Source organism: Phoenix dactylifera, chromosome 9 (assembly GCF_009389715.1).
Source record: "Phoenix dactylifera cultivar Barhee BC4 chromosome 9, palm_55x_up_171113_PBpolish2nd_filt_p, whole genome shotgun sequence".
NCBI lineage: Eukaryota > Viridiplantae > Streptophyta > Magnoliopsida > Arecales > Arecaceae > Phoenix > Phoenix dactylifera.
The window spans coordinates 1,522,946-1,593,771 of record NC_052400.1 but is presented as its reverse complement, the minus strand read 5'-3'; the positions used below and the strand labels follow the sequence as shown (position 1 = coordinate 1,593,771).

The window sequence follows — 70,826 nt, the reverse complement described above, 5'->3', positions numbered from 1 at the left end:
TTTAAGAAATATATCAGTGCGAAATTATATTTAAATAGGGAGAGTTTATTTGAAAAGAACTGATTTTGATCCTTGACATATTCTTGTTCTTAATATTTTAATGCATGACTTAACACATGATATATTTTGCATATGGTATGATGTCTTGATTTATGGGTTCTCAATGTTTTGTAATGCTTCATACCTGGACAATTTGATTGAATGTTTCAATTGCTACATAACATCTTTTGTTTAAGTTTTATTGAAAAGAAATTTCAGATTTGTCATTCACAATCATTGTTAAAATCTGAAAGCTAAATAAAATTGTAAAAAAAAAAAAAAGGAGAAGAGAAGGATATCTCTATTTAGGCAAAATGAATTGATTTTGTTTTATCCTTCAACTTGCCTAACTTTGGTATATAATGTTCAAATTCATACCAAAACCCAACATAAATACAAATATTCTGAATATGCTCTTATATGTTTGAAATATGTGTTTTCAATCGTAATGATTTAAGATGAGCTACAATGAGAAGATACATATCTCAAATTACAACTTTGAAAGCCTCCTTGAGAATCTTTATGAAATTCAGAATTTGATTTTGTATAAAAGCTTAAACTCAATATGAATTTCTAGATAAAACTACAACTTAAGAAAAATAGAATAATTCTGATGCCTTGATTGCTTGCCTCGATACGCATCTGAAACATATCATTTCTTATCTTCAAAGTGTACTAATATTGGTCTGAATGATGTGTCTTTCAATAATCTTGATTGCGAACTAATGGTTCTAAACATATGATTTTATTTTGATACAAAAAAAAAGATTTATTGTGCTTCATGTATACATCGCTGAGAAACTATGAATAAGAAATTGAAATTTATAAATATACGCCTTGAATGTTTTATATTTGATTCTGATCATCCTTGTTTTTAACTGTTTTACTTACAAAGCATGAATTGATATCAAGAGCCTTGCATACAAGAAAGAGACATGACTTAAAGCTAAATCATTAAAGATTACTCTATGTAAATTTGGCAAAGGACTTTTAGCATACTTTGAAAGTCAAATTGGTTTCAAACTGATATCAATTTAAGCATATTTTGGTATTAGACTTTGTGCTTCATAGAATATCTTTTGAAAGTTGGATTTTCATGTGTACTCAATTGGTAAATCACTTGTTTTGAAAACTAAGTGAAAAGGATTCCATTTGTCTTAGTATTGGAAATTTACTTGGGAATCTACTAATGAGCTCTTATTGGCTTGCACTTTAGTGTTTCACTCATGAGCCAATTCATTTTAATTGATTTTGATGCTATGATCTTTAAAGGAGTAAAAGAAAGTCTTTGAGAGAGCTTTAAAAGGACTTTCAAAGTCCTAAATTCTATGTATCCTACATTGCATAAATTCATGTTTTGGTATCTATGCCCCAATACTTTTATGTCATGAAAGAACCTTGAAGTCATTAAGACTTAACGATTCAACATAATCTTATGTTTTTCGAGTATATAAGTTTTGATCTTTATCTGCTCTTATATTATACTCTGAAAATTAATTAGATTGCTCTCATTTTGCTATATACTTAACATATTTAAAAAAAAAAAAAAGGTATTGGATTTTCATTCGTGCTTTCTTTGAATATTATTCTTGATACTCCTTGAAATAACTTGAAAAAGATTCCATCTACACTTGACTTCAAAACTATCTTTGGAATCTACATTTAGAGATCACTTCTGGCTTACATTCTAAATATCTCATTCCTAAAGCCAACCACATAGAAATAAGATATCATTTTATTAGGGATCATGTGCAAAATGGAAACATATGAACATATATGCACTGAAAAACAATTAGCCGACATATTCACAAAACCCTTGAGTGAAGATAGATTCTGCACGCTAAGGAGGAAATTAGGCATATGTGATCCGTCTTATTGAAGAGATATAAAAGGAAGCAAGCAATCTCATGATACATTCCTCTCATTTCTAAAAACCTATGAAACATGAGTCAAACTTGTAATCTATAGATTCCTTACTCATGTATCATTGTTCCATAAAGAGTTTATAAGGATTGGAAGCAAGGAAAACATTTTAGAAGCAAAACGGAAGAGAAAAGAAAAATTCTGCACTTGGGTCAACCCAACCCAGAATAGGGTCGACCCAACGTTGAGTCGACCCAAGAAATTTCTTGAGTCGACCCAACGTCGGGACCCCACTGTTAAAAGGGGGACCCGTGAGCTATCTAGGGCACTGTTTACCCTTTGTCCTCTTCCGAAAACCCTATTTCCCACTCTCAATCTTCTCCAATCATCTCCAAACAGTAGATTACTTCAATATCTTGGAGAAATGGGACCCGAGAGAGCCGTAGCCAAGCAATCCGAGAGAGTCTCACGATCTATGTTTAGAGCCTAGGCTAGATATCTAGTTCTCATATGTATCTTGTTTTTTCCCTTATATCTTTAAATCTTGATTGAGGAACATTGTACTTATCTTTATTTTGGGCATTAATGTATGAAAATGTTCCTATTTTGATCAATGAAGTCTGAAGTTTGTTCCTTATTGCATCCTTTCCCATATATATGTTTTTGATGATAACAAAAAGGGGGAGAAGAGAAGGAAAGAGTATATAAAGGGGGAGAAGAAAAGAGTATATAAAGGGGGAGAAGAAAAGATAGAGTATTCAATTTAAGAAAAGAAAGAGCACTTCATTTGAGAAGTAAAGAAAGAGTATTAATTTTGGGAGAAGTAAAGATATGTATAACAAAAAGGGGAGAAGTAAAAATAGTGTTTAGAGTATGTTAAGAAAAGAGGAATAAATGGGCAAACAAATTGGAAATCATATAAGAAAGCTTATACATTTAAGGGGGAGCAATTTGTAACAATGAAAATCATCAAATCAAAAATTTCTATCACAATTCAGAATTTGGCAAATAAAAATTCAGAATTTGGCACGCACCTCTAGCACCCCGATACATAAGCTGAAACTCATATTTTATCCCAAATTTTTGAAGTTTCATTGCTAATGAATTATAAATGAAAGGAGGAGCAATTCAAAAAGTCAAATTGGCAACATTTGAATGATATAGGGGGAGATTTCACAAGGATATATGAAAAGCTGAAATTCAGCAACTTAATCCCTTTTATAAACTGATTTTAAAGACAAGTATCAATAGGCTTATACTCTTTATTTTGTAATCATCAAAAAGGGGGAGATTGAGGATGATAGTGTTATTTTGATGATTAACAAGCAATTATCTAGAGCATGTTATAAGTTAAATTGATACTTCATTTATAAGTTCATTACTCTCAGTATATTTGTTTAAATTGAAAATATATATATGTTCTTGTTCATTTGAATGGATCTAACCTTGAGAATGCAGCAAAGTGTGGATTGAGTCGACCCAAAGATTGTTTGAGTCGACCCCGGCACATCAAGAAATCATTTGGCACACTCCTGCAAAAATGGCACAGATGAACAGTTGGTTGGGTCGACCCAAGGTAAGCATGAGTCGACCCAAACTTCAAGAACCTCAAAACATGAAGGAAAAATGGTTCTCTGGATTTACTGAGAGGGTCGACCCAAGATGAAGTTGAGTCGACCCAAGCTTGAGTCGACCCAAAGAAAGGTTGAGTCGACCCAAGTGAAGAAAGGCTGAAATTCAAGGCTCTGAATTTTCTGAAGCTGACCTTGGGTCGACCCAAGAAAAATGTTGAGCTGACCCAAGGTTTGAGTCGACCCAAAGAAAGGTTGGGTCGACCCAAGGCAACAGAAGGCTGAATTTCAAGTTTCTGTGTTTTCTGAGAGGGTCGACCCAAGGAATGTTTGAGTCGACCCAAGTGAAGGTTGGGTCGACCCAAGGACAGGTTGAGCCGACCCAAACACGGGCTGAACATAACGGCTAGTTGTGCAGAAATGCTTTTTGGACTCCCAACGGCTATAAACAGCTAGTTTCTTCAATCCAACGGTCAGAAAGGACTATTTGGAGGTTGGAGAAGTATTTAAGAGGGAGTATTCATCAGAGGAAGCAAGCTTGGGGGAAAATACATCAAGTGCATTCAAGAGAGAACCCTAGCAAGGCAAGCTTCATCCAAGTGCTTCATTCAAGAATCAAAAGAAAGGGGTTGAGCAGTTTCAAAGAGGCATCAAGAGCTCCATCCTCCCTTGAAGAAGTGAAGCATCCTTGACAAAGAAGAGCAAAGCCACTTCAAAGCGATAAATACTTTCTAACTCTTCTTTGTAGTTTATATTGTTTCATATGCTCATTTAGGAGTTTGAATCCTTCTTTATGTTTGTCAAACTACTTATTGTAAGGTTTGTTGGTAAGCCCGTAAAACCAACATTGTAGGTTGTTGGTAAGCCCGTAAAACCAACGTAGGTTGTTGGTAAGCCCGTAAAACCAACGTAGGTTGTTGGTAACCCCGTAAAACCAACATAGGTTGTTGGTAAGCCCGTAAAACCAACGTAGGTTGTTGGTAACCCCGTAAAACCAACATAGGTTCTTGGTAAGCCCGTAAAACCAATTGTGAAGGTTCGTTGGTAAGCCCGTAAAACCAACATAGGTTTTTGGTGATCCCGGAAAACCAAATTGTAAAGGTTTTGGATTGTGAGCCCGGAAAACAATCCTACTGTAATCCGAGGGGTTATAGTAAAATTCCCAAGGGGACGCTTGGGGAGTGGACGTAGGTGCCTTGGGGTGCACCGAACCACTATATATCATTGTGTTTGTGTTGTGCTTGTTCTTGTGCTTATTCTTGCTTTATCTTTCATCTTTACTCTAGTTTAATTTATTCAAGTATTTTATGAAAGCATTCACCGCTCTTAACTAAGAAAGCATTTAAAGCACCAAAAATTTAGAAAAACCCAATTCACCCCCCCTCTTGGATTGTCACCTTGGGCAACAATGGTTTATGTGCCATGCTTCAAGACCATTGGATGCTTTTATAGGACATATATTTAATGATGCATTTAATAGAAGGTTCTAGATGCATCTGCAAATTCACCAATGTCCACCTATCAGAAAGTGAGTTGTTAAGACATTAAAGTGGGGGTGATTGATTAGGCATAATTGACATCTGGTTCTTAGTTTGACAAGCTATTTGTTGCTTAATCTTATTTGACTGAATTTAATTACTACCCTTGATTTTAATCAAAATATTGTTTCGTCATACTCTTTCATATTCATTTGGACCCATCCCGAACTTAATTTTTTTGGCTTGGGATCGGGTTCTACATGGACTCAACCCGACCTGAATGACCTGTTGGGTCAAAAATTTTAGCAATAGATCCAACCCGGCCCGATCCGATCTTCTATTGGATTGAGTCTGAGTCCAACATTAGGATCCGAACAAGAAACCAAGTTGGGTCGGAATCACTCATGACCCGATCTGACCCGATCCATTTGCACCCCTATTGTTAGGAAAAAAGAAACCACTTGAGGACAAAAATTTTATATACTATAGTCGGATAGAATGATGTAATATGAATCATGCATTTGCTGGGCTAGAATTGGTGAGACTAACACCATTATTTGCCTCCTAAACCTTTAATACCTTAGTTTCGGCCTTTAGCTATACTGATGGTGATAAATGTGGAATGTAAAATATTTCCTCAAGAAGTATAAATATTCAAGCATTAGCATTACTCGACAGAGTTGGCTTTCAGAATTAAGCAATCAATTCTGAATAAGCACCTTGTTCATTTCCCATAACAAAACCTGTATATAGATCATAGCAAATTAAACAAACTAGGATATGAAAAGATGTTTGGAAAGTTCCTAAGTTCTTGTAGGAGAGAAAACAAGGTCAATTTGGAGAGAGGTCAACCACCGACTAGAATGTCAATTGTGGACAAGTTGACCAACCCATTGTCCGAAGACACCACTATCACAAAATTAGGGCAACTCCAAATCATTGAACCAACAACAAACCTTCCAACATGGTATGTTAGGTAGATTTTAGTGGCCAAATGTGTGACATCTTTAAGCATTAACACTTACTACCTAATTATGTGGAACTACACATTTCCTAGGAGTTTAATACTATGAATCCATGATTCTGATCACATGTTAGGAAAATCATGTAAACATGACAATTTGAGATTCTCTCCATTCTAGAGATGGCAACAGGGTGGGTAGGGGTTTGGTAGGCTATTACTTATGCTCGCTTTGCAATTGGAAACCACATTCCCATACTTGCCTCAAAGTGGTGCAGGGCGAGTAGAGTTAAACGGGGCAGGTTGGGATGGGTCGGATGGTGAAATTGCAAAACAAAAATCATACATATAAAATAAATAAATAAAAATATAAAAACATATCTCAATAGTTTATGTAACATTAAATAAAATAAGAGTCAAATACATAGAACATAATAAACCAAATTTTTAGGAATAACAGAAACAACAAAAAAAAATATTGCTCTTTATGAGAGGATTGTAAAGAGGAGCCATAGAGGGGACTTGGGAGGAATTTGGGATGATTGAGGAGTGATGCACGAATCTCCTTCATTTTGGATTTGTTTTGATTTTGATTAGAGAGAGAGAGAGAGAGAGAGAGAGAGAGTTGGTAGTTAGGATGTAGGTTTGTTCTCTTTTCTCTCTAGATATTATTTTTTATCACTTTTGTCTACCTTTGAATTAGAGAAAAAAGGTTAGAACTTAGTGATTGGAGATCTAAGGAAAGAAACTTATAAATCAAAATCAAGATTAGGGATCCAACACTTCCAAAAGACCAAAACTTAATAGCAAAGAATCAGCACGGATCCAATGCTTGTCGATTGAATCAAACCTTACTTGAGCGAGAGAGTTGTGGGTATCGATATCAAGGCCGACAATTATGGTGATAAGGGACTAGGGCTCAAAGAATTCCACGAGGATGACCTATTTGCATTCAAAATCTACTATTTATTCTCTCAAGTGGGCATGAGATCTTGGAGAGAAGGAAAGTGGGTGTGGACAACGAGGGCATCGAATCATGAGATCTTGGGAAGGAGAGTGGGTGCAGCTAGGGTTTGAAAAGGGAGGGGATGAGCAGCCAAGGTGAGTAGGCGACTAGAGAATCAAATCATCCGGATCAAAAGTGAAGGGTGCGGAGGGTTAGATTGGTGAAGGCTTTTACATAATCATGTTGGGTTCAAAGGAGGCATTGCAATTATCCATACCCACCTCGTATCCTTTGTTGATTTTAGAATGAAGATCCATACCAACCGACAACTCTAAACTAGTTAGGCAAAATCTACCCCACGAGGGTAGGATTGTGTCTGGTTCGCCAATCATGGAAATCTATGTGTATGCTATTTGTGTGCTACATAGAGTCCGCTCAAGCACAGTCATCGTGTCATACATGGATGCTTGTAATTCACAGGGTAGTACTCTCCAATCCAATCTCAGCCCCGAGAGTATTTGAACTTAAACATACCAGCAAGACTCTCCCATAAATTTGGATCCTCGCCAATAGTTATCTTACTTGCCTAGATTGAAATTTTTTCTTTAAAAAAATATATATGATAAGAGGAAGCCCAGTCTAGTGACCCAACCAACATGGCATTGACACTCAATGACTTTATCAACTAATACAATTAGCACTTTGTAAACATACCCAAGCATTTCTTTTGCTTATTTTTTTCGACCATAAAATCAATACTAATCTTTTGTGACGGTACCTATATGTCACTATATAAAATATCTGTCTCATGTAAGTGGACCCGCCCACCCACCCTATAGTGAGATATCTACACCAACACTAGATTTGCTATTGTGTAGGGGGTCAAGACTCCATAGCACATATATAGGGCCAAAGCTTAGCTATCTTGCCCTGGACAATGGTTAGTAGGGATATCACTCATGCCAGGCCAAGGTAGCATATGTCCAAATTTTGAATTGGCTTGACCCAATTACCTAGTTCCTTGGCATCCCTCACATGTAACCTTCTATCCTATTATTTTTTAAGCTCTTCCGCATAAAGTAGCGTACTTGAAACCATGTTCATTGGGAGCAGCTCGGTTGTCACAAATTAAACAGGACATATCTTAGTGATATGATATGCTAAATGACTATTGACATAATGAGGGAGTCGTAGAGCATGTTGGCCCATGTATACAAACTCAGCTAACTAACTTATCTTTAAGCTCTAACACATCATATCATAAAGTTTGTGTTTCATCAATATTAAGCCAATTGACCTACATTCTTTTGGGATAGATGATAGAAGAAGAGGAAGTCATAGCACATAACTTAGAAAGCTCTGTGGCCTCTTAATTGTGGATAAAGTACTGCAACATTCAATTAGATGCCTAATTCTAAAATGGGATAGGTATACAAGTAGAACAAGGGTAAGTCATATGCATTTGTGCGTCATGAAGTTGCAAGCTAATAATAAAGGTGGTGAAATCACTGGGTTGTGGTTCCAATGACCTAGGATGGAATCTTTCTTACACTCAAGTGGCTAAGTGAGGAACAAGCTATTCTCTCTTCATATACATATACATACATACATGCACACATGCGCATATATATATATATATATATATATATATATATATATATATATATATATATATATATATATATATATATATATATAGAGAGAGAGAGAGAGAGAGAGAGAGAGAGAGAGAGAGAGAGAGATGAGATTTGACTATAAGTAGATCTTCGCTCTGATCTGGTCACATCTACATAGGGATATAGGAGTTTTGCATCGATGATCTGAGTTGTTGGATATAATATAGTACCTCTAAATTGCTTGTACATTAAAAATTATATAATTTAAAAATCTCTAACCTATGTATCAGTTGATAAAAATTATATATAATTTTATATTATTAAGACAGTCTAATTTTTTGATTATTTGATGTATAAGCTAAAGCTTTCTAAATTATATGATTTTGATATGTAAATAATTTACAGATAATAGATTATATCCAATGGCTGGAATCATCAATGTAGGATCTTCATTGTTCCATCTAAATCTGACTAGATATAAATGAAAATCTACTGGAGTGTAACCAAGTATGTATGTCTATATATATATAGAGAGAGAGAGAGAGAAAGAGAGGGGTGAAGGCAATTGGAGTTCCATTCCGAAGATACTATTATGTGATAATCAAATATATGAGTTCACTGTCTGTCACTTTCCCTATATTACCAGATACATTGTTGGTAACCAAATCTACAGCTTGTTTGCCTCCAATAAGCATGAAAAATGTGTAAATAAGCCACATAAATAGTATAGTTTAGTAACCAGTTAACAACTAACTAATGTTTGATTTCTCCTAATGTATTTACTATTTAAATCTTCATCATATAATAATTCCATAATATAGGCGAGTTTTTGCCGAGCAATTGCCGAGCAAGGAAAAGGACGGTGGGTATCATTCCCACCAAATAAAGTAGTAAAAAATGAGAGTAGAGAATCCACAGCTCACCCAAATAGAATTTGTTTAAGAAAATAATAAATTATGAAAAGACCCAGGATTTTTATTACCTTTTATAGTAACTTGTTGCAATAAAAAAATGGAAGGGCCCAGAGCGAAATAAGTAAAAAAAAATAAATTTTTATTCATCTGACAAAGAGTCCCATCAATCTCTTTTGCTAGAAAGGAGAGAGAAGTCTTTCTTTTTTTCTTTTTCCCACCTCCCCTTTCTCTGCATTTCGTTCTTCCTTTCGGCCCCATCTCAAAGCTTGGAAATTCGTGACTTTAATTAATGCCGTTGATTTGACCTTGATGTGATGTGTCGGGCGGGGGAGTACTGTGAGCGCCCCACGTGTCCGGAGTACCATCCTGTCGCCTGCGTATCGGACAAAACGTTAGTCTCCTTTGGAAGCGACCCGAGTGAATGATATATATATATATAAAAAAAAAACCCTTTATATCCTTGTTAGAAACTATACCTACACCATACGGCACTATACCACAACAATTATCTTATTTTATTTTTGTAAATTATAAAAATATATAAATATTAATAAATGAGATTTACAAAAATAAGATGAGATAATTGATGCGCTACAACACTTATTGCATCGTCTCGATGGTATACCAGACCAATGATATTTAAAAAATTAGATGATAAAAAAAAAGAGCAAAAAAAAGGAGGAAGGGATGCTTTAGATTAAATTTATATATGATATAATGCTTGGTGTTTGAATTATTTTTGACCCAATTGGATCTAAAAATTAGATGGATTCGTAAAATTTAAGCAAAACTTTTAATTGATCCAACCCAAAAGAATTTGGATTAGATTTGAATTTTTTGATCCTAACTCAAACATAGATTGCATTAGGGTTGTGCCTGTCCTCAACCCAGTCAAATTCACTTGTAGCTCTAATGGGATCTCTCACTCTCTAAAAGCAAGAGGGTGCAACCTATGGTTCATACCCATTCACGGTTTAGTCTAATCTTGGAAATGATGCCCTAAAATAAATTCAAAGCTAATTTGCCAGTGCCATTGTTGTCCGGTGCCCCATGGGACCTGCTTTGCAGATGCTGGTGTAGAACCACCCCTCAATCATTATAGCGGTAATCACCATGCCCAATCTCATAGACATTTTTTAACCACCATGGAGGATTGGAACATTCAAATATGTCGAGACCCCAAGATCTAAGGATGCACTTAAATAATTATAGATACAGTAAGCTAAAGATTGAGCAACATTTAGGGACCTGATTTTAGTACTTAATTAAATGAAAATGCATTTTGAGATAATAAAATAGGATTAAAGAATCTTGACAGATAACATACATCATGGCTCCGGTTGATAAAATCGATGCTTAGATCTAGTAATGGTACTCAATATTGATAGCTTTGGTGTAACAAGTAATAAACTTTATGTGCAAAAGTGGGTATATATGAGGCTCATATGGAAGGTATTTTTATGACAATAAACTAGCTAGTAAACTTGGCATTGTTAGCTAGTAAAACTAGGTCATAAATTCCAAACACAATATAGGTATATGATAGATCTTCTCTATCTATCCTATTCATTGGTACTGGTCATTGATACTGGAAAATTGTCTCATTTGTTTGAACTCATGACCTGAACGAGTCGCACATACACCCTAGATTTGTTAACTTATCATTATGAGGAGTAAAAATTGATGTGCATCAACACTAAGTTTAGTCATGGCATGTGTATGGTAAAATTGATCCATGAGATTGATGATAATGGTATTTAAGACTGATAGCTTTGGAGCAAATGAATCTAAAGCTTTATACAAATGAATATTTTACAAGATTAGTATCTTTGGGAAGATGGAAGGAGAAAGAGAGAGATGGGATAGAGGGATTAGAGAAAAAGAGAACGAGTAAATTTTCTTGATGGGCACATAATTTTGGTGCATAAGACACATTGTGGAGAGTGAACAGGGAGGGTCAGTAGACAAAGATACAAGAGATATAATGTAGAAGAAGATAGAAAATGGCTTGCTAGAATGTATGGATAGAGAGAGGGATTGGCAAACATGAGAGAGAATAAAGAAGAGAGAAGGAAGAAATAGAAAGATGGAATAGCAAGAATAGGATTGGTCATTTTAGGAAGAAGAGCAATTTGGATACTCAGTAATAAACCATTCACCTAACTTAAAACTTCTTCACTTTTCTAAAATTAATAAACTTCTTTCCACCTTCAAGCCATGGATTGAAATTTCACTTCATTTGTGTATTTTTTCTAAAAAATGAGTCAACACATTTAATTAATTGATTGGTGTTTCCTTCCCCATTAGTTTCTTTTAAAAAAAATTTCTTACATTGGAAGCCTTGAAAATCAAATTTGCCACCTTATATGTCTTTCTTATCAAGTCAACAACCCTTTTACCTCTATCCATGTGCATCATGTGTGCCAATTTGATCATATTTATCGTTAGCACGCAATTTTACTATAGCCAAAATCAAAATTAAATATTAATAATAGGAGTTTGGATCCTTTTTAGTGATTGGAAAGGTTCGGTTCAATCACTAGCTACTTAATAATAACAATTGGATCCTCTAGACATATCCTCTTCAACCATGCACCAAATAGATAGGAGTTGAACATGATACATGCATCCTACATTACAAAATCTAAACTTGGTTTAGTGGTCCCATTGGCTATTACAGAAGGTAAAGGATAAACTCAAGTCCCTGGATCTTTAGCTAAATCTTGAGATAGTGCCTAACATAGACCAAGAAGCTGATGGTCTTGATAAGATGCATGCATTGATGTAAGCTAAGTCTATGAGGATCAAGTCACATAGTGTGGATGATATTTCACTGATTTGCTCAACTAAAGAGAGAAAATATAACCTTTAAAAAAAGATTGAAGTCTTTTTCAAAATCATGTAGCCTTCCCTCTCCTTCAAAAGGTTCCTAGTCAAACCATTTTACTCATTTTATATTAAGATACATTTACTTCGGAATAATTTTTCTTTTTTCTCGATAGAACACTTTCAAATGCACATTTTGTATGACTCAAAATCATAATAGTAATTCCATCTCCTAAATTCATTAAATGCTTCATGAATTTAATTAATTGTCCAGAAGTATTAATTCTCATGGCCAAGTTTGCCTCATTTGTTAGCTTTATAGGATTGCAAGCAAGTCGGATCAGAATCGGCAAAACTCAGATGCAATTCATATATAATTGAATCAAGTGAAAAAATTAAGCTCAAACCTAACCAAATTCCCTTCAGTGTGGATCAATTTGGCTATAATATGAATTTATCAATCAATCAGACTTTTTGACTCAACACAAGAACTATCCAAATATGAGTTATAATAAACATATAAGTTGATTATTTAATTATATCATAAACATTCTAATGTAAAAGGAATAGTAAGCAGTATGGAGACATTATTCTAGATAAAGTTTGATCGATAACCATGTACAGTGCTGATGAATAACATGGATATCGGACTAACATACTATGAAAAATAAAAGTAATTTCTTAATTACATTCAAAGGGGGTTGTGAAAATAATTATTGCACTTGTTTTGGATTGTTCCAGGTTGGTTCAGAACATGTGATCATTTCGATTCAAGTGTAATATATCCACGTAACTTCGGCTTAAGTCGGACCAAACTAATTTCGGATCCCTTCCACATCCGAGCACTTCGATACAACACTATCGGCAATGCCATTGATAGGCCTTAAAGCACAAAACAAATACTATGCGACTAATGGCCAATCAATTGGAGTATAAGAATACCCTATCTCAACTGGGTGCTCGAGCAAGGCATCTTTTCCTTGTGTCTGTTTTGGAAAGCAAGAGCTATGAAGTGAGATTCTTTCTTGGAAGGATAGACCTCCTCCTGTCCACAAAGCCACAGCTTTTGTGCTTGTTCCGGGAGAAATTCCATACCTTCATCATGGCAACGTATCTATCGAGTTGCATGAGTCAAAGATGAGGATAAGATTCATCACTTCGTTATCTACTTGCACTGCAATTGAGATGGATGTCGACGTACGAAAGAAGACAGGGACTTTTCTAACCATCTGTCCACGTAGGTCTTAAGATACAAGCCTTGGTCTACGGAACAAAATTATTACATATATTTATAGTTCAGTTACGTTCATAGGGCTCTCCGCAGCCACAGTACGGTGTTCGCCGGGCAGTACGTAGTCTCTAATATTTACAGGCTCATTTACGGGACTGCATGTATTAATAGAAGCCCGTCCTGTCGCTGCTTAGTTCACCGGTAGCTATCTGCAAGTCGGTGATTAGTAAATGATATCATGGACCAATTAATGTCTACGTACTCCATCCTGACTCACGGGAAAAAATAAAATAAAATAAAAGTCACAATTTTGAACTTCTTCTTTTGCCAGTATTTAAAGAAATCATAACTATTCGTATATTTTATTTTGGTTGTCGCATATAAAAGGCTGTCATAGTTCTTGAATAATTTGCCTCCGATTCGTTTAGACCGGTCTTCATCCCAAAACTCATAGCAGATTCAAACTGGATACAGATAATGCGAGTACTTGCCCTAAACTTTGATATATATATATATATATATATATATATATATATATATATATATTACTTGTTTGATTTATATAGAAAAAATATTTTTTTAAAGCTTTATCTACTCCGATCCATCCTAACTCGGGTAATATGAGATTTAGACACACCTAATGTTTTATTAAAATATTTCAATCTAACAAATATGAAGTGATGATTGGTTGGACATATCGACAAGTCATGGCGTTCAGTTCGGAGCTGTGCAATTGGAAAGATGGATAAAGCTTTACGTACCAAACCAAAAAAAAAAAAAAAGCTCACTTTCTGTTACTAGGGTTGTGTTTTTTGACTGCATCTAGAGATGTGGGTTGTATTAGCTTTACCTCTAAACTTAGAGTATGATTATTCCATGAAGACTACCCTGGGAAGGTGTGTAGGTTCGCCAATTCTTGTTGTCTTCCACCACTTAAGTAGGAGCCAATAAACGCCAAGGGTAGGCTTTTAGCAAATTCAGCCCATCCGGCCCAATCAATGAGGCTCGAATTTGTACAAAAATGGCCAGCACTTGGCCCAACAGGCCATGTTTGGGCTTAGTGGCATCAAAATGGAATTAAGATTGGGCTCAGGCTCAATACCAATTAAATAGGCCCGGCCTGATTCATTTTATTCATGTAAAATAGAAGTATGCAATTGTCGTATTTTTATTTTCGTAGCCCCAATGTAATCAAAGATGAAGGTGGATAGGTGGATTGACTTGTCCATCCTTCTCCCTTGTTACCCCCCCCTCCCCTTCCTGATGCTATAGAGTGGCAATTGGGTTAGATTAGGACAAATCGAATGCAGATAATGCTAATTAGGTTGTATTGGTTGAACACAGATTAGGTTGGATGTGGGTCAGATCAAAAATTTATCCTTAAAACTCAATATGTTTATTAAATAGGTCAAAAATTCAAACTTAGACCCGACCATTTTATTAAACAAGTAACTCGACTCGATGCATATAACATATTTAATAAACAGGTTGAATTAAGTTAAATAAGTTAAATGGATTTTAAACTGATTAGATGGGTTTCAAGTACGTTAAGAAGATCTTAAACAAGTTAAATAGATTAACTTATTAGCCAGTCAAAAGGCGACTTCTAGCCGAACATCTATACTACTATATAATCTGAGCTCCTACTTGATTGGTGTGTGAGGTGTAACTAGGATTTCCGCATTGCACCTTTCTAGTGCACGTGTTGCTATCCTTCTCTATCCTACTTTTAACCATGAGATTAAAAATTCAATTTTTTCTTGTAGCATTTATTTATTGTAATTTTTTATTAAAAAAATTGAATCCTTCTTTCAGTATTTATTTATACAAAATTGTATATTGAAATTAAAAATACAATAATATATATATGGCATGTGTCGCATTTTAGTATGCATAATATCTATCATCCAAATACGTCGAGAAAGGGCCTAAACAACTACATCATTCACTTCGGCTGGCTAGTTTAGCTCCGGCTCCTGACCACGCCTAGGGCTGCCTAGAAAGAGCCCTCAAATACTTTGGGCCCAGCCCGAGATGTCTCGGCCCGGCCCGGCCCGGCCCCATTTCCGGCCCTAAAAAAAAGTCAAATCATTAGCATCTCACATCCTGATTGGTCGGAAGAATACGGACGGAGTCAATCGCGCACCCGTTTACATCCTAGTCAGCAATACCAAGGAGAAGACGAGCTCGGGCTTTATATTAGCCAAATAAAAAAAAGAAAGGGAAAAATAGGGGCGAGCTTTGGATCGAGAGCTAGGGTTCCTCTCCAGAATGGGATCGATCGATCTCCGCCGGATGATGCTTTTCTCCGCCGTGCTGAGGCTCCTCCTCGTGGTCTACGGGGAATGGCAGGACGCCCACATGGAGGTCGCTACACCGACATCGACTACCTCGTCTTCTCCGACGCCCGCCGCAATGGTCGCCGCCGGGAGGTCGCCGTTCGAGCGCTCTACGTACCGCTACTCCCCTCTCCTGGCCTTCTTGCTCGTCCCCAATTCCACCTTCCATAGATCCTGGGGGAAGCTCCTCTTCTCGGCTGCAGGCATGGAAGAAAAGTTGCTATCTTTCTCGGTTCTTCTTCTTCGTTCTTATTCTTGCTGCCCTTTTGATCCTCTCTACTTTCGAGTTTGATTTATTAAGAAAATTTATTATGAACTCATATTTATTTTTTAGGGATCTAGAAGAGCGTGAGACAGTGCTGCCATTGTGAAAGTTGATTTCTTTAAGTAACAACTCTGATGTATGCTTTTCACATTCAACTAAGATCTAATGTTGATAATGGTGAATTGAATTTGGGGGGTATGGAGCTCAGCAAGCAATAATTAGGTTGTCGAGGTGGAACGACACTAGGTTATGACTTAAACAAATGCTTGTGCAGAACTAAGAAATGCATATACATTGCTCATTAACTTTTTTTTAAGCTTATTACTTTTAAGGTAAATTTCTATTTTTTGTTGTGATATATAATAAAACTCATATAAAATTGAGAAGAATTTCTATTGTTAGCTTTGGATGTTGTGTTTTGCTGGTATAGGTGATGCATCTCTCGCTTTGGGGCCTTATCTGGGTGGCAATTTGAAGCCTTGGTATCTGATAGCTTCATGTTGGCACTTCATTGGAAGGATGTGTGTCTGTGTGTGTGTGTGTGTGTGAGAGAGAGAGAGAGAATCGGTGTAGGGGTTAATTTTATATAGTGCATTTTCAAGTATCTTGCATGTGCACTCTATGGGTATTGTAGTCTGATGTCAATTTGGTTTATGAGTAGAATGGTTTCTTCAACAATGCTTCTGTTTCGTTAGAAAAAACACTTGGATTTTCTTGGATTAGATGACTTCACCATCCAGAGGGGGGAAGAGGCGAGGGAGGGAGGGGGAGAGAGAGGAGAGAGGAGAGAGAGAGAGAGAGAGAGAGAGAGAGAGAGGTTGAATCATTTAGTGCATTAATTCTATTGGCAGTGCAGGTATCTTATCATGTTTACTCTATGGGTATTAAATCTGATGTCAATTCAGGTTTATATGTAAGAATAGTTATCAGCAATGCTTTCTGTATAGTTAAGAAACACTTATGTTTTATTGGGCTAGATGGAGCTTTTGTCTGGCAGGTTCACTTGTGGGTCTTTTGGTGGAGGTTATTCTAAAGCCAATAATGTGCCCGAAAGGAGGGAGAGAAGTATAAGGTAACAGGAATGGTTAGTGCTTAGCACTTAAAAAGTTCAAAGTAGCATGAGAGGTTGCTCTTAACTAAAACCATTGGTGAATAGGATTCATAAAGTGAACACCACTAGTCGGGTCATTGCTTGATGGTTATGGTTTTAGTTATAGAGGTGGCAGACTCATGATTGGAAAATGTGTTTATTTAAAAATGATATACAGAAAGCTACTGCTTTTGCCTTATGATTGGTAAACTACTATGACCTTGAATGGTCCGAAAATTCCAAGAGAACTTTATTTTCATTTACCTTTTTTTTAAATATGTGGCCACGTGAAAATACAGTTAGAATAGGTAGAATATTTTGAGTAATTAAAGTCACTTGGTTACTGTTATCTGTGACATTTGACAGTAAACTACCTGAAATGAATCGTTTTCTGTTTTCCAGATTTGCTGTGGGTTTATTTATAGATACTATTCTGAAGCTACGCGGCGTGCCTGAGAATCTGCGTCTTTGGTCCGTGGCTGCTTGGCTCTTCAATCCATTCACTTTCACCATTGGCACCAGAGGAAACTGTGAGCCCGTTGTTTGTGTGATTATTCTGTGGATAATCCTTTGTCTTATGAATGGTGTAAGTTCTGCCTCTGTATTAATGTGATTAGTTTTAACTTTTAAGTAAAAAATTGGTTGGGATATAACTTTAAAGATTTGGCGAGCCTAAATCTGTAATTCCTTTATAATGAATATAAAAATTGGTTTCCAAACTAAGGTAGTGATAAGCAGTTTACCATCATTCAAACTAAAACTTTTGCAATTTATCATAAGCATCTTTGTTGATACTTGCTGCTCTCATTTACAGGTAAGGTGGTTCAGGCAGCATTCTGGTACGGGCTTGTCGTCCATTTTAGGATCTACCCTATCATATATTCCCTTCCTTTAGTCCTTGTTCTCAGTCAACAAAATATAAGTCCTGCTGGGAAGCCTTACCTTTGGCAGTGGAGTTCTGGTCAAACCACATCTGGTCAAAGTTCTGATACTAGAGCTGCAAAACCATCTGTATCTTGGACTGCTCCATGGGTTTTCCTTAGAGGCATTATAACAAGGGACACAGTACTGTTTGGTTTTCTGTCCGGATGCATGTTCTTCCTCTGGACTGCTATATTCTTCCATCTCTATGGATGGGACTTTTTAAATGAAGCACTGCTGTATCATCTCACACGTAGTGATCCAAGGCACAACTTCTCGATATATTTCTATCACATCTATCTTCATCACCAGCAGGGATTCTCGGCACTAGAGAAGCTCATTTCTTTTCTTCCTCAACTGATGGTGCAGTTTGCATTGATCTTGTGCTTCGCAGGAGACCTTCCATTTTGCCTTTTCGTGCAGACAGTTGCATTTGTTGCTTTCAACAAGGTTAGTATTTTTGATCCCTTTGATTTTACAATTAAGGAAGCCTAAATCATGAAGCCATAGAAAATGCTATCGGCCCTAGTCTAAACTGATTAGCATAGGAATTGCTAATGAGTTTCTAACCAGTTCTTATTACTCTCATGTGCTACCTTGCTTGATGAAAACTCATGGCTATTTGCTAGATTAATCTCCGATCCCTTGTCAGGTCTAGTGTGATTTCCCATTTGTGTTGACTGCTGTTCTGTTACTTGACAGGTTATGACTGCACAGTACTTTGTGTGGTTTTTCTGCCTCTTGCCTTTGATTCTTCCATGGAGCAACATGAGACTGAAATGGAAAGGTTTGATCTGTATTTCTGTTTGGATGGGGTCTCAGCTTCATTGGTTAATATGGGGTTACCTGCTGGAGTTCAAGGGGTTGAACGTCTTCATACAATTGTGGTTGGCAAGCTTACTGTTCCTGGTTGCAAACACCTTTGTTCTATTTATGGTAATTAAACATCATAGGTACTCTCCAATTTTCGTGCCATTAGCAAAATCTGGTATGGGCTCATGCTAGAAAATTGGAGTGATCTTTTTATCCTTTTATTTCATTTAGGTTTATGTTAATGTTGCAAGTTATGCTTCTGCTAATTCTAGAAAAATGTTAGATTTTTGTTTTCTTTTTTTCTGGTCTCATGGAGATTATATTTATGTTCCAGTTCCTTTTATATGGGAAGCCAACACATCTATTTACTAACTGGCATATTTAGTCTTTGTTTTGCTGTGAGTGCAGATCACATGTTTACTCCTAAACTACACTCCACCATGAGATAAGCAATTGTAAGGTAATTGTAGCAGCTGACACTGTAAACATCTAAAAAACTTGTGTGGGGCCCTCTCTGTTTGTGAGTGACGTGGAAAGAACCAGTACCCCATGACCAGCCCTTAATGTAATACAAAAAGGGGTGGTTTGAATGGGTCCAGTGTTGCTATAATCTAGCTCTATGCAACTCAGCTTAATCAATTGGTTGCAGTGCAAGTAGTGTTTGAATAACATGCTTTTTTTTAATTTTCTGTTCTCAGTTCTTTTCTTTTTTCTTTCTCATTTTTCTCTTTTCATGGGCATGTCAAAGAACAACATAATTCTGGAGTATACTCGGTGGATAACTTAACTGGTGATCCAAAAAAACATCCCTACCGTTGTTATAACACAAACTTATGAAGGTCCTTTTTTCCTTTTTGTAACAACTTGGGACAGCAAATCTCTGGCTGAAACTGATGTAAGGGTACTTGGTACCAACCTTCAAAGATTTTACCGTTCACACTAGTTGATACTGTCCTGTCATCTATAGCAATGCACATTGCAAATTATCTTCATGCCAACTAATTTATTGCTTTTGTTTTCAAAATTTTAAGAAGAAATTGAGATAAAGTAAAAAGATAGAGTAATATGGAATCCACTTGTTTTCCGAATAATCTATAAAACCTTTAAAGCTCTTGGCAGCAAAGATTTATTGCTTTCAAAAAAATTGAAAATATAAATAAGGAATGACACAAGCAAGCATAACAAATATATACTATGGAACCCATTGTTTTTTCAAATCATTTGTAAAACTTTTAAAGCTTTTGGCAGCAAAAATTTACCACTTTCAGAAAATTTGAAAATATAAATAAAGAATGACACAAGCTTCAAGCAAATGTGGTCCCAATGCCAATCACCATGCTTTTTGAACTTTCTTAGAGGGAAACAAAAACACAAAAACATCAATAATGCCAAACAGGTCCAATGTTTTATGAGTTTTTCTATGCGTCCATCTTATGTAAATGCAATTCTTTTTACCAGTCTGTAGATTTTCTTTCATATTAGCTAGGTCCACCTACTCTTTTATGAGGTTGTAAGTTCATCTTATTTATGTTCCTACACCTCATTTTGTTGGTAGTCCATATAAATTTATACAGCGGAAACAAGGAACACTTTGTTTATGACAAAATTATTTTATTCATCCATTGAGGGGGGATTACATATACATAAAATAGTTAAACTTTCCCAGAGTGAGAGGTGGTATCTCTTTATTCATCTGAAACATTCAGCATCTCCTAGCTTCTCACAGACTCTCAATTGATCCTGCATGATAGAAATAAACATATGCAAATGATCAGCAACCATAATAAAAAGGCACAAGATCTTCAGAAACAACTAAAAACCAAATAAATAATTAGTTTTTCGTTTCAAAACTGGAACCCCACTATGTGTTTTAAGTCTCTGTGCCTCAACTTGCCTAGATATCCTTTGAGGTATCGATTAGTTTTCTTAAGGGTGTCGTTGGTGCTTTAAAAAAAATGCTTTTATGACTTTTAAAGCTAAAAAGTACTTCATCAAAAAATAAGTATTTGGAGCTACAAAAACTAGCTTCTGGCTTTTGCTCTTCTTATGAATCAAAAGCAACACCCGATACACCTTAACTCCTTGTATTGCTTCTTCGTTGGAGGAATATAAAAAGAAGCTAGAAGCTAGGCTTTATAGTTCTGCCTTTTTGCTTGTTGTAGAAGTACTTGTTAGATAATGTTGTGAAACACTTATTTCAATTGGAAAGTGCTTTTTAGCTTAAAAGTTACAAAAGTACTTTATTTAAACAATATCAAACAGGTTTGGCTTTTACTAAGTTTCTGACTTTATGTTGATGCAGAGGATGCCAAAATGTACTATTTTTCATTAAATACTAAATGATAGAAGTGGATCTCACTATAAAGCATTAAAAAAATCAAGTGTTAATCAATAATGTGGGAACCATTTCTAAATTTAACAGCTGCCTTGGTTTTCCGCCTCCCTATCCAGCTCTTGAGGTCAAATAGGCATATTTTGCGCCATTAAATTTGACAGGAGCTGCACCTGGAATTTGATTTAATTAACAGGGATTGGTTTTCCCTGTGCAGCTCACTTCTTTGATAGTAGTGCAAATTTGTTCCTTATAGTCAGCAATTATATTTCATCACAAAATATGCTACATTACGCCAGCATTACAGCCACTCAGGTTATTCGTTTCATAAAGCAGCATATCATCTGTCGGTTTAGGGTACCAGATAATTACCGACAATGGCTCGAGATTTAGTGAATAAGAAGGTTAGAGACTTCACTACTAAATTTTTTTTTAACCATAAAAAAGTCCGCCGCAACTCATCCTCAGACAAATGGAGTAGTAAAAGTAGCTAATTTTACTCTAATTACCATTCTCAAAAAAATATGAGACCCCATTGTGATGGCATGAAATCTTCCCCTTCACTCTGTGAGCATATCGTACTTTGTTTGTAACACCCATGGGAGCAAGACCTTTTCCTTTGCTCAAAACAGAAAGCCATTTGCTTGTGAAGTTTAGGAAGATTAACCCTACAACGTCTTCAGTTAGAGGATTAATGTTGTGAGCAAAAAAGAATGACAGCAGGCTAGTACAATTGGATTTGTTTGGATGAGAAGAGGAAATGGGCATAAATCATTCATAGAGTTACTAGCGCGGATCACAAGGGCTTACACGAAGAAAGTGAAAGTTCGAGTATTCAGCCTAGAAGAGTTGGTATGAAAAGTTAGAGACCCTATTGGAACGCATGGCACTAACTCGAAGTTTGCGAGAAACTATGAAGGGCCTTTTGTCGTCACCGAGTTGTTTTCAAATGGTGGATACAAACTCTGAACCTTAGATGGGCAACCCCTTCTGAGCATTGTAAACGGTGATTGGTTAAAGAAGTTCTATCAATAAAAAGAATATTCTCTTTTTCGAGATCTCTCGAGTGTTATTGTGTTTTTTAAGTCTTTTTTCTTTATGTAGCTTTAGTATAATTTATGAATACTATGCTCTGTTCGAATGTTCTTATAGCTAAAGACTGGAAATCCTGAGGCTTGTAGCCGAGATAGGGGACAAAAGTCTTTTTTCTTTATGTAGCTTGTAGCCGAGATAGGGGAGCAAAACTTTACGTTTGAAAAAACAGGCTTTTTTACTGTTTGAGCTTCTAACTGATCTTGTTGGTGCTTTATGTATGGCTAAGGTTAGGGCTCTATGTGAAATTCCATCATGGTTTGAGAGAATGGTAAGATTGTTTATACTAAATATAAAGAATCCAAATCACTCACTTTCCACCTAGCAAGAGAAGGCAAGGAAAATGAAGATAGACTGGCGATAACTAAAAATATTCTACTCGCAAAGCAACCCGAGATCAAGATATTAACCGAGCAAATCAATTCAACTAAATAAGGATGGCCATGTAATTAAGAAAATGAAATAAGCCACCAGGGTACTTGTCTCACTTGCCAGGAACTTTCTGTTATGATAAAAAAAAAAAAAAAAAAAAAACGACTAAAATGTATATGAAAATTGCACTATATACTAAGTTAATTATCCACAAAATCACCACGAAATTAAAAAAACTCCAGCTCCTATTTGGTTGCACTCACTTGTCACAGTTGGGTCTCGAGGGAAGCTGGCTTTTTCACACTGTTCCCCAAGCAATGGCAAGTGACCGTCCGATGTGCGAGCTGCTGCATCCCAGCGCAGCATGCCGCAGGAGGCCACTCAGGGTCAGCACTTTGCGATTCTGCCATTTGGCTCCAACGCTGCTGCTAGACTTGGTACATTCTGATGTTTTGGGTTGCATCTAGAGAAAAGACAATGTAATCATTGCCGCACTAACAAAAAAGTAAGTAATTGAGCTTTTTGATTACCATCCGAGTGATGGATGATCAAGAAGACTGTTGCTGGTGGTCCAAACCGAGAACGATTGGCACTGCGGTGTGAACGGGGTTCCGTCTGAGTTGTCTTGGTTGGAGTTGGTTGCGCTCCACCTTCCGCCAAGAAACCTGCAAACAAGCCTTGCACCACCACCAGGGTGGTGATGGCCCTCCGACGGTCAAGTCAGAGGAGATTGGAGGAGGAGGAGAGGTGATAATCGCAAGTAAGAGAGTGCTCTGGGAGATATTGCTCACCTCCCCCCTTTCTCCCCCCAGCCGCATATATACCTGGCTGGGGGGTCTCTCAGGGGGGTTCGTTATCGTGGGGCACGATGGTGTGGCCACTGACATGGCCGTTACAGGGCGTCGTGGAGCAGCACCGGGTACGGCCACGTCAGGGCATAGTGGGGCTCCGCTTTGTACGGCTGATGCAGGAGATCGTGGAGCAGCATCGGATACAGCCGTTGCAGGGAGTAGTGGAGCAGGAGGCCGCGGCGTGCCTCTGGGGAATAGCCTGTCGTTATCAAGAGATCTCCGACTCGGGGTCGGAGCGCTGGATCAAAGGGCAGCCGACTCGGGGTCGGGCTGCGGAGCCGAGGATATCCGACTCGGGGTCGGATTGCTGGATCAAAGGACAGCCGACTCGGGGTCGGGCTGCGGAGCCGAGGGCGTCCGACTCGGGGTCGGATTGCTGGATCAAAGGGCAGCCGACTCGGGGTCGGGCTGCGGAGCCGAGGACGTCCGACTCGGGGTCGGAGCGCTGGATCAAAGGGCAGCCGTAGTCTTCCTGGGCGCGCGTGCCGGTCACGTGGGGCATGGCGGCTTAGTTCCCCCGTAACAGTAGCCCCCCACTTCCGAGCCTGGAACCAGAAGGGGAACAGGTGAAGGGAGTGATGTTTCGGGATTGCCGCCGTTCCTCGGAGAGGCGCGCGCGCTTCGAGCTCCCCGCCCTTTTTATGGCGTATGGCGGTTATTGCTGACCTGGCAGTCTGAGGATTTCGGCGGACATCCTTCCCTAATGGTGTCGATTCGCCTTTGGGGCGCGAGCGACCCTTCGGCAGCCAGGCGTCCTCTGGCGTCATTGAGGCGTCACTTGCCTTTCCGCCTATTTAATCGGGGGCCTTTCCCCGTCCGTCTTCTTCTTTACAGATATTTTCAAGTTTCCCCTTTGCGCTGCTGTTGCTGCCGTCGGACTGTTCACTCGTTTCTCCTTTGGCGCTCTTGGAGCCGTTCTTACCTCTTTTCCGGTGAGTTTTCCCCATTCTTCTGCTTAGGGCTCTCCATACTTTCCCCTCTTATACTAGTGTACTCCAGTCGCTCCGGTCTTTCCCCCCTTCCGGTCCCCGTCCTAACCGTAGGTTTATTGGCCATTAGGAATGGGCGAAGTGAGAGCAGACCAAATTAAGTCGGAGCTGGTCGCCACAGATTTAGACAGACTCGTGGCTCGGTACCACCTTCCCGAGGCCTGCAACGCCACGCTCCCGGGGCCTGAGGAGAGGATGTCCCATCCTCCTCCAGGGAAGATCGCCATCAATGAGGGCATTCTCCAGGCCGGGTTCCGCTTTCCCCCTTCGGACTTGGTCATGCAGGTGCTACGGGGTTTAAGAGTGGCACCGACGCAACTGGTGCCGAACTCGTGGCGGGCCCTGACGGTCTTCCAGGTTCTCTGCCGTATGCACGAGATCCCCGCCACCCTGAATGTTTTTTGGGAGTTCTACAGCCTGAGCGGCCACCCCCAGGACAAAGGGTGGTGGTGCTTCGCAGCGCGGCGAGGATGCGGCCTTGTCAAGGAGGCTCCTACCTCCATTCACAAATGGAAGGAGCGCTTCTTTTTTGTTGATGCAGATCCCTCTTGGGAAATCAGGGCGACCTGGGAGACCCCGATGAAGTCTCCGATCGGCCTATCGAGACTGTCAAGGGAGGAGTCCGATGGCTTGGCCGCCTTGAAGGGGTTGGTTGCCGAGGGCCAGCTCCCCCCGGTGGCCCGCCTTATTTCCGAGGATACTTTGGTGAATGTCGGTCTGAGCTCGGTCCCCACCGACCGTGAGTCCGCTACCGATTCTTTCTTGACTTTTTTCCCTTCTTTCATCCCGTTCTTTCCTTTGGTTTCTCCGTCTCCGACTATCCCGTCCTTTTTGCAGAGATCGACGACGTCATGCGGTCGGTGAAGACAAAGGCTGTTGGTAGGGCGTCCCTGCTGGAAGCAGCCCAGAGGAGGAAACGAGCTCTTCCGAGCGGGGCCCCACCGGCGAAGAAGTCCCGTAAGGAGGTGCCTCCGACGCCGACCGACGAGTCCGGGCCCACCGATCAGGGAGACGTCGTGGGCACGGACCGGCAGCTGACGCTGTATCAGCCCTCCGGTGGTAAGATTGCCGCTACTCCGGAGGTATCATCCGAGCCTGCCCGAGACGGACGGGTCGGACGTGATCAGTCCCCGACCCGGCCTTCGACTCGGTCGGCTCCTGATGACTCGAGGAGGGACGCGCCGAGGCCCCGACCGAGCGGGACCCTATCAATTCCTGGGGTGACCCCCGCCCCGAGCGCGATCGGCCGGACTCTTCCCCAGGCGATGGATAGGGGTAAGGCTGCAGAACCACCGTCTGGCTCTGGGGAGAAATCGGGGTCTGCCTTCACTACCGATGGCGCCCGAAATCTCATCGAAACAGTGCTGCTGGAGAAGGACCGTCGGCGGGTCCGGGAGTTGGCGGTCTCTGACGTTGGGGCTGCCAGCTGTGTCTGTCTCATGTCGGTGAGTATTCTTCTGGCCGCTTTTCACCATTTATTGGCTCTGTTGTTCTCCGCCTGACTCCCTTATTTTTCCTATTTCTTAGCTCGCCCAGTACATGATCCGTCTGGAGGAGTGCTACAAGGAACAGGCGGGGCTTCTGGCGAAGGCCGAGGACCGGCTGAAAGCAGTGGAAAAGGGAGGCCAGGCTGTGGCAGGCAGAACAACCGGGGACTTCGAGGCGAGGCTCCGGGAGGCCGAAGAGCGGGCACTCGGCTTTGCTGCCCTCGAGAAGCAACTGTTGGAGGCTCAGGAGCTTGCCTCGGGTCTCGAGGGCGAGGTCAAGAAGGCGGATGAGCGGGCCGAGAAGCAGTCCCGGAAGGCTGCCGACTACCGGGAGAGGTGGGAGAAGGCCCAGCGGTCAGCCGACAACGCCCGCAACCGAATCCGGTCCCTTGAAGCTAAGCTGGGCGAATTGGAGTCGGCCTTGGAGAAGTCCCGTGCGAGCGATCAGGAGCTTCATTCGCGCCTGACGGAGGCTGAGGCTGCTCGCATTGCTGCCGAAGCGAAGCACAAGGAGGCTCGGGCTAAGCTGCTAAGGGTCTCCACCGAGGCGGAAGGCCGGATTGTGGCGAAGGTCTTGGAGGCGAAAGCCCAGATTATGGAGCGGGCAGAGGCGGCGCTGGCCGAGAGGAGTGCGGAAATCGGGCGTCAGGCGGTAGAGGCTTATCGCCAGTCCGCCGAGTTCGCTCATGATATGTCGGAGGCAGTACAGACCTATCGTCAGTCCGACGAGTTTGTCCGTGACGCGTCGGACGCGGGGGCCGAAGCCTTTATCTTAGGCTTCGAGGAGGGCCTGGCAAGGGTGTCGGCTAAGTACCCCGAAGTTGACCTGAGCGAGATTTCCCTTCTCGACTCCTCTCCGGCGCCATTGCCTGCTGGTTCTCCTGCTGCTTCCCTACCTCCTGCGGACGAGCCCGACGTTCCCGACCCGGGAGTTCCTCCAAGCTGACCTCTTGTATCTTTCGTTGTCTTCTCTTTTTTTTGTATACCGAGGTTTTGCCAAATTGTATGGGCCTCGGCCCTGAAACAATGAAAATTGATGCAAGTTGAATGTTTCTTCATCTCGCCTTCGTCCTTCTTTTTCTTTTAACTCTCGGTAGCGTCTTGCTGACTCCTGGCTTCCGAAATTCTTCCGGCGCTAAGCCAGGCATCCGAGGGTTAGGCCTCGGGAAATTCTTCCGGCGCTAAGCCAGGCATCCGAGGGTTAGGCCTCAGGAAATTCTTCCGGCGCTAAGCCAGGCATCCGAGGGTTAGGCCCCAGGAAATTCTTCCGGCGCTAAGCCAGGCATCCGAGGGTCAGGCCCCAGGAAACTCTTCCGGCGCTAAGCCAGGCATCCGAGGGTTAGGCCTCAGGAAATTCTTCCGGCGCTAAGCCAGGCATCCGAGGGTTAGGCCTCAGGAAACTCTTCCGGCGCTAAGCCAGGCATCCGAGGGTTGGGCCTCAGGAAATTCTTCCGGCGCTAAGCCGGGTATCCGAGGGTTAGGCCTCAGGAAATTCTTCCGGCGCTAAGCCAGGCATCCGAGGGTTAGGCCCCAGGAAACTCTTCCGGCGCTAAGCCAGGCATCCGAGGGTTGGGCCTCAGGAAATTCTTCCGGCGCTAAGCCAGGCATCCGAGGGTTAGGCCTCAGGAAATTCTTCCGGCGCTAAGCCAGGCGTCCGAGGGCCGTCAAGCCTCAGGGAATTCCGCTCGTTGGTCGGCCAAGGCTGGCGCAAGCCGAGGCGACCGGTCGGGGCTTCAGGCTAGTCTGCTCCCGGGATGATCGTCGGGTTAGCCTGGCATCCGAGGGCCGAGCCTCGGAAAATTCCGCTCGTTGGTCGGCCAAGGCTGGCGCAAGCCGAGGCGACCGGTCGGCGCTTCAGGCTAGTCTGCTCCCGGGATGATCGTCGGGTTAGCCTGGCATCCGAGGGCCGAGCCTCGGGAAATTCCGCTCGTTGGTCGGCCAAGGCTGGCGCAAGCCGAGGCGACCGGTCGGGGCTTCAGGCTAGTCTGCTCCCGGGATGATCGTCGGGTTAGCCTGGCATCCGAGGGCCGAGCCTCGGGAAATTCCGCTCGTTGGTCGGCCAAGGCTGGCGCAAGCCGAGGCGACCGGTCGGGGCTTCAGGCTAGTCTGCTCCCGGGATGATCGTCGGGTTAGCCTGGCATCCGAGGGTTGTCAAGCCTCAGGAAATTCCGCTCGTTGGTCGGCCAAGGCTGGCGCAAGCCGAGGCGACCGGTCGGGGCTTCAGGCTAGTCTGCTCCCGGGATGATCGTCGGGTTAGCCTGGCATCCGAGGGTTGTCAAGCCTCAGGAAATTCCGCTCGTTGGTCGGCCAAGGCTGGCGCAAGCCGAGGCGACCGGTCGGGGCTTCAGGCTAGTCTGCTCCCGGGATGATCGTCGGGTTAGCCTGGCATCCGAGGGCCGAGCCTCGGGACATTCCACTCGTTGGTCGGCCAAGGCTGGCGCAAGCCGAGGCGACCGGTCGGGGCTTCCGGCTAGTCTGCTCCCGGGATGATCATCGGGCTAGCCAGGCATCCGAGGGCCGAGCCTCGGGAAATTCCGCTCGCTGGTCGTGCGCTTGTCGCTCGCTGCCCGACGGGGTTTCTCCGTAGCCAGCCGCGATCATGTTTCTCCTTTTCTCTAAGCGTTGCCTGGGGGAACACGAGAAGGGCATTAAACGCTAATTAATGCGTTACCTGGGAAATCGGATCGCCAGCTGCTGCTTGCGAGGAGTGTTAGCTGAGCGGCCGCGATACGCGGGTTCTTCGTGGAGGATACGGCCTGGGCGCGAGCGGAGATATGTGGACCTAGGGGTACATGACACCCGGATTGTCCTGCACAAAGAATGCGGTTTAAGGAGAATGACGCTTAGAAAATCGCGGGGAGATACGCCTCGGGAGCCGGAACGGCTCCGGTTTCAATGCGCCTGCAATTATTGGAGCCACCCGCATCGGGACGACCAGGGGGCCGCAGTTTGGCTATAAATACAGGTGCAGGTACGATGGAGTTTGCCAAGCTGGAGCTGTTCAGGTTGCCATGGATCGCGGACCTCCTCCTTGGCATATGACTGAGAGATTCCTGTTGAAGGAAAGGGGAGACGCTCCCCTTGCGACTTCAGCCAACTAGCCGTTTCATCTGGGATCAACAAGGAGGGTCTTCCCGGCGGAGCTCCGCTCTAGGCGTTTCATCCGGGATCACATCTCCCCTCCTTGAAGTTCAGCCTCCCGATCGAGCTCTGCACCAGACGCTCAGTCCGGGGCCGCGCCTCCATATGCTCTTCCCCCTCGAATTCCTTCTCTCCCCTATCACTGGGGAGGATGGGAATATCCTTTGGAGGCGGCGTTCCCCTGGGGGCAGCGGGAGCTTCTTCTGCGGCGGCTCCTCGTCTTTTTAGTGAGGTGCTGGATGGCGCCTCCGGTTAGAAGCACCCACTTCCGGTGGGATTGCAGCTGCTTTGGATTGAGGGTTTGGGATCCTCGGTCCTCAGCTCCACGGATTCTCCACCTCTTCTTTGCTTTCTTTACTCCCTAATTCCCCTCTGGGAATTCCTTGTAATCACACGAGCACGCCATTGTAACCAGAAATTATTGAAATGAAAAGTGTTGCACCTTTCCAAATTGTCTTTCTGGCCTTATTGTTCTACTGGTAATACATCCGCAGGTTAGCGGAATTCCAGCCCCTTGGAATTTCTCGGCCATCTAGGGCTTCCAACTGGTAGGAGCCAGGTCGGTTTACCCAACGAACTTTATACGGGCCTTCCCAATTCGGCGCTAGCTTCCCACCTTCCGTAGGTTGAGATGCCTTAGCTCGCCTCAGCACCAGATCTCCAATTCTGAAAAGCTTCGGTCGGACTTTGGAGTTGTAATATCGGGCCACCCTCCGCTGATACATTGCCATCCGAACCTGCGCCATTTCCCTTGCTTCTTCCAAGAGATCCAGGTTCCCTCGGAGTTGCTCCGAGTTGGCCTCGGGTCGGTGTGCGGCTACCCGAGGTGAGGGAAGTCCGAGCTCGACGGGGACAACGGCTTCCGTGCCATAGGTTAGGCTGAAAGGCGTCTCCCCGGTAGGAGTCCGATGCGTGGTCCGATACGCCCAAAGGACATTCTCGAGTTCCTCGACCCAAGCTTGCCCCGTCCGTCCGATCCGCGCTTTGATACCTTGGAGGATTGTCCGATTTGCGACCTCGGCCTCGCCGTTGGTTTGGGGGTGCGACACGGACGTGAACCGATGTTCGATCCCGAACTCCTCGCAGAAGTCTCGGAAATGCTTGTTATCAAACTGTCGACCGTTATCCGAGATGAGGACCCGAGGTACCCCAAATCGGACAATGATGTTCCTCTTTACGAACTTCCGGACTTGCGCCTCCGTGATGGTGGCCAGTGGCTCTGCCTCCACCCACTTGGTGAAGTAGTCGATGGCGACAATCAAAAATTTCCGCTGGGCCGAAGCGATGGGGAATGGTCCGAGGATATCCATTCCCCACTGTGCAAAGGGCCAGGGGGCGGTGATTGGCGCCAAGGGAACAGAGGGGACTCTCTGGATGTTGGCGTGGCGCTGGAAGGCGTCGCATTTCCGTACGTGATCCTTTGAGTCTTCCAATAAGGTCGGCCAATAGTAGCCTTGCCTCATGATCTTATGTGCCAGGGACCTAGCCCCCAGGTGCGATCCGCAGATGCCTTCGTGGACTTCGCTGAGGGCGTAAGCCGCTTCCGAAGGGCGGAGGCACCTTAAGAGGGGGGCGGTGAACGAGGTCCGATACAGCCTCCCTTCGTAGAGTACGTAGTGGGCGGACTTCATAACAAGTCGCCGAGCTTGATCTTCATCTTCGGGGAGGATCCCTTCGGCGAGGTAAGCTACAAGCGGGTCCATCCAAGATGGTTCCGGATCAATTGCCATTACCGCTTCAGCCTCGCCGATGCTCGGGGCATTTAGGGTCTCCAGGTATATCGCCCTTGACAAGTTGTGCGCCTCAGCGCCCACCAAGCGGGACAACCTGTCGGCCCTAGCATTTTCGCTCCTTGGGACCTGCTGAATGTCAATACTGCCGAGGTCGGGAATGAGTGCTTGCACCTTCCGGACGTAGCTCTGCATGGTCGGGCTCCGTGCCTCGAACTCCCCTCGAACCTGCCCGACCACCAGCTGGGAGTCGGTGAAGACCTTCAGACGCCGGATGCCGAGCTCCTTGGCGAGTTTGAGTCCCGTGACTAGGGCCTCGTACTCCGCCTCATTGTTGGTCACTGAAAATCCGAACCTCAAGGCATACTCGGCTATCACTCCATCGGGATTGGTAAGGACCAGCCCAGCCCCTCCACCTTCAGGGTTCGACGATCCGTCAATGTGGAGCGTCCAGATCGGGAGATCGAGGCTGGGTGTTTCCGGCGGCCTAGGTTCCGCCTCCTGCACAGTGCACTCAGCGAGAAAGTCCGCGAGCACCTGGGCCTTGATGGCGGGCCGGGGCTGGTAGCGGATGTCGAACTCACCAAGTTCTACTGCCCACTTCACCAGCCGTCCCGCATTCTCAGGATTGCTGAGGATCTGCCGCAGTGGTTGATCGGTCAAAAGGGTGACAGAATGAGCTTGGAAATAGGGGCGAAGCCTCCTGGCCGCAGTCAGCAGCGCGAAGGCGATCTTTTCAGCCTTCGTGTACCGCGTCTCGGCATCCCGGAGGACTCGGCTGGTGTAGTACACGGGCTTCTGAAGTTTTGCCTCTTCCTGAACCAGTACTGCGCTGACTGCGGTTGGGGAGACCGCCAGGTAAAGGTAGAGCATCTCCCCCTCTTGCGGCTTGGACAGCAGGGGAGGAGACGCCATGTACTCCTTGAGCTGGTCGAACGCCACTTGACATTCAGCCGTCCAGAGGAAGTCTTTCGGGCGCTTCAACACCTTGAAGAACGGTTGGCAGCGTTCGGCCGATTTTGCCACAAATCGTCCGAGCGCGGCGACCCTTCCAGCGAGCTCCTGAACCTCCTTCACTTTGGTCGGAGGGGACATATCTTGGATGGCCTTGATTTTGTCCGGGTTGGCCTCGATCCCCCGCTGGTTGACAATGAAGCCGAGGAACCTCCCGGCCGAAGCACCAAAGGCGCACTTCGCTGGGTTTAGCTTCATACGAAACTTCCGCAAGGTGGCGAAGGTCTCCTCCAGATCCACAATGTGCTGATCCGCATGGCGGCTCTTTACCAGCATATCGTCCACGTACACCTCCATGTTCCGCCCGATCTGCTCCTTGAAGATTTTATTGACGAGGCGCTGGTAAGTAGCGCCAGCGTTCTTCAGACCGAAGGGCATTACCTTGTAACAGTACAGCCCCCTGTCTGTTATGAAGGCCGTTTTCTCCTCGTCCTGTGGAGCCATCATTATTTGGTTGTAGCCGGAGAAGGCGTCCATGAAAAACAGCAGCTGATATCCGGAAGTCGCGTCGACCAGTTGGTCTATTCGCGGAAGCGGAAAGCTATCCTTGGGGCACGCCTTGTTCAGGTCGGTGTAGTCGACGCACATCCTCCACTTCCCGCTCGCCTTCCGGACAAGTACGACGTTTGCCAGCCACTCGGGGTAGCTCACTTCCCTTATGAAACCTGCCTCCAAGAGTTTGTCTACCTCCTGGTCGACCACCCGGATCCGATCCGGGGCACAGTGTCTCTTCTTTTGCTTTACTGGTCGGTGGGTCGGGTCGACGTTGAGGGCGTGAGAAATGACCTCCGGGTCGATCCCAGGTACATCGGCCGCCGACCAGGCAAACACATCAGTATTGGCTCGGAGGAATTCCACTAACCGGGACCGAGCTTCCGAGTCGAGGTTGGCACCGATCCGGACCGTGCGGTCCGGGCGGCCTTCTTCGAGGGGAACCTCGATTACGCCCTCGGCCGGCTCCCCGTGCCGCAAGGCCACTTCGTCTCTGGCGTCAAGGGACTCGACGCTTAGGGCCTCCATGGGCTTCTTCCCTTTGAGAGTTGCTAGGAAACACTGCCGTGCGGTTGGTTGGTCACCTCGGACCTCTCCAATCCCGGCCGCCGTGGGGAACCGCATGAGCAAATGGTAGGTAGAAACCACCGCGCGAAGGGCGTTCAGTCCGGGTCGTCCGAGGATAGCGTTGTAGGCCGAGGGGACACGGACGACCAAGAACCCGAGTCGCACCGTGGCTTCTGCGGGTGCAACGCCCGCAGTCACAGGCAGCTCAATGACACCTTCGGCCGAGATAGCGTCTCCAGTGAATCCTATGAGGGGGGTGGATGTTTTGTGCAACAATTGTCGGGACAAGCTCATCTTTCGGAAGGCCTCGTAATACAGAATATCAGCTGAGCTTCCACTATCCACAAGAACACGCCTTACATCATAGTTCGCCATAGTGAGAGAGATCACCATGGCGTCATCGTGGGGAGTCTGAACCCCCTTTACATCTTCATCACAAAAAGTGATTACATTTCCGACCCGCTGCCTCTTCGCGACGGCCACTCCTGATGCTCCCGCCGAGCCCCCTGCATTCCTCACGGGCCGAGAGCAGCCCCCAGTGATGGTGTGGATCACTCCCGCAACGGGTCGATTCTGTTCCCGAGGCTCCTGAGGGGCCGGGTCGGCCGGACGCGGGTCTGCCGGGGGACGTCGGTCGTTTACATATCGACCGAGACGCCCTCGGCGAATGAGAGCCTCGATCTCGTCCCGAAGCTGGAAGCAGTCTTCGGTATCGTGGCCGTGGTCTCGGTGGTACTCACAGTACGCCCGAGAAGGCCTCCTCCCAGGGATCTTCTTCATCTGCCTCGGGACCGGGAGGTCCTCCCGCCCCTTGACCTCCATGAGGATCTGGGCCCGAGGGGCCAGGAGTGGGGTGTACCGGTTGAAGCGTCGGTGCGGAGAACGAGGGCGTGTGGCGCCGTGGTTCCTTGCTGGTGACGGGCTTCTGCGCCGGCGTTGAGGCGTCGGGCTCCTCCTCTGGGGTGCCTCTTTTCGCCTTTTCTTTCCGGGCTTTAGAGGGGCCTCGGCGGCCTCCTTGTTCCGGTGGGATGCTGCCTCCTCGGCGTCTGCATACTGGTTTGCCCGAGATAACGGTTCCGGGAAGCTCCGCGGCAGGCGTTTGTCCAGGGAGAAGGTGAGTCTGCCCTTCCGGAAGCCACGCTTCAGGGCTGAGAGAGCCACTTCCTGGCTCAGGTTCCGGACCTCCAGTGTAGCCTTGTTGAAGCAGGTGAGATAATCCCGCAGGCTTTCTCCCTCGTTTTGCCGGACATCAAAGAGGGAGTCGGAGACCAGTCGCCGCCTGCTACTGACGGCGAAATGGCTGATAAAGAAGCGGGTGAACTGGTCGAAGGACTGGATGGAGTTAGCCTCCAGGCCGGCGAACCATGCCCTTGCCGGGCCACGGAGGGTCGCCGGGAAGGCCTTGCAGAGGAGCGGATCCGATGCTCCATGGAGGAGCATAAGAGTCCTGAAACTCTCCACATGGTCCCGCGGGTCCGCCGCCCCGTCGTAGGGTTCGATCGCCGGCATTTTGAACCCCGGCGGGTTCGGGGTCCGCAGGATCCTCGAGGCAAGCGCCGGCTGGGAGGAGATCTCCAAGTCAGCGAAGGGATCTTTGGAGTGGCCCTTCAGGACCTGGAGTTGTCTGTGGAGATCGTCCACCCGCCGGTCCAGGGAGCGCGACCGGTGGGTGGGGGACAAGGAGCGGCGCGAGGGGGACCGACTGGCGTGCGGGCCCCTCGAGGACTGGGGTGTTTGAGAACGCGCCCGGGTCCGCCTCTCGTACCCCGCACAGCTCCGATGAGAAGGTCCTGGCAGAATGGACCGCACTCGAGAATCCTCCTCGCGCCGGCGCTCCTCTCCATGGGAGAGGAAGGAGCGCGGGTTGTGAGGAAGAGGCGAGTGCTCGGGGGGCAGCGGCTCCTGAGCCCGTTGCGGCACCCGAGAGATCACACCCTGCAGATTCTGCACTGCCTCCGCGAGGGTGCGAACTTGCTGGGCTAGCTGGTCGAACTGAGCAGCTTCGACCGTCTGAATGGGAGAAGGGGCGGTGGAGTGCTGCTGAGAGTGCGTTGGGGACGCAGCAGCCTCTCGGCCGGAGGCGCGAGAGGCTCCGCGACCGGAAGCATTGGAAGCTCCACGACCACCTCGCCGTGCCATTACGATCGTTCTAAGATTCGGGCCCTTCCTCTAGCGCCAACTGTTGCTGGTGGTCCAAACCGAGAACGATTGGCACTGCGGTGTGAACGGGGTTCCGTCTGAGTTGTCTTGGTTGGAGTTGGTTGCGCTCCACCTTCCGCCAAGAAACCTGCAAACAAGCCTTGCACCACCACCAGGGTGGTGATGGCCCTCCGACGGTCAAGTCAGAGGAGATTGGAGGAGGAGGAGAGGTGATAATCGCAAGTAAGAGAGTGCTCTGGGAGATATTGCTCACCTCCCCCCTTTCTCCCCCCAGCCGCATATATACCTGGCTGGGGGGTCTCTCAGGGGGGTTCGTTATCGTGGGGCACGATGGTGTGGCCACTGACATGGCCGTTACAGGGCGTCGTGGAGCAGCACCGGGTACGGCCACGTCAGGGCATAATGGGGCTCCGCTTTGTACGGCTGATGCAGGAGATCGTGGAGCAGCATCGGATACAGTCGTTGCAGGGAGTAGTGGAGCAGGAGGCCGCGGCGTGCCTCTGGGGAATAGCCTGTCGTTATCAAGAGATCTCCGACTCGGGGTCGGAGTGCTGGATCAAAGGGCAGCCGACTCGGGGTCGGGCTGCGGAGCCGAGGATATCCGACTCGGGGTCGGATTGCTGGATCAAAGGACAGCCGACTCGGGGTCGGGCTGCGGAGCCGAGGGCGTCCGACTCGGGGTCGGATTGCTGGATCAAAGGGCAGCCGACTCGGGGTCGGGCTGCGGAGCCGAGGACGTCCGACTCGGGGTCGGAGCGCTGGATCAAAGGGCAGCCGTAGTCTTCCTGGGCGCGCGTGCCGGTCACGTGGGGCATGGCGGCTTAGTTCCCCCGTAACAACACCCAAGGGCTCGAGAATCAAGTTCGAATCCAGATTCAAATTGCAGAGAGAGCTGATTCTCCAATTTCAGCTATCAGTGATTCATGCAATGGCGATGATTGGATAGGCCCTAGAGTGCTGCTGCACCATATACTGCATGGCGCCTATACAATCATGGTGATCGCACCGATCAATCACAAACAACCATAATTGGAGGATCTCCGGCTCTTGAGAATTCATATCAATTTGCTTTATTCCTAAGGATATGTTTGAATTTTCCTACAGAATTAGGCTGAAAATTTCATAAGATACATGGATTTGACCAGTACAACCACCAGCAACATCACAAGCTACAAGCAGGCTAGGCTTGTATTTATAAAATATCTAGAAATAGCTTTCAAATGAACAGACTCGAATCTCATGGAGAGAAAGAAAAAACCTCAGCAGATTGTTTGTCTTTTTTCTCCCTATATAATTCGGGCCGGCTCACTCTAAAGCTATTTCTAGATATTTTGCCGTAGCCTTTGATCTTAGTGGTTATACTGACCAAATTCTATAGAAAAATCCAATGAGGCCCTAAATGATTTTGTTCCAGTACGACTGTACGAGTCCCATAGAGTAAGACCCTTACAAGATCAAATCTACAATAAGCCACCACATTTGCCTTCAAAATTCAACACAGCACACAATTGCAGTTCAACAATAAGTCAAAAAATTATACAGCTTAAAAAAAATGTTACCTGCATTAGATATATCATTGAGCAAAACATACCATACCATATCAATCAAGAGGATACCAAGACCTTGCCCCCGAACCGGTGCCAATCTATATACCAAACCGATAGTATGGATGTACAGACTGTGCAGCATTACGGGATTTGGTACCAAAATTGCTTCAAAGAGTCTAGACTACCACCATTTGGGAAGATGAAGGTACCACCAAGTTGCAACACCCAGAAATCAAGCATAAACATGAAACCAAATATTTCAATTACTACGAATAAAAAAAAAATTAGGGTTTACATCACACCAAGCATGATGACATAACATTCCAGCTTATCTTCATGTGAGAAGGCATTGGTGCTACAAATCTGAGAAGATCTGGCTTATCAGAGGACCAAGGAGTGCCCTCATCATGCCATTCACCTGAACTGCTGAGGAATTTTGCAATGTGAGGGATAACCATTTCTCTGCAGTGAAGATGCAGTAAAGGGACCTTGGATAGGGCACTCCCCTTCTGAACCTCCAAGCCCTCAGGCCTCCGCAATTTGTACGGTGCTCTGGTCATTGGCTCGTAGTCTACTCGAGGCATTTGCTTCCATCTCTGGTGCATGAACCAACCATACTTGTAATCTCCAACAATTGGTGTGCCCAGTGCCTCAGCGCAGTGTACTCGGAGCTGCAAGGGGGGTAAAAGACCAGTAATTCATAAAAAGATTTGGTTCTTTCAAACAACTTATTATTAACTTTTCCTCTTCCTCACATGCTGTTTCCTTTTACAAGTCATTCTACCAAAGATTTAGTAACTAGCAAAATAGACTTTATTGGGCAAATATGCAGTCAGATGTCACATAACACATTTTGCCAGACTATTACGAAAAAAAATTTATCGCAGGCATGCATATTGTTCCATGTATTTTTTTAGGATGAAATAGAAGGCACCAAATGACATCCAAAAGGTAGTACATTTGTCTTTTATTTCTTCCCTTTTAACTTTTGGTTGGTAGGTTAAATTGGACATACTTGTGAGATTAGCTTATGCATTAAAGAGCATATCGTAATTAAAAATTAACGAATAATCTAATTGAGTTACTGGTGGACAGTGAGCAAATTCATAAAGAATTTCAAATTAAAAACTTTATGCAAAGCTAAAACTGGAAATTCAAAAATAATTACTTCCCAGTTTTAGTGATAACTTAAAAATTGTCACATAATTAGAAGATCATGTAGGATGCGATCAAGGCATACCCGAATAAATATTTTATGACACTTTTAGTTATTTAAAGCATCCCTATAATCAAGTTTGACTTGGGTGATTTTGTAAGTTAGGTATTTGTCCTATGCAACTATACCAAGTTCCGGACAGTAGACGATAGAAAGCATACAGGAAAACAGAACCGTAGATGACCTTTCCTAAGGCTGTGAACAGTACCTGATGCTTCCGGCCCGTGAGTGGACGGAGCTCAACCCATGAGCATCCATTAATGGTGGGTCCCATCACCCGGTATTCAGTCACAGCTTCTTGAGAGCCATCTATACCTGAAGGATGAGCCAAAATGACTCTTTCAGTTTTCCCATCATTGAGAAGCACCTAAGATCAGAAGACAAAAAGTCGAACATGTAAAATTTGTCACTCAAGTCACATGGCGTAATTTATAATGCATATAATCTGGTTTAAGTCTAAAGCTACTTTAAAGAATCAAAGAAATTTGCCCTTTAAATTGGGTGCTTGGAATTGAAAACTTTTTTCAGGATCTCCATAATCAAATTCTCCAGAGCATTTGCTACAAGAGTAGTAGCAACTGGTGAGATTAGTTAGAAAATGGAAAAAAATGAAGGCATGAAGAACACAGTATGCATATTGTAATCAATATTTCCTATATTTTCAGTATCTGACTCCATTATTCAGAAATCTAATATTTAATAACATATTCCAGGTGCATATTTGTGTGATTGCCAATGTCGTAATTATGATTGAATGCATGAACAACAGAAAATAAATAAAAAGCAAAAAGAAAGAGCTTTTCCCTATGTCGAAGATTGCAAAACTATACCTAGAACCATCATGCATGAATATAAATAGAAGAAAGTCAAAGGTACCTTTGAAAGTGGAGCAGAAATAAGGCCTTCCCTTTCTTTTGGACATCCTATGACCAATGCCCAGTACCTCTGCATCGTTGCTTCACAAGCATCATTCCATGTCTACATAATTTGTTGGCACATGAATTATGATAAAAGCTTCAAAATACTCATTATTACTTCATAATAATAGTGGACAGAAGAGTAACCAACACCATCTAAATTTCAGATGTATCGGCAAAGCAAGATTTTCCCAGGAATAAGATACTGTGTGCCATTTGGCGACAATTAAGAATCGTTCCACTATATAACTTTGTCAGTAAAGTAACCAGGACACGAAGAACTAATTTGCACCAAAAAATGAGAAAGAAAAGAAAAAAGAAGCATGAAGATTTAATTCTACAGTCAGGAGCTTTTCTTACTGTGCATAAAATCAATGGTGGTTGTGCTTTCGGCTTTTCAGTTAAGTCCTCAGATCAAGTCATGACAGAGTCATGTCCTTTTGAATGATAACAGTAATTAACATAATAAAGTTTTCTACCTAAGCCCATGCATCTAGAGTTGAATATTTTATATTAGGTTTTGTTATTTTTATAGTGAATGTGCGCATCTTACTTTTTATAGAAAAAATATTTGAGAGCATAAAAGAACACTTTTCATATTAGAAATTTTCAAGTATCCTGACCTGGTTGAAAATCTTAGTTTCACAGATTCCTGTAGGAAACTATTACAGTATTACCTATCTTGAACTTTGGGTTGAGTAGAAGCCCGGATCAGACTTTTCTTAACAAATTATGATTGACTCTTCACTGAACTTTCACTGATTTTCATGTTTTCAAATATTAGTAAACCTGCCTGTTATCATGAAGATGCTGCCAGTGTTACCTGAGAAGATGATTTTGCAAGATTTATGTTAGTAAAAAGCCAATGAAGTTGAGCAAAGCTTTCTTTCGTTCTCCCCATCAATAGCAAGCCGCTGCTCTCTCTGTCAAGTCGATGCACCTGAAATAAACAAGACAGCAAGGATGCTAACATAGTCACTATCATCACATAAAATCACTACCATGTGAGAGCATGTCGAAAGTTTTCTTTTTGTCAAATTGGCAATGTTGGAAAGGATGGTGCACAAAGCAGGAAAGGTGTGATCAACTGTTAGTTCAGTGAATGATTTAGGTAATTTGAAAAGATACATTTAGTGTATAATTTCGACAGCTTACCAACTTGGGACCCTGTTCATTGCCATATGATAATGCTGCTGCTGCCAGCACATCCATGCTATTATGAACAGGTAAATTTCCCTACAAAGCATTAAGATATTCAAAAATATCAGTATCGCAGACCCAACAAGAATGACTGTTCAACTTTTGCAGGAATTTGTTGAAACTAACCTTTACAGGCACTTTAGGGGGTTTATTTAGCACAATTATAGCAGAGTCCTGACATTTCACAAACCAAAACAATTATATAAATAACCAGAGGACAACAGAATATTTACCAGATTGCATTGGTAAACATGATTCTTATCAGTGACAGAATGGAGCTCTCATCAACCAAGGGCACCATCCAATGTCAACACAAGAACTCAGCAAAATCATAGAGAGATTAATTAACAGAAAAGAAAAACAGAGAATTAAATATTCTGCCTTGTAGGTAACAAGCCTTCTTATGTATTCTATCTCATCAGCATTTGGATGCAAGGTTGCAGTTGGTATAGTGTCATATCTCTTGGTTATCTTGGTCTCTGCAACCGAAACGGGAATATGAATCTTCATGCCGACCTCCATAACATCGTTATGCTTAACCTGCATGCAGACTGCAAAAGATAGTTACTTTATGCGTGTAATTGAGGAATTAACCCAGACATCCACTCTCTCTCGGGGGGAGGGGACAAGTATAATTTGGAGCACTATGAAGGAAGCTTAATATGTCATACCCTTTTCAACTGGTGCATCTGATGATGACCTTTTTCCAGTGGAACACCACGATTTGAGCTTTCCACATGGACCTGATTAAAACAAAATAAAAAAAAACAGCAGTGGAAATGTCTAAGCACAAATGATTCTCAACTTCTGACCTTGGTAACTCTGAAATGCCTTCTGCCTTTTGGCATAAGCCATGTGAGTTTAACGCATACACCTAATATTTTTTTACATCATTATATACATAAGAAGAAAAAAAAGAAAAGACAAGGAAGTGCCATCTAGGAGCATGATAGATATGGATTTTGGTTCACTTGATGAACAAATACATATTCATTGGACCTTAGATGATAAAAAAACTCTGCACAGTAACAGAACAACTTAACATAAAAGCTACAAATGGAAGATATACTCTCCATCACAAAATATTTTTCCTAGCAGATGCTTTGTTGATCAGCTTATCTGACTAAAAAATATATGCTTCTCTACAAGCAGGCTACAGTTAGCTCATTTGTATATCAGGTATTCTCTCACTACATCAAAAGAGGCCATGGATACAGTTCCAGTTAATCAACCATGAAACCAAAGTGCAAGGGTCATCTCAGCCTGACCTTACAAGCAGGGGGTCGCTAAACCGTGGGTGTTGAGCCTTTTTACCGAACTGTACTCTGAACTCTCATCAACATTAACTTTCTTTTGCACAATAAAATCTTGTGAACAAACAACTTTTTATTTTTTAGAGCTTCTAAAGTTATGAAACTTCGAATCATTCTCATAAATCACAATTAGACCAGAGTACCATAAGCCAATACACTTTCTAACACAATAATGAAAGAGATAAAAGAGGAAACAGATGAGAAATTGTGAAAACAAAGAAAAATCCCATCCGGATAGCCAAAGAAGCGGCCAAAATTTGAACTTTCCCCTAATCTTATTCATACGGTGCAAGAATTTAAGCTTCCGCACAACACCAGAAACCACATGCTTACCAGGCCCTTCCTAAAATGGCTCTGGATGACTTCCGGTGGGATGTCAGCGAAGTAGTGCTTGACCCAGGTGATGGCGGTGATGCGGCGGGGCTTGCTGGGATCGGCGGCGGGATCCCTCTTCCGGCCGGGAAGAGGGTTCGTGTGAGAGGAGGGGAAGGGGGGGAGGGAGAGGAGCTGCCGCGGCTTGGGGCCCTCCTTGGGTTCGCCGAGGCGGGCCACGTTGTTGGAGACCCGGATGACCGGCTCCGCCATCGCCGGCCGTGGCGGGGCGAGCCTCGAGAGGTGCCTCACCGTCCTCAGGAGGGCCGGCGGCCGCGGGCAGCAGCGCCGCCAGATCATGGAAGGAGGGAGGCAGCGCCGGCAGCGGTTGAGACCGGACTGAACCCAGTCCAATCGCGAACCTGGAAGGGACTCAGGGAAAGGGCGAGAGGACGGACGGAAGAACAACGGGAGTACGGGACTATCGGAGTCGAAATCGATCGTAGCTCGGGGCCGGACCTGGGTCGGGTCGGGTCGGGTCGGGTTGGATTTAGCTCGTCGGATTGGCTCCACCAAAAGAAAGATCCCAGGCGATGGGCTGGGCCCAAACCGGAGCCCGGACCGAATCCAAGTCGCCCAGTTGACAATTTGCTCATAGCATAGCAATATAATATCACGTGGATAATGTTTTTTTTTTTTTTTTTGAGGCAAGCTAACCGGAGAGAAGGGGGCTAATAAAAAAACCTATAACTCTTTGAATTTCGACCTGGTTATGTTGAGGACCTCGTTAATAGAGGCTAATACATTGGCACATGATTTATTCTAAAGGTTGTGTTGCTGGAAATTGGACCCGGGGGCCGCCGCGAAGCCGGGGAAGGAGGAGCTCCGCTGCTACAGGGGGCGGACGGCGGTGCGCCGGCCGGCGATGTCCTCCTGGAGGGTGTAAGTCCTGCAAAAAGCCGGTGGCCGGGCTCCCCGGCGCCGGCCCTCCGATGCCTAAGTCAGAGGGGGGCTTAACTTTGAAGAAGAGAGAGAGATTGTATGTGGAAGCCCGAAATAATTCCCTTGGGAGGAAGAGGCCTCCCTCCATCTCAGAGGGAGAAGCTCCCTTTTTATAGGGAGAGTGGCCGGATTACCTGTGATGTGACTGGGCGAATTAATGGGTTACCGTCACTGTCAGGGAGCTGTCACGATTGATCGGACCCGTTGGGGTGGTTGAACCGCCGGCCGTGGTGGGCCTGGGGTCCGTAGATGACAAGTGCATTGATTGCTGAGTGAACCGGTGGTCAGAAAGAGCCGTACGCTTTGATGGTTCAGTGATCCGGAGATCATCTTGAGCCGTGTTCATTTAATGACTGAGTGCATTGGAGGCCTGAGGGGGTCTCATGCATTAATGATAGGGTGTGCCGAATGCCTGCGGAGATCTTGTGCCTTAATGACTTGGGGATGGTGGCAGATTGAAGTGGAGTCATATATTTAGTTGTCAGATCCTTTGGAGGGTTAGGCGGAGATTGGATATTTGGCAAAGGCATGGGCTCGGTGGGGTTGCCTTTCAGGTCGGCGCTCTCTGGTCTCGGCCTTCTGTGCTCGGCCTTCTGTGCTCGGCAGCCTGCTGTGCTCGGCAGCCTGCTGTGCTCGGCCTGCTGTGCTCGGCTCGCTGTGCTCGGCAGCCTGCTGTGCTCGGCTCGCTGTGCCCGGCTCGCTGTGCTCGGCTCGGCCTATGAGCTCGATCACTTAGAAGAGCCCGATCACTTGGATGAGCCGAAGAGCCCGATCACTTGGATGAGCTCGATCTTGCTGACGGATTTGGGTGCTATAATTGCATTTGTGGGGTGGTCCACTTTACCACCAACACTACCCCCCGACTTCCGAGTTCGAGCTGCTTTTTGGCTCGGACGAAGGAAGTAGTCCAGTCGTCGATCATCCTGTAATATAGCCAAATATATATAAAGATGTACGTGCCAAGTAGGGTGTACCTCTCATGCAGTTGGAGTTAAGTGCTCCAGGTTGACTCAGCGGCCTTCTTTGGCTTGTCGTAGGAGGCGTCGAATGGTGTTGAAAGGCGTCGAATGGCGTCGAAGTGTCGTCGAATGGCATCGAATGGCGTCGAATGGCGTCGAATCGGCGTCGAATGGCGTCGAATGGCGTCGAATCGGCGTCGAATGGCGTCGAATGGCGTCGAATGGCGTCGAATGGCGTCGAATGTCGTCGAACGGCGTCGAATGGCGTCGAACGGCGTCGAACGGCGTCGAACGGCGTCGAACGGCGTCGAACGGCGTCGAACGGCGTCGAATGGCGTCGAATGGCGTCGAACGGCGTCGAATGTCGTCGAATGGCGTCGAATGGCGTCGAATCGGCGTCCCGAGCTTAGCTAGAGCATCATTGGAGACGCATACAGGAGACGGACCTCGTCCGTTGGCGATCGTGCGCCCTATTCGGGGCGACGTTGGTCGTTTTTTGGATTCTCCGACCTGGAAATAGATAAAATATTGAAATTATTTGAAGCCAAAGTGGCGTCCTGTACCTTTTGGAGATATTTTAATGGCTTCCGAGCTTCGAAGTCCCTTAGGACTTAGCTTGGCACTAGCTTTCTTTGGCTCGATTTTCTGGGGGAGGTGTTCTGCATTCGGGCTTCGGAGCTTGGCAGCCTTCTGAGCTCGGCGGCCTTTGGTGCTCTGTCTTCTGAGCTCGGCGGCCTTTGGTGCTCTGCCTTCTGAGCTCGGCGGCCTTCGGAGCTCGGCCTTCTGAGCTCGGCGGCCTTCTGAGCTCGGCAGCCTTCTGGACCATGAAAGGATTTAGCTTCATAGTACTTTCTTGGGGTAGAATCTCCTATAAATCTAGCCAGAGGAGCGCTCATCCTTTGGAAGGCATACAACATAAGGTATCAGCCGAGCTTTCATGATGTACTAAAATCCTTTTTTTTTTTAAAACCTTGCAATGATGACGGAAATAGCTACAGCGTCGTCATAAAGAGGGCTCAACACCCTTTTGGTCTTCATCAGAAAAGGAGATGACTTTCACAGAGCACGGATGCTTTGAGGAAGCTCTTTTTTCCGAGCTCGGAGCTTCTGGTACCTCTAGTTGCCCGCCCTCTGATGGTATTGATGATGCCCGTGAGAGGTTAGTGGTCATTCTGCTCCTTATGCGGCACTGAATTTTGTTCCTCGGGCTCTCTCCTGTAGGCATGATTACGGACAAAATAACTCAACCGACCTCGGCGGACAAGTGCCTCGATCTCATCACGAAGCTCGTAGCAATCCTCCGTATCATGGCCGCAATCTCGGTGGAAGCGGCAGTACTTTTTCGAGTGCTTCCGCGACTCTGTCGGACGCATTCTCAATGGAGGTCGGAGGTAGCCCCGACCCTCAATCTCCATGAGGATTTCTGCTCGGGTGGATGTGAGAGGAGTGTACGTCTGAAATTTTTGGAGGGGAGACCCCGGGCGAGCTAGGCTCTTGGGCCAAGGAGGCTCTTTCTCATGCCAGGGGAATCTGCTACTTGGTTGGGAGTGCTCCTGGTGCTTCTTCTGCATCTTGGCAGGTCGTTCGGCTTCCTCCCGCCGAGAGGCCATGGCTTCCTCAGCCTTGGCGTACTTGCGAGCTCGGGTCAACATTTCGGTGAGGTCCGCAGGGAAGTTCTTCTCGATAGAGAAAAGGAACCTGTAAGACCGGGCTCCAGTCTTTAGTGCCGACATGGCGATTGACTGGTCCAGCTCCCGGACTTCCCATGTTGCGGCAGTAAACCGATCCAAGTACTCCTTGAAGGACTCTCCCTCCTCTTGTTTGATGTCAAGGAGGGAGTCCGACGTCCGCCGCTGGGGCTGGCTAGCGGCAAAATTACTGGCAAACTGCCTGCCGAGCTGCTCAAAGGAGGAGACAGTACTCGGCTTCAACCCGGTGAACCAAAGCCGGGCCGGTCCTCGGAGCGTTGCTGGAAAGGCTTTGCACATCATGGCCTCCGAGGCTCCTTGTAGGGCCATTAAGGCCCGATAACTCTCCAGGTGGTCCAGGGGATCAGCCTTGCCGTTGTAGGGCTCCACCTGGGGCATCTTGAACTGTGGTGGGACCGGTTCATCTTCGATCTCCGGGGAGAAGGGAGACTTCGTAGTGAACTCGAAGTCGTTATCACGTCCTGATTTTCTCCCGTGGAGTGCCTGGATTTGGCGCTCCAACTTCTCGACCTTCTTGTCGAGTTCATCATTCTGGGGGATCGCTGCAGCGGTCCGTTCGGGTGCAGGTTGCCCTGGAACCGACTCAGCTTCTGAAGGCTGTGGCCAGCCTCCGTGATCTCTGACTGGGTGCTCTCTCCAGAGGGAGGCCTGGGCTTGAGAGTCCTGACCTCGAAGAGGAAGCCCGCTTGTAGGGGGCTCCGGTTGAACTGGAGCCGGGGGAGGCGGTGCTGCTGGGATGCCCCTGGGTTGCAAGCTTTGGACGGCGGTAGCCAACGCCTGCACTTGCTGCACCAGGGCATCAAATTGTTTCGGTTGAACTTGAGGTGCTGGCTCAACCGGGGGTGGCGAGTTCCGAACGGAACATTCTGGGCTTGGTGGAGGACGTCGAGAGGCGTTGGAAGCCCCTTTACTTCTCAGCTTCATGGTAGCGAACTCGGGCCCTTCCTCTAGCGCCAACTGTTGCTGAAAATTGGACCCGGGGGCCGCCGCGAAGCCGGGGAAGGAGGAGCTCCGCTGCTACAGGGGGCGGACGGCGGTGCGCCGGCCGGCGATGTCCTCCTGGAGGGTGTAAGTCCTGCAAAAAGCCGGTGGCCGGGCTCCCCGGCGCCGGCCCTCCGATGCCTAAGTCAGAGGGGGGCTTAACTTTGAAGAAGAGAGAGAGATTGTATGTGGAAGCCCGAAATAATTCCCTTGGGAGGAAGAGGCCTCCCTCCATCTCAGAGGGAGAAGCTCCCTTTTTATAGGAAGAGTGGCCGGATTACCTGTGATGTGACTGGGCGAATTAATGGGTTACCGTCACTGTCAGGGAGCTGTCACGATTGATCGGACCCGTTGGGATGGTTGAACCGCCGGCCGTGGTGGGCCTGGGGTCCGTAGATGACAAGTGCATTGATTGCTGAGTGAACTGGTGGTCAGAAAGAGCCGTACGCTTTGATGGTTCAGTGATCCGGAGATCATCTTGAGCCGTGTTCATTTAATGACTGAGTGCATTGGAGGCCTGAGGGGGTCTCATGCATTAATGATAGGGTGTGCCGAATGCCTGCGGAGATCTTGTGCCTTAATGACTTGGGGATGGTGGCAGATTGAAGTGGAGTCATATATTTAGTTGTCAGATCCTTTGGAGGGTTAGGCGGAGATTGGATATTTGGCAAAGGCATGGGCTCGGCGGGGTTGCCTTTCAGGTCGGCGCTCTCTGGTCTCGGCCTTCTGTGCTCGGCAGCCTTTTGTGCTCGGCAGCCTGCTGTGCTCGGCCTGCTGTGCTCGGCTCGCTGTGCTCGGCAGCCTGCTGTGCTCGGCTCGCTGTGCCCGGCTCGCTGTGCTCGGCTCGGCCTATGAGCTCGATCACTTAGAAGAGCCCGATCACTTGGATGAGCCGAAGAGCCCGATCACTTGGATGAGCTCGATCTTGCTGACGGATTTGGGTGCTATAATTGCATTTGTGGGGTGGTCCACTTTACCACCAACAGGTTGTGTCCAAAATGATTAGCAACATACCGCTAGCAGACCGGCTGTCTTGAAAGACTTTGATGTAGGATGATGCGCTCACCATAAGAAGATAAATCAGTGTTATGATCTTGCCCCGAGATGGTATGGTCAAAACTCAAGATCGATAAGATGAATTAAATATTTGAAAGAATTTGAAGGCATAAACTCAATTTAATATTTTGAGAAAGATTTAATTCATATATTAGTACGACATATATGCTTATTTTCTATAAATTATTATCTATTTGATTATCTATTTTGTTTAGCTAAAGTGATCATTACTTACTGAGTTGTCGAGCTCATTATAGAATTTCTTATTTTCTTACAGATTCAGAAAACTAACTTGATCGGAGTTTTCAATATGGAAGAGCAACTAGCAGAACTTTGACATACATTATCTTAAATTAGAGCTTATTTAAATTAATGTATTATCCTAAAATATTGTTAGAATTATGAGACATTTATATATTGAGCTAGTTGTTGAAATAAAGTTTGCATATTATTATTTAAATTATTTTGCTACATATTTATAATATCATATCGAGTGCCTTGCATGCTTGTGGAGAGGGTTGCCTATGAGTATGCAGCAGTTGACACAACCTTCGGTTCGTGAACTTGGGTCGGGGGCGTTACATAATCCATCCCAATAATTGAAAATACTGGTATCTCCATTTAGATTTTCCTAGATATGTTCAATTTCTATCATTCAACTGTGACCTCAAAAAATTTCTATATTATTTTGGCCCCTGCATATAAACCATTTTGTAGGTAAGGCCTTTCATAAATTGTTGTTTGACATCATCATTATTTTTTCCTATTTTTAAAAATAAGGTTATAGAATTAGAGACAAAAAAAACATATTTGGTATTACTTTTTTTATTTTTAAAAATTATATTTATCATTTCTAAAAATAGAAATAATAAATCTTTACTTTTCATTATTTTTATAAATAAAAAATTAATACTTTTTACCATTAGTACTAATACCATCTCTATCTTTATCATTGTCATCCTCGCCACCAGTATTGCTTCCGCAACGTTATCACAACCGTTGCCATTCTTGCTGTTTATGTGGCCGCTATACCATTGTCGTCATCTTTGTCGTCGATACTCCATCACCACTATTACTACCACTATTAACTACCACCATCGCCATCATCACTAAATTGGTACCAAACCTGCCACCAACATTGCTACCGTCTCTATCACAACAACTATTGTTGCCTACACTATTCTAACAATATTTTTTTTAAGAAAAATAATTTAGTATACAAAACATATTTATATTTTTAAAATAAAAATATTTTTTATTTTATTTATGAAATATATAAAAAATAAAAGTGATGCGAGATGGTATCTAAAATAAAACTTAACAATAGTTTTAAAACCGATAAAGGAAAAAAAAAGTTTATTTACTTCCCTCATGCTATATCCAACGTCATCGGAAAAAAAATGGAGCTTGAAATTAAAATTATAAATCCTAAGATAATCTATGTAAATTAAAAGCCAACGAGTCCGATAATTATGTTCTGGATAAACAGCATCCCTGTTCGGGAAAAAATAAATGGAAAAGATCCGCATATCAGCAAGATGACTTTGGTCGGAAAAGATCTCACCATCTTGCCATTGGGTTAGTTTCCAACTGTTTTGGCCCGAATTGTTGGCGCTCCTAAAAATGGCATACTTGTGCGCCAAGGATCCGACATTTGCAGCCTGAAAGATTTTTTTTCTGACATCCAGATTACAGTAGGCTGCCACGTCGGGATCCTTAAATTAATGAAATGTCTTATGGGCATTTTCGTCTTAACGTTAAATTCTCTTCAACGCATAAGAGAGCGTGGGAATTAGGGTTTCTTCCATAGGTCAGGGTTTCCATCATCTAATCTTAGATCGAATGGGGGTGTTCACGTTCGTGTGCAGGAGCTCCGGCGAGGTGTGGAGCGCGAAGCAGCTCTCCGGCGACGTGGAGGCGTCGGCGTCCTCGACCTACGAGCTTCAGCGGAAGCTGGTCCAGGCCGCGCTCGCCGCCGACTCCTCCGGCGGGATCAACTCCTCCTTCTCCATGGTCACCCCCTCTTCTGCCGTCTTCCAGGTGATGGATCTGGCCTCCCTTTCTTCTCCCCTGTTGTTGATTTCATATCTCTTGCTCTGTATTTTATTGCATTCGAACCGCATCTTGATCTTGGATTAGGATTGGGCTTCAATGAAAAAAAAAAGGGTTTTTGGAAGAAAAAAAAAGTATAGCTCGTTATGATTCGTTGGATTTTGGGTCGGATTTCGTGGCATCATTTATATCAAATATATACGTTTCCTTGTCTTCTTGGTTGTTTCTTTTTTGTGTGGGGCGAAAAGTGGGAACTTGTCGGGGTTTGAGTTTTGTGGTTGGATAATGTTTACTGTAAACCATTTGCATGAAATCTTTGTGCTTCAGAAGTGCCATAGATAAACAATCTAGTATGGTCCTAGTAATTGATGGTTGCTGAAGTGTGTACTAAGAAGCATGGTTACTGCAATAGTCGGAAGGGATTGTGCAACCTGGGGTTAGAGATCTCTGCACAGGTGCTTTTATGTTGAATTGTAAATTGTATTGCCTAGCAGAGTGTTAACATAATAGTTCTGAGCTCTAGTCCGGTGGGAGCGCGGGGGGAGGGGGCGGGGGGCTGACGGTGATCAGCTGGGTCCGACAGGGCCTGAGCAGTGACGAAAGAGTTTATCCCCTGCTCCGCAATATTTGGATGATGGTAAGAGAGGGCGTTACATTTCAGACTATGCATGTATATCATGAAGCTAACGGGGCGGCCGACTAGGTGGCGCCATATATAGCGAGCTACTCAGGAGGCACCTTATGGATTTTAGCCCAAAAAAAAAAGGGTTCGGATAGACACATGGAAGAGCATCTTTTTTTGAATGTTTCCTTCAATGAAGCTGGGGAACTTCCTAATTAGCTGCTAGATTTATTCTCAAAGTTGGACTCCCGGAAGGGTCTAAAAGTCTGGCTTTGTAATACCTCTTGCACATTTCATTGTCTTCTTAGTGCTTGCTGACTAGATGCTGTGATTATGTAGGATGTTATCATCGCAATGGTTATTATGCCTTATTAAATGCTTTGACAACTTTTGGAGTTTCTGCAAGTTCTGTTTGATGATTTCCAATTTTCAAGTGGCTGGATTGCAGTAGTTTTGCACCCTTCTCCCCCACTCTGGTATTCTATCTTGTAATTTGATGTGTCTTGTGTTGTGCCATTTCTTTTGAAAAAGCATCCTCATGTAATTTCATACAGTAAATAAATGTCATTAAAATGGAAAAGAAAATTTTGTTCATATCTGGTTATGCTAGGCTTAATGTGCATATATGTATCTCTTTTGGTGTCATTATGTGAGAACAAAAGGTGCAAGTTTATCAGTCGTCCTGTCTACGATGCGGAGGGGGAATGTTATATGTTTGCCGCATTAAAACTATATCCATAGGCCAAAGCATGCTATTTGCTGTTTCACCTTAGGGGTATGGTGAGACCTTTTTTATGGATTCAAGTCTACGTGCCGCTCTTTGCTCATGAATAATCCTCTTATTGCATCACAGTTTTTTTTTCAAGAGATCAATTTTTGCTTCTTTCCTGGGGCCGATTACTTGTTTAGTTGCTTTCACATGGTTTGATATTTGAATGCCAATACTTTGTGCTGCAGGTGATAATTGGTGGAGGTGGTGGTGGGGCGTTCATCGGTGGTGCACCTGCGGGTGGTGCGGCGGCCGGTTCTGCCACTGGTGGTGCTGCTCCTGAGGCACCTCCTGCTGAGGAGAAGAAGGAAGAGAAAGAAGAAAGTGACGAGGACATGGGATTCTCGCTCTTTGATTAGATTGCTGTCAAGAGAACAATATGAGTCTCCAGTTTTGGTTTGCTTTAGACATTATGTTCTTGGAATAATCCTCATATGAAGAAATTTAATGAACATGGAGTGATTAGGACTGACAGATCCTGGTTTTAAGAATGCTTGTTCACCATATGGTTTCTAGCACTTTATCTCTGCTTTAATCCCTTTTTGACTATCCTACTTTCTTTATCATGGACTCGAATTCCATTTTGGTAGTTCTATTTCTCTAAGTGCATTTGTGCATATCTTTGATGGATCACTTGAGTTGAGAGGTCCAAGACCCATAACTAAAAATACTGAAGAACGACGATATTATCTTCATAGCTCTTGGGAAAAATAGCTCATGTATAAGCCTTTAGTGCCTGTCAAATTTGGTGAAGTAGACATGCAAGTGAAAGTCAGCTAGAATAGAGAGAAAATGAACTGAATGATTGATCCAACTTGAACAGGAACTGTTCTATCGGCTTGGGCAACCGTATTCTTGATTTTCATGAAACATACAAGTGGAAATCAACTAGAAAAGTGAGAAGCATCATGAACTTGAGAAGCTTTTTGTATTACATTTTAGGAATATGATTAGGGTGCAATGATGTGCAGACTCCTATATACTGTGTGATGTTGAATCAAGCTTTTTTTTTTTTTTTTTTTTTTTTTTTTTTTTTTTTTTGATGAAACGGGCATTTCATACAACACGGGTACGAATACACCCAATAGAGTCAGAAAACAAAAGGCCCTGAAGAGCTCTGGGCAACTCACACTCGCCTGACCATAGGGTGCTTCCTGAGTGGCTCGCAACATATGCCGCCACCCAGTCGGCCGCCCCATTGGCCTCGCGATATACATGCATGGCCTGGAAACTAACCTCCCTCGCCATATCCCAAATGTCATGGATCAGAGGGTGAACTCCCCCATAGCTGCACGAGTCCTTTCGGACCCAGCTGATCACAGTAGCAGAATCTCCCTCTAACAGGACAGAAGTCGCCTGAAGCACACGCCGCACATAGCACATACCCATCCAGGCTGCCCGCAGCTCTGCCCCAGGAACCGAAGTGTCAAAAATCTGACAGCCCCCTGCCACCACCACACCAGAGCTCGGTCCCCTGATAACAAAACCAGCCCCTCCTCTCCTACCTCCATCCAAGACTGAGCCATCAAAATTGACCTTGAGAAAACTCGGGGGTGGGGGCTCCCAGGTAAAAAATACCCTATGTGAAGCTGCCGAAGCAGAATGGGGGCCCCAGGTGTCCCGAGCTATCAAAGGTCTATGGGCTAAGTCTACATGTATAATCTCTGCTGCCTGAGCACTGGCCCGCTCCATCACAAAACGCGGTGAAGGCCTACCCTCGCCAAAAACACGGGCATTCCTGGCCAGCCATATCTGATAAGCTGTACAAGCTGCCTGAATAGCCATCCTGCGCCTCAGAGGGGTGCTCGCCCATCGCTGGACCCTCTCCAAAAAACAGTCCCTCCGACTCCACGCATCCTCCGGAATCCCAGTCAGCCTCCAAGCATCCCGCGCCCGATCGCACTGGAATAGGACATGATCCACCGACTCGTCCTCCCCACAATCCGGACATAGAGGAGAGAGGCCCACTCCTCGTCTGCTCAGCACTGAACACGTCGGCAAACACTCCCAAGCCACCTTCCAGAGGAAAAGAGCAGCCCTCTGGTGTAGCCCAAACCTCCACACCCAGCCACAATCTAGGCCTGGCACAGACTCCCGCTGAATAACTCGGGAAACATCACCAACCCCGACACTCGCTCTGCAAGTAGTGCTCCAGACCCTGACATCCGGACCTGCAGACACCGGAATGGGAAGTGCCCGAACCCGCTCTGCCAAATGCTCTCCAAACAGCTGGTCAAGTCTGTCACCATCCCACTCTGCCGCCCCCGGCCTGAGAAGGTCAGAAACCCGGAGTCCCTCTGCCCCCGATCCACTAAACATCGTCGGCTATAATCTCAATGGGAGCGCATCCACCCATGAGTCCTCAGTCACATCAATACTCCGTCCATCGCCGATCAACCATCTGGTATGAGCCAAAGCTATCGGCAAGTGCCGCCCAATCTCTCGCCATATAAAGGAAACTCTGCGGCCCCCTACCGCCTGTACAGTGAATCCCGCACGACCGTATCTAGCTAACATGATCTGGCTCCAAAAGCCCTGTGGCTCCAAAACAACCTGTACAGCCCGTCGTGCCAGTAGAGCCTCGCGCCGCGCCTGGAGTGACTGCACCCCTAAACCTCCCTCCCGCAGTGGCAAACATACCCTCTCCCAGGCCATCAAATGTACTCCGCGACCTCCCCCACCAGAGCCCCATAGGAACCTCCTCATGAGCCTCTCAATCTCCTCTAGTACAGTCTTCGGCACAACAGTATGTGCCATCAAATAAATAGGCATAGAGCATAGAACTGACCTGATCAGCGTCAATCTGCCCATCATAGAGAGAGAGGACGCTCTCCAACCCTCGAGTCTGCTCCGCACCCTCTGCACCAAGGTAGAGCACTCCGCCACCCGCAGCCTCCTCCCTGTAAGGGGGACCCCCAGGTAAACCAGGGCCCCCTCCTCCTCCTGCATCCCTAGGATCGCCCTGACCTCCCGTCGCACCCTCCGCTCCGTGCTCGGACTGAAGTGTATGGCAGATTTTTGGAGATTGACTCTCTGCCCAGACATCTCGCAGTACTCCATCAAGACCCTCCGAAGGGCTCTCGCATCAGTCCCTCTCGCCCGAGTGAGCAAGAGGCAGTCATCTGCAAACAATAGGTGAGAAATGGGGGTGCCAGGAGCTGGACTATAGGCGACCAACTCCCGATTCCCACAAGCAGCATGCAAAGCACGAGAGAGTACATCAGAGCAAATAATAAAAAGATACGGGGATAGTGAACATCCCTGACGCAGACCCATAGTAGCTCGAAAGAACGGCGATGGCGTGCCATTAATCAAAATAGAGAAACTGGGCCTCTGCACACATCCCAAAATCCAATCAATCCAAATCTGGTGGAAACCAAAGCTCTCCAGCGCCCTCCGAAGAAAATCCCACCGTATCCGGTCGTAGGCACGCTCCATGTCCAACTTCACAGCCATCAAACATCGTCTCCTCGAGGCACGCACTAGGTCCCCCATCAGCTCCTGAGCTAGCAGAATGTTGTCAGAAATACTCCTCCCGCCCACGAAAGCTCCCTGCTCCTGGCTAATGATCCTCGGTAAAATATCCTTCATCCTCCCCACTAAGATCCTCGCGACCACCTTGTACAAAGTAGTGCATAAACTGATGGGTCTATAATGACTCGGCTCTGAAGCATCCAGCCGCTTCGGTATCAATGTTATAAAGGTGGCCTTCCACTCATCTGCCATCACCGACCGACTAAAATAAAGCTGTACTGCCTCCACCACACCCCTCTGAATGATGTACCAATACCTCCGAAAGAAAAAAGGTGGAAACCCATCCGGCCTTGGGGCCTTATCCTCAGCAAGACTCCATAGCGCCTCCTTCACCTCCATCTCTGATACGGGCCGGATCAAAGCTGCATTTTCTGTCTCCCCAATGCAGGCCCTCGGCCTGAGGAGGTGACCTGTAACATATGATCCATCATCCTCCATCCATCTCGATCTAAAGAACTCCACTAGCACCTGTCTCACTGCAGCATCCTCCTCAACTCGCTGTCCTGCCCCCACCCGCAAGGAGCGAATCATGTTCCTCTGCCTTCTAATGACTGTCGACCGGTGGAAGAAGCTGGTATTTCGGTCACCATCCTTAACCCACTGTACTCTAGATTTCTGTCTCCAAAAGATCTCCTGCTGACGAAGCAAAGAGTGGTGGGTAGCTAGCGATCGCCGTAAGCCCGCCATATCCTCCACCGTGAGCTCCTCTCCTCGATCCTCCCGCCCCTGAAACTCCGATATCTGAGCCTCCACCACTTCTAACCTCCGAAAGACATTGCCGACGACCTCACGGTTCCATCGGTGAAGGCGCCGTTTGGTAAGCTCCAGCCGACGCGACACCCTCTGCATAGCGTCACCCTGCACTGGCATACCCCAAGCCTCCCTAACCACATCCCAAGACTGGGGGTATGACAACCAAAGCTTCTCGAAGCGAAACGGGCTGCTATGTGTGGACTCCGACACTGTGGAGATCAAAAGAGGGCAATGATCAGATGCAATGCGGGCTAGATGACTAACCTGATAGGATGGAAATCGCTGAATCCAGTCTGGGGAAGCAAGTGCTCTATCAATCCGCTCCCACACTCTAGCATGTCCAAGCTGATTGTTGCACCAGGTGAAGCGAGATCCAGAAAACCCGAGGTCCACCAGGCCATTTCTCTCCAAAACCTCTCGAAACTCCCTTCTGTCCACAGACTCTGAATAGGCTCTACCTCCTCTCTTCTCACTGGGGCTTAAGATGCAGTTAAAATCACCTACCACCATGGTCGGCACTCCCTGAGTCAACAAGCACGTCAACTCGTCCCAAAGTACTCTCCTAGTCCGGTAGTCAGTGCTAGCATACACCCCGCACAAAACCCAGGTAGGATTATGCGGTTCCGAAATTACCAACACCACCTGCTGAGTACAATTGCAGATAATATCTACAGAAGCTATCCCCCGTCTCCATAACACTAGGATGCCCCCAGACAAGCCTCGAGACTCAACAGCATACACTTCCCAATCAACTGCCAATCGCCGCAGCACCCGACGCAACCCATCTCCCGATACTCGGGTTTCACAAAGAAAACAGATATCCAGGCCATGAAGCTGAACCAATCTCTTAAATGACGACAAAAAGGACGGCTTGGCTGCCTCCCTACAATTCCAAGAAAGTATCTTCATTCAAAACAATTAAGAGAGGTTTTGGCCCAAACCTGCCGGGCTGATCACAGCGGGTACAGAGGCCCCTCCTTCCCCTGATGCCAAAACGTCCCCCTGGATCGCAGCTCTCAGCAAATCCACCACCTTCCCATGCTCCAAGATCGGAGAAGAAGATCCCTGTCCGGAACCAGATGACATACCCCTCCTTACCATGGTTCCAGAGGGTAGCGGATGCCCAACCACGGTGCCTGAGGGAGAAGACAGCCGCCCGGAGCCTTGGGAGGAGCCACTTGGCGCCTCAGGGAGACCCACCTTCTTCACTCCCTTACCTGTCAGTTTAGAAGGGGAAACCAAATCACCCCCAACCAAACTCACCTCAGGACACCGAACCAAGATCTCGGCCGTCTTCCCGGCCATCACGACGCCTTCCGGTCCCCGCTCCTCAGCCGGGGCCAACCCGCCATCTTGGACCGATGCCAGCCGCGGGGAGGGTTCTCTCTCCACCGCTCGCGTCCCGCTCGGCAGAGGAGCCTTCTCCGCCACAGCTCCGCTAACCGCTGCATCCGCCGGCAGCGGTCGTATGGGGGGTCTCACTGGGGGTCTCACCGGTGGCAGGGAGGCACTCCGGAAGTGCCTCCTCCCTTCCCCCTTCCGGCGAGTCGTCCCGCTTTCAAGAGAGGAGGAGGACGACGATCGGATGAGATGCAGCTCGCTCGCCACTCGACCCGCCCCGACGCTCCGGGTCGTTCGAGCCGGGCTCCTGGCCCGCTTCATCGGGCTTGGGCCCTGGCCCGGGGAAGGCCCGATCGCAGAAGCCTGGTCCAACTTCACAAAGCCCGTCCCGCCTTGGGCCGCCAGGCTTGGCCTTAGCCCAAAAGATCCAGCCCATCCTAACTCTGCCCGGCCCGGTTCACCTTCCTTCCCAGTCTGCACTGGGGTTGAGTCGGCACTCGCGCCGGCATGAGTTGCCTCGGTCTCCTTAGCCGCCGAACCGCCCACCACCCCCTTCCCCGGCGACCGCCGCCTGGCCACTTTGGTGGGCTTCTACCACCCATCGGTGTCCACAGGCGACTCCGGGGAGGTCGACATCACGATGGAGGGACTCGGCTCAGCCGCTGCAGACTGACGAGCCGGAGGCGGGCCAGCACCCGCGCGCGCCGGCACTGGCACCCTGTGCGTGGCAAGCCATGGGCCAAAAACACGGCACCGCGTCCCGTCCACCACTGGTACCGCCTGACCGCTGGAGCCATGATCAGGTACTCCTCCTCTCGTCTCACTGGCCTCAGACCCCCCGTTGCCCGTAGCCGACTCCGGGGTCGTAGCTCAGCACCCATTCCCTCCATGGCCGAGACGACCACAATAGGAACATACCGGCGGTAGAGACTCATAGGTGAAGGACTGCCACAGCTTCCCTTCCTTCCCCCTGATAAAGACCCCCGGCCGCACCGGTAAGCTAGCATTCACCTCCACCTTGACCCTCGCATACCCCATCCGCCGGCGGTCCTCCGTGAAAGCATCAACTTCTATTGGAACGCCGGCCTCATTAGCGATCTCCCAGATAGACTCCTTGCGCCAGTATTCGAGGGGCAGCCCAGGGAGGCGAAGCCACACCCACACCCTGTTAACCTCCATCCTCCCGGGAACAAAGTCTGGCTGCCACCTCTCCACCGCCAGTAGCTGCCCGGCAATGACCCACGGACCTCGCAGCAGCATCGCCTCCCTATCCTCCACACTTCGGAACCGAAGAGCAAAGTACCCGGAGGCCATAGGGAAGGCTTCGACCTCATACTCCAACTTCCCTCGCGCTTTCACCTCCCGAGCTGCCCACTCCGCCGGAACATGTCGCCCCAGACTCCTCGCAATCACCGCCGTGGAGCTCCAGACCTCCCTCTCCATGTCCACCCACTCCGGTGTCAACTCCAGCACCTTCGGGAACCGCCGCTGGACCTCCTCTAATGCCTCAGCCGAGATCTCGTGGGTGATCCACATAGATGGCCGGGCCGAGCCCCTAGCCACCTCCGACCAGGACCGCGAGGATCCCGCCCTCCCAGGTCCCTGCCGCTTCCCAGCACCCTTAGGAGTCTTCGTTCCCTCCGACTCCGTCCCCTTCCCTTTTCCTTCCCCCCCCCCCCCAGCGTCCATGGTCCACCCCTCCCAGGTGTTTGGGGAAAAGCCCCACCCACCGCACGGAGTTGAATCAAGCTTCAGGCAGCACAAACATGTCAAAGACTTATGGCATGCTTGATATTGCTTTAAAAAATATTTTTATGACTTTTAAAGCATCAAAATCTTTCCAAAATAAATGTCTGGTAATGTTATTTCAAAAAAACTATGGAGAGAAAAAAAAGGAAGGTCAGAACAACATATTTTGGAAGGGCTACAAAATCTAGTTGCTCCTCTCTCTCTCTCTCTCCCTCTCTCCCTCCCCCTCCTAAGGTAGAAGCAACACCAGATAAGGCTTTTGTAAATTTCCTTCAGATGCGTAAAGATCTATGGGTTATGTTATATTCGATGAGGAAGGCGATAAGGGGTGTTTTGACGCTGTTCTATTATGAAAGAATATCAGGTTTTAAGTGTTGTGTTAGAAAGCCATCAAATACCTGCTTCCAAATCTCCCATGTATGGCTGAGGGCAATGATTTAACTCATGCCTAATGGAAGTTGTTGGGAGAATACAGTTTTCCCCCGGTAATATAGTAACCCCGCCACTGGAGGGCCGCATGACCGCCGACCTCGGACGACTGAGGTCGGCGTCCGACCTCAGAACCTCCGACCTGGAGAATTTCCGACCTCAAAGGTCTGTCCCTGTCGACCATCTACTACGGTCGAACCCCTCCGAAGTACGGCCGAGGGCCATATCCTGCCACTGCCCCAGCAATTAATGCGCATGGCCTCTGCAGACCCCCGGTTCACTCAACAATTAATGCGCCTCTCCGGCCTGCTCAGCAATTAATGCGGATCTCCGGCTTACTCCACAATTAATGCGAAACTCTGGCTTACTCCACAATTAATGCGCGTGGCTCCTGTTATCTACGGACTCGCAGCTCTCCACGGCAAGTCGACCCAGCAGAGTCCAATCAACTATGATAAGTCTCTGATCTCGGCCTTACCTCCGACATCAATGCAATGATTCGCCCGATTGCGTGCCAGCTCGAGTCGTACGACGACCTCACCTCCGACATCAATGCAATGATTCACCCGATCGTGAGCCGATCCAAGCAACATGCTGAGCCGTACAACGGCCTCGCCCCATCACATCACAGGTAAACCAACCCCCCTATAAAAGGGAGCCCTTGTTTCTCAGAGGGGGGAGAGAGACCATACTCTACAGATACTGTTCCTTCTCTTTTCCTCAAACACAATCTGCCCCCTCTGACTTAAGCATCGGAGGGCCGATGGCCGGGTCACCCAGACGGAGGACGCCGCCCGTCGACGGACCGCCACTCTCCTGTGTCCACCCGCTGCTCCCCCTCCTCGACCGACGATCGCCCCCGGGTCCAATTTCCAGCAACAGTTGGCGCTAGAGGAAGGGTCCGAGTCGCGATCATGAAGTTGAGAAGCAAGGGGACCTCCAACATCTCCCGGCGTCCCCCACAGAGTCCTGGACATTCCGTCCAGAATTCGCCTACTCCGGCTGACCCGGTTCCTCAGGTCCAGCTGGAGCAATTCAATGTCCTGGTGCAGCAAGTCCAGGCCTTGGCCGCCGCCGTTCAAGGCCTACGGCGTGAGGAAGCCTTACCAACGCTCCCCCCGCAGGCCCAGGTCCTGCCGGAGTTTCCCCCTAATGGCCCGGTTCTCCCAGGCCAGAACTTTCATGGCTCCTCCAGAGCCAACAATGAGGGGCGGACCTCCCCCCAGAGAAAGTTACCGGGGGAAGGTCTCAACAGAAGACCCCAACCCTCTGAAGCTGAATCCGTCCCAGACCACCGTGAGCCAGAGCAAACCACGGTGACGATTCCACGGGTTGGGGAGCTCGACAGGAAAGTTGAGCACTTGGAGCGCCGGATTGAAGCGCTCCACAGTAAGAAAGCAAGGCAGGAGGGAGATTTTGAGTTCGCCACCAAATCCCCTTTTTTCCGCCAGATCGAGGATGAGCCGGTCCCCACGAGGTTCAAGATGCCTCAAGTGGAGCTCTACAGCGGAACCACCGACCCCCTCGACCACTTGGAGAGCTACCGAGCTCTCATGGCCCTACAAGGATCCTCAGAGGCCGTACTTTGTAAGGCCTTCCCGGCGACTCTTCGAGGGACAGCCCGGCTTTGGTTTTCTGGGCTAAAGCCGAGCACTGTATCTTCCTTCGAGCAACTCGGCAGGCAATTTGCTACCAATTTCGCTGCCAGCCGACGCCAACAGCGGACGTCAGATTCCCTCCTGGACATCAAGCAGAAGGAGGGGAAATCCCTCAAGGAGTATCTGGACCGTTTTACTGCCGCCACGTGGGAAGTTCGCGAGCTAGACCAGTCAATAGCCATGTCGGCTCTGAAGACTGGAGTTCGCTCTATCGATTTCTCTTCTCCATCGAGAAGAGCTTCCCGGCCGACTTCACCGAAATGCTGGCCCGAGTCCGGAAGTACGCTAAGGCCGAGGAGGCAATCGCCTCCAGGCGGGGTGCGATTGAGCCCGCCTCAAGAAAGCAAAAGAAGCGCCGCGAAGAGCGCGGCCGATAAGGAAGCCGATCCCCCCGTCGAGAGAAGAATTTTCCCCGACTGAGGAGCCCGCCTCGGAAGCAGGGACAGCCACAACGGAGGACCCCGCCTCGATCAAGATCTCCACCACGGCCTCGGGCGTACCCAGGGAAGTACGAAAATTACACACCCATCAATGCACCCCGAGCCGAGATTTTGATGGAGATTGAAGGCCGGGACTTTTTCCGACCTCCACCTCCCATGCGGGATACGGGATTCCCGCGCAATCCCAGGAAGTACTGCCGCTTCCATCGAGACCATGGGCATGACACGGAGGACTGTATTCAGCTCCGAGATGAGATCGAGGCGCTTATTCGCCACGGGGTGCTCAATCGGTTCATACGGAACCGACGTGAAGAGAGGAGGCCAGCAGAAAATACCACGCCCCCTGAGAATCCAAATGACAACAGACCCATCGCCGGCACCATCAATGTCATTAGGGGAGGGACCTCCGCTGGAGAGCCAACCCAAGATGTTCCTCCGAAGCGCCCACGCACTTCCGAAGCCATCTCGTTCTCGGACGAGGATTTAGAAGGGGTTGAGACCCCTCATGATGATGCTGTGGTCATCTCCATGATTGTAAATAAGTTTGATGTAAAACGTGTCCTAGTTGACAATGGAAGTTCAGCTAACATTTTGTACTACCATGCCTACCAAAAAATGGGGTTGCCAGAAGGACGTCTCCGAAAAATTAATACCCCACTGGTTGGGTTCACCGGAGACTCGGTCCCAGTTGAAGGTGAGGCCAGCTTCCTTGTCACAGTTGGCCTCGCTCCCCGGGAGAGCACTGTGAGGGCGGACTTCCTTATGGTCCGTCTGCCCTCAGTCTACAACGCCATCCTTGGGCGGCCAGGGCTAAATGCCCTCCGAGCCGTGGTCTCAACCCGCCATCTCCTCATGCGGTTTCCCACTGGCCAAGGAGTGGGCGAGGTCCGTGGAGACCAGTTGGTTGCCAAGCAGTGCTACATGGCGGCCCACAGAGTAAGGCAACCGACCGAGACGCCGATTCAGCCAACGGGCCCCTCGCTACCCATAGAAACCCTGGATGCGAGGGACAACCTTTGGAAGAAGCAAGTAGAGCCTGGTGAGCTTCTCGTTCAAGTTCCACTACGAGAAAATTTTTCCGGGCTAACTGTGCAGGTCGGCTTCGGCCTTGGTGCCCGCGAGAGGGATCACCTCATCAGCTTCCTGCGAGACAATACCGATATCTTCGCCTGGTCGCCCGCAGACGTACCGGGAATTGACCCTGAGGTCATGGTCCATCGACTCCAGGTGAAGCCAACCAGCAGACCTGTAAAGCAGAAGAAAAGGGGCTCCGCCCCGGAACGGCAACGAGCTGCGGCCGAGGAAGTGGATAAACTCCTTGAAGCCGGCTTCATCCGAGAGGTCTCCTACCCAGACTGGCTCGCCAACGTAGTCCTCGTAAAGAAGGCCAACGGGAAATGGCGCATGTGCGTGGACTACACCGACCTGAACAAGGCTTGCCCAAAAGACAGTTTTTCCCTCCCAAGCATCGACCAGCTCGTCGATTCTACCTCAGGACACCAACTGCTGACTTTCATGGACGCCTTCTCAGGGTACAATCAAATCCGAATGGCGCCAGAAGATGAGGAGAAGACGGTCTTCATCACCGACAAGGGCACCTATTGCTACAAGGTGATGCCCTTCGGCCTGAAGAACGCTGGAGCCACCTATCAGAGGCTGGTCAGCCAAATCTTTAAAGACCAGATCGGCCGAAATATAGAAGTTTACGTGGACGACATGCTGGTGAAGGGCCGAGCGGCGGAGCACCATGTAGCTGACCTCAACGAAACGTTCTCCAAGCTCAGGAGATACCGAATGAAGCTCAATCTAGCGAAGTACGCGTTCGGGCAAGTTTCTGGGTTTCATAGTGACCCAGCGCGGAATCGAAGCCAACCCCGAGAAAATCCGAGCACTGCAAGAAATGGCGCCGCCGAGGACAGTCAAGGAGGTGCAGCGGCTTACCGGGCGGATTGCCGCCTTGGGGAGATTTGTCTCCCGATCGGCTGAGCGCTGCCTCCCATTCTTCAAGATCCTCAAGCGGCCAAAGGACTTTCGGTGGTCAGAAGAATGCCAGCAAGCCTTTGAAGAGCTCAGGAGCCTTCTGGCCTCTCCCCCACTACTCACCAAGCCTCAGAGGGACGAAGTCCTTTACTTATACCTGGCCGTCTCCCCAGTTGCAGTGAGCTCAGTCCTCGTCTGGGAAGAGGATAAGCTCCAAAAGCCGGTCTACTACATCAGCCGAGTCCTCAGAGATGCTGAGACCCGATATTCCAAACTTGAGAAGACGATCTTTGCTCTTATCATTTCAGCTCGGAGACTCCGGCCTTATTTCCAAGCGCATACAATAACCATACTGACCGACCAGTCTATGAAGCAAATACTGCAAAGGTCGGATCGTGCGGGGAGGATCGCCAAATGGGCGGTCGAGCTCGGAGAATTTGACCTCGAATATCGGCCCAGGCCGGCTATTAAAGCTCAAATACTCGCCGACTTCATCGTAGAGTGCACCCTGCCAGACGACCCCGAGCTACCATCCGCATCCATGGAGGAAACCCCAAGGCTACCATGGGTCCTACACTCGGACGGGTCATCAACTTCGGGGGGTAGCGGGGCCGGACTCATCCTCACCAGCCCGGACGGAGTGGTGGCCGAGCAAGCCTTGCGCCTCGAGTTTCCGGCCTCAAACAACGAGGCTGAGTACGAGGCTCTCATCGCCGGGCTCAAGTTAGCGAAGGAGCTGAAAGTGGAAGACCTGACGGCCTTCAGCGATTTCCAGCTGATAGTAAGCCAGATTCAGGGAGACTTTGAAGCAAAAGAGCCATCAATGCAGAAATATCTCCAAAAAGTGCGGGAACTCGCGTCTACCTTGAACTCTTTCAGTATTCAGCACATTCCCAGAGCGGAGAATCTCTGGGCAGACCAGTTGTCCAAACTGGCGACCTCCCGCATGAGCGAGCTTCCCAAGGGACAACGCTCGAGTACCTTCAGACGCCCAGCACGGAGGAACCCGAGCCCACCATGTGCATCGACTTCGAGCCGAGCTGGATCGACGGGTTCGTCCGCTATCTCCAAGACGGAGCCCTTCCACATGACGAGACAGAGGCTCGCCGGATCAAGTGTCAAGCTTCACGATGTCTCCGCCCCTCTGAGGCGGACTATGCCCTTCGAGAAGTCCACGAAGGAATTTGCGGAAATCACCTGGGAGGTCGGGCGTTAGCCTATAAGATCCTGCGGCAAGGATATTACTGGCCCACGCTCCAGAAGGACGCGATGGACTTCGTTCGGAAGTGTGACCGGTGCCAACGGAACGCCAACATCCAACGCCGACCTTCGGCCCTGCTAACTTCAATCATCGCCCCCTGGCCGTTTGCCCAGTGGGGGATCGACATTCTGGGGCCCTTTCCTCTGGCCACTGGGCAAAGAAAATTTCTGGTCGTCTCCATCGACTACTTCACCAAATGGGTCGAAGCCGAACCTGTAGCCCGGATCACCGAGCAAAAGATGCGGAACTTCGTGTGGAAATCCATAATTTGCAGATTCGGACTTTTCCGTATCCCTATATCTGACAATGGCCGGCAGTTCGACAATGTCCACTTCAGAAAATTTTGCTCTGAGCTCGGCATCGACCACCGCTTCACCTCGGTCGCCCATCCCCAGACAAACGGAGAAACTGAGGTAACTAACCGTACCATTTTGCAGAGACTCAAGGCTAGGCTCGATCGGTCCAAAGGACAGTGGGTCGAGGACTTGTACAACGTCCTCTGGGCGTACCGGACTACGTTCCGACTGCCCACAGAAGAGACCCCTTCAACCTAGCATATGGCACTGAGGCTGTCATCCCCCTGGAAATCGGCCCTCCCTTCTTCAAGGGTGGAGCATTACGACCCCGACACCAACTCTTCCCGGCTCAGAAACAACCTGGATCTTGTTGAAGAGACACGAGAGGTCGCCCGGGTCCGTATGGCAAGATACCAACAGAAAACGGCCCAATACTACAACTCTAGAGTCAAGCCCAAGCTCTTCAAAGTAGGGGACCTCGTCCTCAGGAGAGCCGAGGCTTCTCAACCGACCGAGCAGGGAAAGCTCGCCTCAAATTGGGAAGGGCCGTATCAAATCGCCCGAGTACAACGACCCGGAGCATACAAATTGAAATTCCTAGAGGGGACCCCGATTCCGCGAAGCTGGAACTCCGAGAATCTACGAATGTACTACCAATGAAACCCCTAGGGGTTCAGGACAATTAGGAATATGAACTCAGTCTCCTTTCTACAAATGAATTGCCCATTTCAATGATTATGATTATCCCTTCTAATGTCGGGTCATCTGTGATCCTCAGATTCCTCGACTAAAATCGGGATGCCTCGAGGCTCGACCGTAGAGTCCCAAACTCCCTCGACCTCGGAAAGTATCGCAGGACGATGAAGTATCGACTTGACGAACGATTTTCCGACTAAGGTCGGGGATGCCCCGAGGGTCGACCGTAGAGTCTCAAACTCCCTCGACCTCGGAAAGCGTCGCAGGTCGATAAGAGCGTGCCCAGACCCATCGACCTGACGAACGATTTCTCGACTAAGGTCGGGATATCCCGAGAGTCGACCGTAGAGTCCCAAACTCCCTCGACCTCGGAAAGCGTCGCAGGTCGATAGAGCGTGCCCAAACCCATCGACCTGACGAACGATTCCTCGACTAAGGTCGGGATGCCCCGAGGGTCGACCGTAGAGTCCCAAACTCCCTCGACCTCGGGAAGCGTCGCAGGTCGATAGAGCGTGCCCAGACCCATCGACCTGACGAACGATTCCTCGACTAAGGTCGGGATGCCCCGAGGGTCGACCGTAGAGCCCCAAACTCCCTCGACCTCGGGAAGCGTCGCAGGTCGATAGAGCGTGCCCAGATCCATCGACCTGACGAACGATTCCTCGACTAAGGTCGGGATGCCCGAGGGTCGACCGTAGAGTCCCAAACTCTCTCGACCTCGAGAAGTGTCGCAGGTCGATAGAGCGTGCCAGACCCATCGACCTGACGAACGATTCCTCGACTAAGGTCGGGATGCCCGAGGGTCGACCGTAGAGTCCCAAACTCCCTCGACCTCGGAATGTATCGCAGGTCGGCAGAGCGTCCCCAGACCCACCGACCTGATGCAAGATTCCTCGACCAAGGTCGGGATGCCCCGAGGTTCGACCGTAGAGTCCCAAACTCCCTCGACCTCGGAAAGAGCCGCAGATCAATGAAGCCTTCCCGGATCCTCTCAACTTCGGCAGGCGTCATCGGGTCCGTAAGAAGCCCGGAGCCCCCAACAAGTCAAAGAATGACTCCGAAAGTCGACGAGGAAATGGAACAACCCACTCCGCTATGTGGCGCACAACTCTGGGAATGCAAAAGGTACATCCCGCTCGACGCCCGCCTTGTTATATTTATCTACATATTGCTAGCAAAATCCCGATTGAGGTCGGGAATTTACCCCGGCCAAGGCCGGGTCGCCCCCACAAGTCGGTCTAGGACCAAGGTCCCATCGACCTCATGCACGCTCCCCCTACCGATAACCCTCATGACAACTCATGCAAACCTTTTCGAGCAAGGGGTCCGATTCGGCCCCCACACACCGAGGCATCAATCGAAGATGACCTCGACCGCGGGCGTGCTAATCGAGCTCAAGAAGGCCGAAGTATCCTCTACAGTTTTCCAACTCTGCTTGTCGGAACCTCGCAAAGCCCGAGGGCAACGACCGTGAAAGCCCCGACGGCGGTTTGGCTATTGGCTCATGCCCCCCGTCGGGGAACAGCCCTGACATTCTCGTGAACCTACGCCCCAAAAAAGCCAAACTCAAAAGCTTGGCCAAGTGCCCCAATAATGACTTATACAAGTCTGATAAGGCCCCTTCCGGGGGTCTGAGGCCCGAACTTGGTGCCTCAAGAATCCGAAAACTGAGCCCAACAACCCCTGTGAGCTCTGAAATCCGAGCTCCAACACTTGGTGAAATTTGCTAGACACTTAAATAAGCTAAGAAAAAGAAGAGCAAAACACAGCCAAAAAGTATGTCTTTATCAAGCAGCCCAAAGGCTAGGACGCGAAGTCGAGGGTCGGTAAAATAATAAGTTAAAGCACCGGTCATGCTTACGGCTAAAGGAGAAAAAAGGAAAAGTAAGCGCAGAATGGCAAAAGAAGATACCTTCATTAGCAAAATGCCGAAAAGCTAAGTACAAAATTGGAGGTCGGCCGTTTAACAAACTTGAAGGCCGACCTCATTTACAGTAAAGAGAAGATAAAAGCCTAAGTCCTAAGAGGCGGCAGCAGCGTCGGCGTTACCCTCGGGGTCATCCACGGCGGTGACCTGGGGGCCTTCCGTGGGTACGGGCTCGGGATCTGCGGCGGGGGCCTCGGGCTGGCGCCGCCGGGAACGTCCTCGCTAGTTTCGCGAGGGAGGGCCTCCGCCACCACCGGCTCGGCTGCCTCGGCTTCGGCCTCAGCGAGATCTTCTTCGGACATAAGGGGCGGCGGGAACGTCGTTAGAGTCGGAGCTGTAGCCCAGCCTCATTCTCGGGACGGATAGTCGAAAGGTCGAACTGGGGGCAGATCCGGGCCATCTGCTTTCGAAAGTTATCAAAGCCCCGGAGAAACCCGTCCACAGTCTCCTCCTCCAGCATGTCGCGGAACTCCTCCGACTCCTTGAAGAGCTCCACGGCATTCTCGGCTCGCTCGAGTGCCCTCTTCTCCCGGACCTCAAGCTGCTCGATCTTGAGGCGGAAAAACCCCACCTCGTACTTGAGGCCCGCGATCTCGGACTGGGCCTCCCCCAGTCGCGCCTCCGAGGCGCGCAGGGCCGACTTGGCCAGCGAATGGGCGGCCCTTTCCTCCTCGAGCACCTCGACCATAGCCAGGCGCCCGGCCTCAGTGGCCTCCCTCCGCGTCTCGGCCTCAGCCAGTGCCGCCTCCAACTCAGCAATTCTTTTCTTAGCCGGCTCCAATTGCCGGATGAGCCGCCGAGTCTCTTCTTGACACCCTTGGGCAATGAACACTAGGGTGTCAACTTCGTGAATGTGCTGCAAGAGAAAAAGGGTAAAGCAATTATGATTTGAAAAACGTACAACGTGTTCGCCAATAGCCCAAGAAAAATTGGAAAAGTAGCTTACCCGAGCGGTATTGCGGTAGGTACCGTCGACGATCTCTTCCAGCGGCAAGTTCTGGAACTTGGCCCAGTCCGCTAGAAGCATTGCACGCCGAAATACGGCGCGTGCGACATCGGCGTCGTGGATGGCCGAGCTCCCCTCGAGGAGTGGGGATCCTGGCTCGCCCGACTCCTCCCTTTGGGCCCTTGAAGAGCTCGGCTCGTCCGAGCTAGGGACCTCGGGGCCTCTGGTCGGCTCAAGCCCCGGGCGCCGTAAATGGATTATGGTCGCCCCCCCCCCCCCCCCCCCGCCGGGGCGACGGGGGCGGGACAGAGAGGGGCTGCTGGGCCCGCATCGCCGGCGGCCCGTGTCAGCCCCTGGCCAGCTGCGGAAGCCCCCACCTCCGGGCCTCCCGTCCCGGCCGAGGTGGAAGCGCCGGCCGATCTCGACTTCTTCCGAGGCTGGGGAATAGCCCCTCCGGCCTCGGCCTCCCGCCTCTTCAATCGAGAGAAGAGGGACGTGCTGCTGGTCGGCATGTGGGGGATGTCTGAAACGAAAAATTCTCCCAAGTGTCAAACCAATGTTAGTAAGAAGAGAAAACAGATAGAAACAAAGCAATGCGACTACTCTTACCCTCGGGGCGCGCCGAACTCAAGCCCACGCTCGCCAAGGCGCCCTCCCATAGGAGCTCGGTTAGGTTGAACCCCTTCCCGAGGGCTCGTAGGGAGTCCAAGACCCTCAGCTCCCTCCCCGAGGGCTCGGAAAGCCTATTGAGAGCTTTCAACCGAGGGTGCCCCCACCTCGGTTAAACCTCCACGGCACCTCGGACGCAAGAAAGAAAAATTTTACCTTCCAATCGTGAATAGAGGAAGGGGCACCCTGGAAGAGTGACATACCGCCTCGAAAGGCGAAGTATAGCTACCCTGCATCCGCCGGGTTTTTCTTTAATAAAAAGCACCGGCGAAAAAACACTCACCGAGGTCGGGATCCCCGTGCGCAAGACACAAGGACAAGAACCCGATTATGGTCCTCCACGAGTTTCGGAGCAAGCTGTGCTGGAACGAGTTGGTACTCTACCAGCAAGTTGTTCACGAACTCGTGAACAGGAAACCGCAGGCCGGCCCAGAGCATCTCACGGTGGACCGCGATCCGACCTGTGGGCGGCCGCGTCACCCCTATCCTCCGGCCCCGTGGTTTCAAGACGAAACCCGGGCTGGAAGAAGAACCGGGAGCGGATTAACTCCAACTCCTCCCCCGACAGACTCGACCCTACATCCTCTGGACCAGAACCCATTTTACAGAGAAATGAAATAAACTAGAGGTAAAGGGAGTAAAGGGGAGGAGAAAGTGGAATCCTAGCTAGCACAGGGTGGGAACCTACGGAAAAGTCGCCGGAAATCGCTCCGGGCACCGTCGGCAAGATTTGGTCGAAAGGCGGAGCGAGGGAGGAAACGGCAAAAACGAAAGGCAACCAAATATAATTCTTAGGACAGATTCGTGGGGTTTATATAGACCCCTTGACGGCCCAGATCGGCGGGTTCGGTTCCCACCCCCCGTCTGGATTACGCCATGTGTCGGCCTCGGAAGCCGAAGCACCGCATTCACTCCGGATCAATAAGTCGGGTACAAAATCGAAGCGCCGTCCCATCGGATCTCACGACCTCATCATGGGTCCGCAAAACCGGACCACCTTGAAAGACGAGCGGACGTCACCCCCGCTCCCCCCATTTAATAAGCCTCAGGGACACGTGGGGCGTCGATCTAACCTCCGCCTCCCCAGATTATTATCCTGCCAATACGAGATCAGAAACGTCTGACCTCGGATCAAGCCGCGTGTTTATTTTGAGGCGCGAAACGGCGTACCCATTTAAGAATGGACCTCGACCACGAGATCGAGGCGCCGCCCCATTGGGCCCAAGAACCCTCATCATGAGTTCGCCGTACGGAGCGATCTCGGAGATCCCAAAAGGCGCTGTCCCCATTGTAACTTGCTTCGGGATGCGTAAGGACGCAGACGCCCGTTATAAGTTCGCCATCCAAAAAGCGACCTCGAAGTGCCAAAGGGCGCAGACTCCGTTATAAAAGCTCCAAGACCGCGTAAGGATGCGGACGCGACCCCCTCCGACCTCAATAACTACAATGACAATTTCTACTTCCCGCGTCCGAACTTGCAAGCTGCTCGGACTCGGAAGTCGGGGGGTAGTGTTGGGAGAATACAAGTTTTCCCCCCGGTAATATAGTAACCCCGCCACTGGAGGGCCGCAATGGCCGCCGACCTCGGACGACTGAGGTCGGCGTCCGACCTTCAAGAACCTCCGACCTGGAGAATTCCTGACCTCAAAGGTCTGTCCCTGTCGACCACCTACTACGGCCGAACCCCTCCGAAGTACGGCCGAGGGCCATATCCTGCCACTGCCCCAGCAATTAATGCGCATGGCCTCTGCAGACCCCCGGTTCACTCAACAATTAATGCGCCTCTCCGGCCTGCTCAGCAATTAATGCGGATCTCCGGCTTACTCCACAATTAATGCGAAACTCTGGCTTACTCCACAATTAATGCGCATGGCTCCTGTTATCTACGGACTCGCAGCTCTCCATGGCAAGTCGACCCAGCAGAGTCCAATCAACTATGATAAGTCTCTGATCTCAGCCTTACCTCCGACATCAATGCAATGATTCACCCGATTGCGTGCCAGCTCGAGTCGTACGACGACCTCACCTCCGATATCAATGCAATGATTCACCCGATCGTGAGCCGAATCCAAGCAACATGCTGAGCCGTACAACGGCCTCGCCCCATCACATCACAGGTAAACCAACCCCCCTAATAAAAGGGAGCCCTTGTTTCTCAGAGGGGGGGAGAGAGACCATACTCTACAGATACTGTTCCTTCTCTTTTTCTCAAACACAATCTGCCCCCTCTGACTTAAGCATCGGAGGGCCGGCGCCGGAAGACCCGGCCACCAGCTTTTCTGCAGGCACCCAGACGGAGGACGCCGCCCGCCGACGGACCGCCACTCCCCTGTGTCCACCCGCTGCTCCCCCTCCTCGACCGACGATCGCCCCCGGGTCCAATTTCCAGCAA

The 70,826-nt window shown here is 47.8% G+C and overlaps 3 protein-coding genes and 1 long non-coding RNA gene across 6 annotated transcripts; 2 read left to right on the top strand and 2 right to left on the bottom strand.

Moving 5' to 3' along the window:
* Window positions 1-15,683: 15,683 nt before the first annotated feature.
* Window positions 15,684-19,262, top strand: LOC103719617 (GPI mannosyltransferase 1). Its single transcript, XM_039129767.1, is given in 6 exon segments — window positions 15,684-15,810; window positions 15,813-15,853; window positions 15,855-16,000; window positions 17,542-17,723; window positions 17,954-18,510; window positions 18,763-19,262. Coding segments are annotated over 6 exon segments (1,323 nt in total). The 5' UTR covers window positions 15,684-15,716; the 3' UTR covers window positions 19,066-19,262.
* On the bottom strand, window positions 19,095-23,221 carry LOC120111841. Its single transcript, XR_005513225.1, has 2 exons — window positions 22,933-23,221; window positions 19,095-20,613 (listed from the first exon to the last, which is right to left on the bottom strand). It is a non-coding gene; the product is annotated as an uncharacterized LOC120111841 (long non-coding RNA).
* A 13,502-nt stretch (window positions 23,222-36,723) lies between these two features.
* Window positions 36,724-42,077, bottom strand: LOC103719618 (RNA pseudouridine synthase 3, mitochondrial). Of its 3 annotated transcripts, none has more exons than XM_008808946.4 (9): window positions 41,627-42,077; window positions 40,652-40,723; window positions 40,362-40,520; window positions 40,107-40,154; window positions 39,936-40,016; window positions 39,604-39,720; window positions 38,740-38,841; window positions 38,072-38,230; window positions 36,724-37,318 (listed from the first exon to the last, which is right to left on the bottom strand). In XM_008808946.4, the coding sequence occupies exons 1-9, from the start codon at window positions 41,963-41,965 to the stop codon at window positions 36,944-36,946; spliced, it is 1,452 nt and encodes a 483-aa protein (XP_008807168.4). In that variant the 5' UTR covers window positions 41,966-42,077; the 3' UTR covers window positions 36,724-36,943. The 3 variants fall into 3 exon arrangements, with proteins under 3 accessions (XP_008807168.4, XP_038985693.1, XP_038985694.1); XM_039129765.1 differs by having other exon boundaries at window positions 38,740-38,808; XM_039129766.1 differs by having other exon boundaries at window positions 40,362-40,531; window positions 41,627-41,771.
* A 6,959-nt stretch (window positions 42,078-49,036) lies between these two features.
* Window positions 49,037-51,318, top strand: LOC103719619 (60S acidic ribosomal protein P3-like). Its single transcript, XM_008808947.3, has 2 exons — window positions 49,037-49,352; window positions 50,944-51,318. The coding sequence occupies exons 1-2, from the start codon at window positions 49,155-49,157 to the stop codon at window positions 51,112-51,114; spliced, it is 369 nt and encodes a 122-aa protein (XP_008807169.2). The 5' UTR covers window positions 49,037-49,154; the 3' UTR covers window positions 51,115-51,318.
* The last annotated feature ends 19,508 nt before the right edge of the window (window positions 51,319-70,826 follow it).

What these genes read in the sequence shown, in the direction of transcription:
- LOC103719618 (XM_008808946.4), bottom strand. Translation starts at nt 41,965, where the DNA reads ATGATCTGGCGGCGCTGCTGCCCGCGGCCGCCGGCCCTCCTGAGGACG. An exon ending in GAAGGCTTGTTACCTACAAG is followed by an intron (nt 40,155 to 40,361) that starts GCAGAATATTTA and finishes GTGAAATGTCAG; the next exon opens with GACTCTGCTATAATTGTGCT. An exon ending in ATGAACAGGGTCCCAAGTTG is followed by an intron (nt 39,721 to 39,935) that starts GTAAGCTGTCGA and finishes TGTTTATTTCAG; the next exon opens with GTGCATCGACTTGACAGAGA.
- LOC103719619 (XM_008808947.3), top strand. Translation starts at nt 49,155, where the DNA reads ATGGGGGTGTTCACGTTCGTGTGCAGGAGCTCCGGCGAGGTGTGGAGC. An exon ending in CCTCTTCTGCCGTCTTCCAG is followed by an intron (nt 49,353 to 50,943) that starts GTGATGGATCTG and finishes TTTGTGCTGCAG; the next exon opens with GTGATAATTGGTGGAGGTGG.